Consider the following 72,089-nt stretch of genomic DNA (forward strand, 5'->3'; position numbering starts at 1 on the left):
ACAACTTGTCCACCACAATGTAGCCTTTACAATTATTATCTATTTTAATAAAAAAAGTTTATTTGTGGTTTTGTTATTGAGTGTTCTACTCTTTTCTTCCGAAATTTCAATTTATCAGATATTGGGGGTCTCCCCCTAAGATCCAGATCAGTGAAGCATTAGATATTTGACGAATATCATTTTTATCCCCGCGGAGTGTCATATTGTATATGTAACTAATCTATATATTGGTTGCATTTTCTAATCTATATTAGTTTAACAAAATTATAACATATATTAGTTGTCCATTCACAACTATTTGTGATTATGATGACAATTTAAGTACATATGAGTGTAATGTCCATGATGGGATGTATGGATTTTCCTCCCCACATTGCACATCAATGATCATAACCTTGAATGGGCTAGAACTAGTCTATCATAACCCTATCAAAATGACCCTGTAGATGATAATTTACCATGTCTGTCATCATCGCTTCACACTGTCTCATAAATGACCTCGTTTACATATTATATGCATGAATTTCTAGCATACCATCCCCTCTACCTAGCTTATGATTGATTGTGAGAACAAATGAATAAAGGATAATCTATAAGTAGGGGATCTTGTCAACAAAGATCTGTAAATTTTCCTTTATTCACTTATCAAAATAATTCATAATATAGGTAGAGGGGATGGCCTTCCATAAATTCATGCATATAATCTGTAGACATGGTCATCTATGAGATAGTGTCAAGTGATGATTACAAAAATTGTTAATTTTCATCTGCTGAGTCATTTTGAGATGATGAGATATATCAATGCTAGCCCATTTAAGGTTATAATCATTGATGGGCAATGTGGGGAGGACAATTCATATGTCCCATCATGGACATTACACACACATATGTACTTAAATTGTCATCATAATCACAAATTGTTGTGATTAGGCATTGAAGCAGGAGTAGGGAGCTCCTAAATTAGGAGTGTGGTAGTGTATGTTGGTGGGATAGGGATACAAAGTAGTATATGGTTGACTTATCATGGGCACATATTGCGTAAAGGCTTATTTTAACACAAGAATCTGAAAAAAGGCTCTTGGTGTTCCTAACAAAGTTAATTGACTTATACCAAAAAATTATCAAATATATGGTATTCTACACCCTCCTTGTATTTGAGGTTAGTGAACATGGGTTATCAATTCTAGGTGGGATAGCACATCCTTGGTGTATAGACTAACCCTACATGTATCTCTATCTATATGGACCAAAGTGATGATCTACAGACCTATCTGTGCTAGCCAAGATGGATCAACCTATGAATTTGTGATGATTGTATTGTGCTATAAATCTATCAATGAACCATCACATTGATCTGTAACCAAAGCCACGGAAGGATATAAATCTCAAGAAAGTGTCAAAGATTAAAGAGAAATGAAGTTATTATCTAACCTAACTCTCTGCGCTAAATTTCTCAACATGGTAGCAGATCTAGGTTTTGAAGTGAGGGCAGAAAAGAAGATCAACTTGGCACCATCTCATCTCAAGAAGAGTGAATTCCCTAGTCTGAATTTGTGAAGGCAAGAAGAACATAAATATGGGCATAATTATTAGCCCTAATTGTAGAGATAAGGTCAATAGTATACACAGAAAGAAGCAAGGGGTTTTGGATGGATATAAGCACTTTTCTTGATGACCGAATAACTAGAAGACCTTCTCTCCCTGGAATGAACCTATCAAACAAGAAAGCGAAGTTCTGGGCTCATTCTACTAGCCCTCTTATCTATGACATAACCTCATACTTTCTCAAGAAGAGTGAGAGCTTAAGGACTTTGATCTTGATGGACCGAAAGGCTATTTGATGAGCTCAAAAAATTCCAAGCATCTTGACAAAGTAAGCTAGGGTATGATCTAATTTTACAAGATCTGAAGTCTTCAAAATTGCATGCTACTGTAGTAAATGCAAGATGTCATAATGTAGGATTAGTATGTATCATATTAGAAAGATGTTGAATATTCCTTAAAAGGTTTTGAGTATTATTAAAGTATTCTGAGCATAAACCTTTATTGTAAATTCTAGAAGAAAGTCATCCTTTCTAATTTCAGGAGGAACAAGATCCTCTCTCTATACCTGTGCATAGAAATACATGACCGAGTTTCATTCTAAGCATTATTATTGTTACAAGAGGATCGAGACATATACATTTCACCTGCATATTAAAGGATCCTAAATTCGTCTATTAAGCCTTTGTTTTGGACAAGTTTTGAGTGATCATAGTCTCAAGTTGAAAGGCATGTGCATGAGTCTCTTTTGGAATCCCTAAAAGGTTTTCCATTGTCACCTTTTCAAATGGAGTCGAAAGAACTATTGAAAGGATACACTTGTACATAGAATATATCCAATATCAATGGTGTTTTTGACCTGGTTCTGAGCTTAAGTCTTGTTTAAAGAATTCCGAAAAACATACTCTACACATGTGCATCAAGAAATCAAAATTCTGAGCACGTTGCTTGTTTAGATTGTCTTATTGGAAGTGCAGATCAATTCTCTCATTTGTTTCAAATCATATCCGAGATAATGGCCTAATTGGAAATATATAAGGAGTAATTTCAGTCTTATAAAGAAACACATCTAGATCTCCTCTTGTTATGGGTATAAACACACTTCAAAAGGACATAAATTCAAGCATCACTCATCTTCAAAAGGGATCCAAGCCCCCAATTCTAATTCTGAGCAAAAGAGATCTAGATCGAATCTCTTAAAGGCACATCCAACTTATCTTCAAAACTATAGTCACCATTGATCAAGATAGAATTTATGACCTGTGTAAGTGGCATAAGAAGACAAATCAATGAGACGATCTTCATTGAAAGGTACATCTATTTGAATTTATAATGGTCAAGGAAAATTCATTTTGGCATCTTCAAATCACACATATTTCTCTCTCCTATTTTGATTGGTTCAACCTCCAAGGGCATATATTATCTTCACACATGCGAGAGTTTGACTAGGCATTTTATCTCTGAGGATTTCCAGTTTCAGCTAGAATTGACCAACTTCGACCGAGGTTAATTTGACCTATTTTGATTGTGATTTTTGGAGGGTTGACTCTGTTTGACTAAGCCGCATTGAATGACAAAAAAATTGAGGAAATATGGGTAGGTTTGACCTGCTTTGACCTCATGCCCAAGGTGGTAGTTTGACAACTGGTTGACCTTCTGCTCGACCAAGTTTAACCACTCGAAAGTTGATTGTCTTGCTGTTGTTTGACTCTCAAGAGAGGACGAGTTCCTCTCTCTGACTGAGTTATTTTGGAAGCGTTTGACCAGCCTTTGGATTTATGGTTAGGGTAGAGTTTGACTTTTATTGATTGAGGGAAGAATTACAGACTTTGACTGGGCCATTTATAGAGAGATAGAGTTTGTCAATCAAGGCCTTGCTTATGTGACATTTGACAATGCTAGTTATGATGATGTCGATACTTAAGATGGCTTACCAATCCAACCCTTCTTATGATAAATTCTCAAAGTTGTACTATCCATGTACCTATTGTTGTCAATTATGAATACCACCCTAGTTAAGAGGGAGCGTTGAAAATGGTAACTGGCTTCGCTCTTCATAATTGTCTATATAGCATGACTTGATGTAATCAATGTACTTGTTTAAAGAAAACCTAATTCCATTTGCCCTAGTTTTTCTCAACATGGCATCAAAGCTAAGGTCAATTGTATAAGGGAAAGATTGAAGGTCACAAGAGGTCTCAAGGTTGAAAAATACGTACTTTCTCCTAGGCCAAGATTTTAGATAAGGTGAAATCCAAGTTTTGGGCATAAATTCAAGACCTTATCACTGTGATAAGAGAAAATTCCTATAAAAAAGTAAGCATAGGTGTTTTAAGCCTATTTTCAAGAGACCGAACAATCAAGAAAGCCATCTTCTCAAGATGAAACTCATTTCTAATTGGATCAAAATTATGGGCACTGTATGTAGCCCTATTCTCAAGTTTAGAACCGAAGACTTGCATTCAAAAATAATTTTAGTTTGGAGGAAAACAATACCACTATTTGTAAGGGTCTGAATAGCCTACTCTCAAGTCCTAAGAAGGTTGAAGCCTTTAGCAAGAGAAGCAAGGTTCTGGGCATCAATCAAAATATCCGTTCTATCCATTGCATGAAGATGAATTCTTTGAAGTATCCTCAAATCCGAGCCTCAAAAGTTCAGGGCATTTTTTTTGATAAGTGACATTTTTTATTAAAGATTGCATTAAGTCTCTCCATCAAGTAAAGAACTAGGTATAGTCACTTTGTAAAGGAACTGAGTGTCTTATAAAGGAGTGATAGAAGAAGCCTTGTAAGTCTTGATTCACAATCACGTGGCATTCATAGAAGAGTCCAAAAAATTATGGACTTACTACATGTATTACAAGACCAAAATCTTGAACATAATCACCTAGAATAAGACCGATATTCCTCTATGTCTCAGTATAGACCTAGATTAATTTTTGAAGGGCAGACATGATCTACAGTTAAGGTAGGTCTTGCGAACTTGCATAGTTTCCCTATACTCCTTACAAGTTTGATTTTGTGAAGTCGAGACACTGCGGCACAAGAGTGCAGTCACCAAACATAAATATACTTGTTCTCTAAAGCACGAATAATAAATCAAGAGAGCCGACCTTCAAGTGGTCTAGTAGAAGAATCAAATTTCTATGTATATAATAAGTAAGAAGTATATTCACTATGTGATTCATACCTATTCTCTAGTGTCTTGGTAAAGGTTGTTTTGACAAATTCCGAATATGTATTCGTCATCCTTATCACTTCAAGAGAGATTCAAAAGACAAGTTATGAGCATACTTGTATTTTAAAAGTCCTACTTGAAAGGGGAAGTTTGGAAGTAATAAAAAAATAATTGAGAAGAAATAATCTCCAACAGATATTGCCTTTGAATCTATAATAACCTTGGAGGAATCTCAAGAAGTGAATTTGGAATAATTTTTGGAACAACTCAAGGAAGGAAATTTGGCTCATCCTAGCCATTAGCCAAGTGTTGAAACTTTTGCATCTGAGATGTCTTCATTTTGCAAGGAAAGACACAAGCTCGAAGGTAATTCTAACTACCAAGGGTTGAGGAAGAGGATAGACCTCATCCTCATTGAGAATAATGCTATGGATTATGTTATAGGCAATCTTATAGAACCAGACGAGAAGGTTACATATGCATGGAATAAATATTTCAAAGTTAAGATTAGGGCTGAAAGGATATTGGTGGAATTAATTAAAGATACCATTATCCATTTTGTGGCAGAGTTAAATAAGGCAAAGGACATCTATGAGAGATTGAATAAGATGTATTCAGTGAGAATCTCAGGTCAAAATATTTCACTAAGGAGTAGGTTGTTCAAAGAAAGATTTCCTTTTGAATAAGACATTGCATCCCATCTTATGAAGATGTCTCAACTAAGAGGTCAGTTGCATGCTCTTGGTGAAACAATTATTGGTGCAGAAATGACAACCTATGTTCTCAATGCACTTCCTCTAGAATGAAACTCCTTTGTGACAAACATATTATCAATAAAGGAAACAACCAGTTTCAATGAACTTTGGTCCAGTGTGTAATGGAAGAATCCTGGATGAAGGAAAAAGAGGAAAATGATCCTCTTGGAAAGTCTCAAGCTTATGCAACAAGGAGTAAAACATTGGGCAAAGGAAAGTTTGAAATATTTCATCATCCAAGGAATAAGGTAGATGTCTCAAATGTAATATGATTCAAGTAAAATGAGTTGGGTCACCTTTGAAGGGAATGCCTAAAACTTGTGAAGGAATCCAATCAAAGGAAGGATGGAGCACATGTACCCAAAGAAGTCCATGAACCTGAGAATAAGATGGTAAAATAAGAAGATCCTAGGGATATCTCCTTCTAAAATGATTCCATCGTCATGGTTTTGTATAGATAGAGTAGGACATGCAGTTTCATTGGTAGAATGCACAACATCATGGTTTTCATATTGTATTTAAAGATTTTATGGTATATATGTTGTTCACATGTCACAACAATTATCTAAGCAAGAATAAAATTCATGTTGCAAATTGATTAAAGATGTAATAGGATCATTTAAGGATCCCTTATGTGATGACATGGAGTGATTTATTTTAGGAATAATGACCATGATGGTATCATCACTATTGTTTTTTTTCTAACTTGCAGCGAGCTTCTTGGAAGATTGATTGATTCAATTGCAACATGAAAGATCTCATCTGGGAGATGAGAAGAAGTTGGTAAAAGGCTAGATGACTGGCTGAGACATGGTGATGACATTCCGCTAAATAAGACTCTGATGATGAGTGGAGAAATACCATGATGATGATGACAAAGACATGATATGACCCTGCATACTGAAAGAAGACTTGTTTCAGGATGATGATGACTTGGATAAGTGATTTTGGCACTTAGTCCAAAGAAGTTGGCATAATACACAATGATAATAGGTTGAAGATGGTTAGATAATGATGTCTTGATAGATAACTTTCCTAATGTTCAAAAGGATCCATGTTCAAGCCCCATGACGATCTATTGTAGCTTATGTAGATTGATGATATGGAAAATGATGATAGATCCTATCCCAACAATAAAGCTATTGATGCAAAGAGCTCCTCAATGTTGGAAAATTGAAGTCCTCAAATATATTGATGATGAGCTATGATTAGCTACTGTAATTATCTTAGAGATATAATATCTATTGATGGATGCATATCTCAGTTGAGAGGGAGCTTTGGTTACATTCCATATGTGATGGGAATAGGTATATCCTCTTTGTTTGAGAGAGTGATGATGTTGGACACCCATCCTCGGTTAAGAGGGAGTGGAGGACATGGTTCTCTACTTCATGTGTCATGCACAAGACCAAGACTAACAACCGTAAGTCTTAGTGAAGGCCATGATAGGAGAATGACATCCAAAGTATTGGGTATGCATCTAAGATCGATACTCCTTGACAATTTAAAATCCAAGAGAGGTAGTAACCTCGAGATTGACACTCTTTGAGGATATGGCAGGGTATCCAAGATAAGAGTAGGTGAAGAGGAAAAATATTATTTGAGGATTGGGAATCCGAGATAAGAATAGTCCTAGAGGGACATACCTTATGAGCACCCAAGTGGGGTAGGTGACCCGAGAGGTAATGTGGCGTCCCACATAAATCCTCCTAGCATTATGCTCTGATCTATAGAGGGATAGAGCTTGTCAGTCAAGGCCTTGCATACGTGACATTTGAAAATTCTAGTTATGATTATGTTTATGATTAAGATGTCTTACCAATCCGACTCTTCTTATGAGAAATTCTCAAGGTTGTACTTTCCATGTACCCATTGTTGCCAATTATGAATACCTCCCTAGTTAGTTGAAAATGGTCACTAGCTTCTATCTTCATAATTGTTTATGTACCATGAATTGATGTAATCATTGTACTTATCAAAAGAAAAAGAAAATAAATGTGTTATTTTGCAAAAGAAATTTATTTATTCAAGAATGGGATTCTTTCCCATTGATTATTTTATCTTAAGTTTAGCGCCCATTGAGTGTTCTGGGGTTTTGACAATGTCAAAGTCAATCTCATGATGTAAAATCCCTTGGAGGGATATTTAATTAATGTAAAATAAATATTTTAAAGTGTAAAATGTAAAATGTAATATAGAAGCTACCAAGTGATGGGTTGGCTAGCCCATCAAGTCGACCCCACAAGAGGCACTTGAACCCCACCAAAAGACTATATTAAGGAGAGGTATTCGACCTCATATGAGTTACACAAGTAATTCACTCTCTTAAAGAAGTCTGAGGAAAATTCAAAGCGAGAAATAGGAGAGAGATTGTGAGGAAAGGAAGAAGGTATATTTGTTTGGATTGTGCATCAATTCTTTGTTTTGGAAGCTCACACGTATGGGAAGAAAGTTATCTCTGTTCAGATTTTGAGCTAGAGGAGAGTAGCAAATCAAGTTATAGATAGAAGCATTGTTATTTGGGTGGATGGCCTATGACTTGGTGAGTTGTCCTGATCAAAGGTCTTGGAAGTCTTCCTTGAATTTCTATAGGAAGATAAGTTTTTGGGTTTTTCCCCTATGGAGAGGTTTTGCCTAGGCGTGGAGCCTATTTCTGGTGTTCTTCTTTGCATTGTGATATTATTTATTGGAATTGTATTGATGATGAACAAAAAATAATAATGATGATGATGAACTAACATTATATTACAAGAATTGTCAATATAAGAAGAGAAAATGTTATAAAAGAAACCCTAATTCTATTTGTCCTAGTTTTTCTCAACATCTATGGCCTTGGAATATTTGCAATGTAGAAATAAAAAAAATATTGAAATCAAATGCAACGCAAAACTAAATCATGCACTTGGTAGCCAAGTGCTTGGTGGGATAAAGTTGAGGAGTACGTTGATGAGTTTTTTTCTTGTATATTACTCCAACCCTATTTAATCTTTCAAATCCATATATGTGAATGAAAGTACCTGTAAAACAAAGCAAGGAGGGGAAGTTGGATGAGATAAATAATTAATAAAATAGAAGAAAAATCATACCAGTGCCTTATGCCCAATTAATAGAGTAAGAATTCCTCCTACTGCCCTACATGAAAAATGACAATTTATGGTCTTTCACTCAATTACAAAAACAATGGTCAAAGAAAGACATACTAGATTTTATTTATTTATTTATTTATTATTATTATTATTATTATTATTAATTTATTATTTTTTTCCTCGAAAAGTTTCTTATAAAACTTTATGTAACTCCTACTCGGCCAAAAAGTACAAAATAAATATCAAACAAATTTTGTTGTCTCATCTAAACCCTTACCATTTTGAGTTTTTATTTTTGTTTATTTTTGTTTTTGTTTTTGTTTTTGTTTTTTGTTTTTTGTTTTTTGTTTTTTGTTTTGTTTTTTGTTTTTTGTTTTTTGTTTTTTGTTTTTTTTGTTTTTTGTTTTTGTTTTTGTTTTTCTGATAGTTGTTCCACTTCAACATTCAAATTGATATTAGTTGTCCTACACATATTCATAGGTAAACTTAGATTAAATTTGACAAAATATTAAATTTATTTGCTTGAATAAATAATAATTTAAAAGGACTTGAGTGCATGAATACCTGAATGAGCTCCTCTTGGTTTCGAGAATAAATTGTTGGAGTAGTTTAATCTTGGAGAAAACTTCCCTCCACTCGATGAAGCAACAATGAAGCAACCATTGAATTTTTTGTTTCTTTGTTGGATCGAGGGTGTTTTGCTGCAAAATTATCCAAATACTAATTTATATTCTATTTGACATGGCCAACCACGTGAAGGTGGGAGCTCTCATGGACCCTCCCCCGCTCACATCACTCTCAATTCCCCAGTACCCAATCTATTTGCTATATAGGAAATAGTTGAAAGCAAGACATAAAGATACATTAAAAAAAATAGAAAACATTCATTCATTCAAATAGAAAACAATAATTCATTCATTTGTAAATTCATATAAAGAAACATATAACAATTATTCATTAACATATAACATTCATTCATCATTAATCATAGACATAAAATACTTCATCTCAAATTAATTTTTTTTATCATCAAGGATAATTTGAAACAAAATCATTCTAATATTTTGCAAATGAAAAATCACAACTTTTTATTAAGATAGACGAAAGTTACATGTGCACATGCCATGAGGCATTCAATCTCTTAGTAAAAAATGCAGTACTAAAAAAAGCAGGCTCTAAATAAACAAGTGTAATCATTTTTTATTAGGTTTATTTCTCTTTTTTATTATGTAGTTAGCAAGGATGTGTTTATCTTGGCCCCCTTTAGTTGTTGTGGTCTCTAGCATAATATGTCTTGCTGCTGAACTAGTCCTATGACTATGCCGCTGCAAGTGGGACCGAGCATCACCTGCAATAAGAAAGAAATGTTAAATTCATATTTATAGTTATTATTATTACAAATGTTTTATTAATAAAAAGAGTAGTAGAGTGTCCTTTACCTACTTCGGTAGTGGAGGGAAGAAAAATACTTTCGGATGTGGCCATATGTTCCTCCATGCTCTGGTGTAGAAACAAGAAAGGTTATAATTGATACACCATTTGCATTTAAATATTTTTAATTGTATTCCATACTACAATTTTTTTTTATAACTTATGAAATTCATCCAGTACTAAGCTCATTAGTCTCAAGAGGCACTCCACCATTAGTAGGATCATGTGTTGTATCTAAATTGCTTGCCTGCTTCTTACAATTAAGCACATTACTTTATGTCCAAAAATAATAACCAATAGAATGTACAAGTAATCATTTATAAATGATATTCATTGCTTTTATTTTCTTGACTGTTAGTTTGGGTGGTGGAATACTGTGAAGATACCAAGCTTGTCCTACGTTCAACCACAACTTGATATCCATGCTTGAAAGAAAGCTTTAGGTCTTCCTCCATGGGAGCCTCTTTGAATTGTGACCCCTGCAATTTTGCATGAGAACATGAATTTTTCTTATTATGTGATAATAATTAAAATTGTTAAGAATTTATAATTTGGATGCAATTTTTTTTTATATACTTACAATTTTTTCAGCTAGTTTCGAGTAACCACTCGGGCCAAGATGATGCCGCCCATGTTTGGCTATTCTGGCCATCGTTTCTTTGGAAGTATCTGGGAGCCTATATTTAAAACATTGAAAAACTTAGTTAGATGTTGCAATGCTAATAAAACATCATAATTTAATTATTAAAACGGCCTCATACCTTCCTGGTTCGGGTGGTGTCTTCCCTTCTTTTCAGAGTGCATTCTCATTTGCATCTTCCATGAGTGCTCTCCACTCCATATTTGGAATCGATGGAGGGAGATCATGCGACCTGGCCCTTTCCAATTGAGACCTATACTGGTCCCACAAATATTTTAAATGTAGGCCTGCCTTTGAGGTAATTGCAGTTTTGTTGAAGGTACCGTCACCAAACAGGCAAACCATCCTAGTAATAAGTTCATCTTTTAACTTGGAACTTTGGGATTTCAAGTTTTTGCGATTTGTGGGCCCAAATATTTCCAAGGTCATGTCATACAAACGCCTATAGAATACGTCATTTCCTGCGAAACGATATTATCATTAGTTTAAAATAATCACAAACTATACGTTAATTTCATTTAGATTGTACTTAATATATAAAACAATTCTTAAATACCTGGAAGTTTCTCTATTTTCATGGGGAAATTATCATCATCTACCAAAAATGTAATTGGTAGTGTTCCTATGCTAGTAACATGGGAAGATCCATGAAAGCTCACTTCAAATTCTGTAATGATATCATGCTATGCATCCACAACATCATCTACAAACGTATGTTGTTTAGGAGGTGTAGATCCTACCATGTGTGGTTGAGAGGGTGTACCAGTCTTAATGATTGGTTCATCACTCATAGGTGGAGCATCGACACTACTACCAACACTGACTACCATAGTCAAAACATGAGGATCATACTCCGCCAAAAAATCCTGTAAAACAAAGTGTTTTTATTATTATAAAGGATGAGATAATTAAAATCACAAACAAATAAATGAGGCAATTAAATGAGTTTCTCACCCCATACTGACGAATTTCGTGCATCAAGGTTTTTGTTTTTCCTCTTATCTCTTTTGTCTGAGGCTCAATCATAATTAAAGAACTAAATTTCTTGTTTTCTTTCATTAAAAGTTTCTTTATTGTTTGGATTAGATCGATGGACATAAAAATTTGTTATTAAATAAGCTCTTCCTTAGGAGTATCTGTGGACTGCTCTAAGGCTGGTTCCTTCCCCTTATCACCCTGTTTATCAAATAAGTGTAATTTGCAATTCATCCACAATTAATCATCATTGTATTAATAAGAAAACCATTACTAACATATGTCTAAATTTATATAGAAACATCACATTATATGGTGTGAATTCCCCAGCTAACTAGCAATTCACCCTATTATAAGAATTAGGATTTCAGGCGCCAATAACATCTGGAAAATTCTGAAATTTTAACCATGGACTCCTCTCAAGAAACACAAAAAACCCACGAAGGAATTTCGTTGGTTTAGACTTCTGAAATTCGACCCCCTTAGAGCCTAGCTTCAGTAGCAACTGCAAAACTCGACCTGCTGGAATCTGCCTGTAAATCCTCTCGGAAATGGACCTGAAATGTTGGGCTAACCTTTGCTATGAATCCTTGGACTTCTCGGATGGGCTTCCGGCATATGGCACCTGCTCCTTAGCTCCACAAAATCGTTGGACTGACCCTCTGCGCTGCCCCCAAGCCCATTAATTTGAACTGCTGGGATACTGGCTCTGCTGGCTCCAAAACTCACAAGAAAGGTTGGCCCTTTGCTTCTCTCCCAATCCTCTAACTCTCCCAGAAAATGCTTGATCACTAATAGCTCCAAACTCCCCCTGCGTATTCTCCATCTAGCCAGAAATATGCACTCCCTGTTGTGGTTGAATGGTAGTGTTGTAACACACTCCCAGAACTCCTGAAATACTTATGGAACTGCCTCTCTAGGGCAGACACGAATGGTCCCCCAAAGTAGAGGTTGAATCTCCCACTTGAGAGATTCATGGCTAAACAGCTGGTTGACTATGCTAAACAACAGAGTGAACAGTCAAGTAATTTTGATTGCAAGGTGTAAGAATGAATCGAAATGAGAGCTCCCTCCTCCTTTTATCCTTGTGGGTCTTGCTTGCCTCATGTGGACCCCTCCATCCAGCACTTCGAATTCCCTCCAAGACATTTGAATGGCCTAGTTCGAATTCCCACGCGGTGACCCCCACCTTCCATTAGCAACCAAATTAAGTCGAATTTCCTCCTAAGTTCCTAAGTCAAAAATGCTGGGTTCTTTCCCTTAGCCAAAATTGTGCAAAAATGGGTGGAAACACCCTGTTACAAATTTGTTTAAGAAGGGACATGACAGTCCTCCCCTCCCAAATTTTGCTTACCCTCAAGCAACCTCAAAGCTGGGTGCTCCAAAATGTGCTCACCCTCCCAGGTGGCATCCTCATCCGGCAAGCTCCTCCAATACACCAAAGATCGCTTGACCTCAAGCAATGCCTGAGCAAGCATCATCTCTAACTATTGCTCCCCACTGTCACTGCAAAATGTGTAAGGGCCCCAGATGTGCCACTAGATCGTGCCTGACCTCTACACTGTCCTGATATGAAAGAATCCTTCAATACTAGGATCCCAGGCAATCCCGTCCAACATGAAGCTCCCCTCACTCCACTCACTATCCTGCGCAGTTAATGTACGATAAGTCCCCTGCTCCATCAGTGATTCACTAAAGCCCAATCGAAGATCTGTATGATCTCCCCCTGCAGTAGATGGTGCATCCCTAAAGGTTATTGAGCTATGAAGAGCTATGATGCCCCAGTTCCTTGCTAGTCCTAGAGTGGTGCCACCATGTTGATGCTGCGCTACTCTGACTATGTCATACTCCCCATCGTGCGCAGTCAGTATCCTCCTCTCCTGGAACTCGATGGTGGAATATTGAAAGAGGCGAGACACATCGTTCCTGGGCATCTCCATGGCAACAAGGCCTACCCATCCAAATCTAACTCTGAACCTGTGCAGCAACAAAGAATGTCTGCCTCCCCATATGATGAAATCCTCTGTGAACCCCCATGTGTCATCCCAAGAGTGAACTATATCACTATCTGCCACGACTCACTCATCATGAGTGATCTATCGATCAACTGAATCCCTGCATCCTATAGCCAGACCTCCTGCGGCATAGCCCTGTCAACTGATGGAATCCCTCTAGCCCTCGTCTCTAGTCCTTGCATGTGATCACTATATAGGCTCCATATATCGCATGCTAATATGATGCATGCTAATATGCCTTGTGCCTGCCACTGTGTAGTACCGATGATCGCTGGAAGCCACGTGTGCCAAAGAGCTACCCCCTGAATGCAACCAAAAGATGGGTATCCAATACTCGTAATCGACTCAGGGCATGTGGATCCCTCCTGTCCCTACCAACCATCTCCCCTGGGTCTGCCATCTGCCCTCTCGATAACGTGCCAATATAAGGTCTGGAGCTCGGACACATATTGGGAAACTACTTCAGTCGTAACCGCTATCCTCTGTTCATGCTCGGTCCCGACATTCCCTGAGAAAAGAGTGACACATGTCTCCCTCAGGACTAGCTCCCTAGACGTAGGCTCAGTGATGAATGATATGTCACCCCTGCAGATGATCACCTGATTCTCCAACCTGTGGCTATCAACCGACGCACCAATCCAATGCCACTGCTGAAAAGTCTACCCCCTAGTGCACTGAGTGTCACCCAAATAGCTCGAGTGAGCTCCTCGTCCCCCATTGCTCATGCCCAGAGTGCAAGAAGTCGACAACAAAATCAACTATGCCCGAGAGGGATGTAGAAGATGGTCAAGCATGCGAGTCCCTGCGGATACCATCAAGTATTGCTCGTTTGTGTCCTCGTCGATCTTAGGTGAACTATGCTCGAAGATATGCCCCATGTTTCCGTCCAAGGGTCTCCCTGGAGGCAACACTCTAAGGCCTCGTTGTGTAGTACTATACACCCCTACATACCACCGATCATCCCAGTACTCCTGTACATGCCACTGTACACCGTGGCCTACCCTTGTACACCACTGGATACCCTAGGCTACGACTATCCCATCCTGTATTGTCCTATGTCCTGCTTGTGTCACTGTACCTATCACTCCCCGCATGTACTCAATGCGATGTGAGGCACTCCCACTCCACAATGCAATCCAACATACTATGACACACCCCCATGTGTCTCCATTCCCATTTGTAGACCACTGCTCTACGCTAGATGCTCCTACCCATCCTTGAATGAGATGGCCTAAAGCTGTGTCCATATGCATCGACCTGCATCCAACTTGGACCATCACCTCCACTATCACATCACCATGCTCTTCAATGAGGGGACCTCCCCTCCAAGTCCTCCCTAAGGGATCCAAGAAGTGAACCTCCCTAGGAGTCAGCAACGATGCCACCACTGCTCTGCAACTCTGTGTCTCACACAAATGCCAAGAATCCCCAACTCCATACGAGGCACTATCTGGTGGCCTACCAATGCCACCTCCTCCAACAAACTCATGCCAAAGTATTTTGATCATATTGAGATGTCATGTGCAATTGTCATATCAAGGCAACCCAAGAAGTTTGTCCAAAAACTGGTTGGCCACTGGCGCTGACGGAAACTCTCCTAGCGAAAATGCACGCTCGATTGCTAGGTCAACTATACCCTCTAGGTCGTAGTTAATTGGTATAATTGGGAAATGATAGGTGGTCCCTCTTGGATCCCAATGCCAATCGGGGCTTCCAGCATCCCCAGTGCCTGGAAACTCCTGCTGAGCTCCACCTGGGTCCACTACCATCTACATAGTCCACTCCACTGGGTACCAACTCATAATCTCTCGCCACCCAACCCCAAGAGAGGGATCGAATGCACGAACTCCGACACCTAGTACAACCCTATCATGCCGATGCTGCACCCTGTGCAACTTGGGTTGTCTCATCTCCCTATCCTGGTCAATACATACAATCTGACTAGGTAGCTCTGTCTCCCTCTGCCCAATGGGCCAGGGTAACCTAACAGTGCTACCAACCCCGTCTATGTTTGCTCGAAGAGGGCTGCTCTCATGCTCCAATGTGCACTGTAGCTGCACCAGTAGGGAATCCAACTCCTCCCCAACATGAGTCAATTTTGCCATGGACTCGGCACAAACCGCTCTCATTCCCTCCAGCTCCTCGCTCTATTGTAGAAGAGCCTCACGCACTAATGTGACCTTCCTTTTTAATGCTAGAAGGTCGGCCTGAAACTAGTGACACTGTTGTGGGCATCTATCACCTGTAAACTCGGTCACAGCTCCAGATACCTCAACAACTATTGGCATCTCGTCCATGGGTGGCTCCTCCTCAACAGATGGCTCTATGTGTGTAGGCTCTATCTTCTCCACCAAGGTGTCAACTGGGGCTATCAAAGAGGTCTCTAATAAAAGTGACTCATGTGCCACATCAGGTATATCAATGTGCTCCTCACCATCCTGTGGGCTCTCAGCATCATGCTCAACCTCCTCCTCTAGCTCCTAATATATGAATCCAGGTCTCCACCAACAAAAGTGCCCCCTGGTCTCACCCTCTAATTGTCTCTGTCCTCCCTGCTCCCTTTTAGGAGATCTGGTACCTTGATCTCTTTCCCCACATGATGTAGATGGTTGCACCCCCACGGTCTACACACCCCTCACGTCTCTGCTGTAAGGGTGAGGATGGGTTTGGTCTGTCACCCTCCTCAATTGGGACAACCTCTCATCGTTCCAATGAATTCTACCCCATAATTTCTGCATACTGGGTTTCCATTGAGCCATGGGTTTGTCTCTAATTTCCCTCGCCACTGTGCACTCATACCCAAAGCTTCCATGATCTTCTGGCTAGTTTCTCACAGCTGGGCTAGGATCATGCTCTGATACCACTGTAATGTTCCAAACTTAAATAAACAGTGATATGCAAAGCAAAAACGATTTACAACACAAAATTTTAAACAATCAGCAAATGCTCATAAAAACTCCAGAAGTAAGAACTAGCTTTGCCATTTTATTAATCAATGGAGCAAGTACAATAGTATGGAGAAATGAACCTGGGCTTGCCTCAATGGAAAGTGTGACATAACCCAGGTGATAATACTGTTGAAAATAGCAACAAGAAATGATAAAAATAGAATCCATAATATTCCAATTTTAATTTGTCCTTGAATTATAATTGTGAATTAAATTCGAATTTAGTCTCACCAGCTGCTTGGAAATAATTAATTAATTGATTATGGATTAATTAGTTAGAGAAATTCAAGTTAGAAGTCTTTCTGCAGTCATGCAATAGTTAATCCTTAAATTAAGGAGATTATCCATTAATTAAGGAGATAAGATTGAGTTATATTTGAGTTGTAATTAGTTAGCTTAGTTTACTGAGTTAAGTCTAGTTAAATTAGTTCCAAATTGTTTGAGGAACTAATTGTGAGTTCAGTCAGTTAATGCATGTATGCATCCAACTAGTGTACTCCAGATAATTGAAGATTCTCTCATAAAAAACTCATGTATGTCTATTCAGAGAAGGACCCAGTTGAGCTAAATGTCAAGGACACGTTACTATCAGTTGCATGAGTTTTCCTGTAAAGGAAACTCATCCATGCAGAAGGAATAAGGTTCCTTGAGGATTGCGCAGTTTTACAAGGTGTGAGATCAGTGTGAGTGATCATGTTACACTTGGTAACAATAGGATCAACTAGGAGAAACAACGCAAGGAAATAGGAGGCTTGGAGGGTAGAGGAGAAAGTTTGTGAGAAGCCTTGTTTGCCTGTGAGCATCCATGAAGATTGTACTGAGAGCTGGCTAGCAGTGGGAGCTAAGGCTTTGTGTAATTCTGAGATATTTTCACCTTGTATGATAATACAAATAGTGGGGTTTTTAGCTGAGGCTTTCCCCCGAGTATTCTTATGTGTTTCATGTGCATTAATTCTTCTTCTGGTTATATGTGTTCTGCTTGATATTGGTCAAATCTATTAAGCTTCCGCATGTTTGATTGTAGAAGTAGATTAAAGTATTTTGCGTTAGTTATATTGCATTATTAGGTTAATCTAGAGTCAAAATTTCTACAAATACAATGATCTCAAATGTTGGAAACGACTGCTCCTCTAATTCTCTGCGCTACTAAGAAAACTACACTACTTGTTGGAAAGGAACTGTAAGAAACTCCACCTACAATGCTTAGAAAATGCTGCAAATTTAACCTCAAGCTCCTTGAAAAAAACCCACAAAAAGCAAAAAAGGGTTCGACCTATCTCCGAGCCAAAGTCAAACCCACAAAATGGTGTGAATTCCCAAGTTAACTAGTAATTCACCCTATTATAAGAATTAGGATGTCAGGCCCTAATAACATCTGGAAAATTATGAAATTTTAACCATGGACTCCTCTCAAGAAGCCCACAAAAACCCATGAAGGAATTTTGCTAGTTTAGACTTCTGAAATTCGACCCCCTTGGAGCCCAGCTTCAGCAGTAACTGCAAAACTCGGCCTGCTGGAATTTGCCTGTAAATCCTCCCGGAAATGGACCCAAAGTGCTGGACTAAGCTCTGTTATGAATCCTTTGACTTTCCGGATGGGTTTGCGGCCTATGGCATCTTCTCCTTAGATCCACGAAATCGCTGGACTGACCCTCTACGTTGTCCCCAAGCCCAGTAATTCAAATTGTTGGGATATTGGCTCTGCTGGCTCCAAAAATCATAAGAAAGGTTGGCCCTTTGCTTCTCTCCCAATTCTCTAACTCTCCCGGAAAATGCTTGATCACTGATAGCTCCAAACTCCCCCTGTGTATTCTCTAGCTAGCCAGAAATATGCACTCCCTGTTGTGGCTGAATGGTAGTGCTATAACACACTCTCGAACTCCTGAAATACTTATGGAACTGCCTCTCTAGGGGGGGCACGGATGGCCCCTCGAAGTAGAGGTTAAATCTCTTGCTTAAGAGATTCATGGCTAAACAGCCGGTTGACTCAACTAAATGGTAGGGCGAACAATCAAGTAATTTTGATTGCAAGGTGTAAGAATGAAACCAAATGAGAGCTCCCTCCTCCTTTTATCCTTGTGGGTCTTGCTTGTCTCATGTGGGCCCCTCCATCCAACACTTCGAATTCCCTCTAAGACATTTGAATGGCCTAGTTCGAATTCTCATGTGGGTGGCCCCCACCCGCCACTAGCAACCAAATTAAGTCAAATTTCCTCCTAAGTCCCTAAGTTGAAAATGTTGGGTTCTTTCCCTTAGCCAAAATTGTGCAAAAATGCGTGGAAACACCCTGTTACAAATTTGCTTGAGAAGGGACATGACAATTTTTATCATTAGAGTTCTCATTTTGACGTCATAATTTTAGTTAAGTCGATGACTAGGTTTTCACCTACCAACCAATAATAGAATAAATAAAACCTACTTTAAAAAGCAACATTTTAATACTAAATTTCTCAAACTATATCAATATAAGGTAATCTAAGGTATACAACTTTAAATGACACCCTATATATTAACTACTCAATCATTGAAAACAATCCCTATATATGTCCCATAAGAATATAATAATGTATCTTTCAAATGGGTTTAGGTGGTTTCAAGATGGTTGGAAGGTATGTTAATAATGTATCTTTCAAACAAACAATCCCTATATGTGTCCCATAAGAACATAATAATGTATCTTTCAAATGGGTTTAGGTGGTTTCAAGATGGTTGGAAGGTATGTTAATAATGTATCTTTCAAATGGGTTTAGATGGTTGTAAGGTATGCTTTTGCATTCTCCCTACCTAAGTTCAAATTCTCAATTAGACTGTAGTTCATTATGAAAATGCTATCGAAGTAGATGCCCCTTGTAAGTGAAACCTCCTATATGAATACATCTTTAAACATGTCAAACCTTGCTAGGTCATACATTTCTTGCTAAACACCTCACATCACTTCAGTGGGAAATATGATGGTGGAAAAGAACTGAATAAGCTTGGGAAGAACGCGTGTGTACATTTTGCACGTCTGGGGTAGTGGAATCAGAAAAACATTTCATTTTGAAATGTGATGCATTCAAAGACATCAGAGAAAGTTATGGGAATATGTTAACATTGGTTTATTGGCACTGTCTTTTCAATGATGGGACTGTTCGAAAGTTGAGCGAACTCATCATCAATTTGAATAAAAAAAATAGAATTACAAAAAACGAAAAACAAAATACTAATAGTCCCATAAATTATTTTTAGTCGATAAATATTAAAATATCATTTCATTTCCTTTCTCAAACCAAGTCATAATTTTCTTTCAAAATGGTGTCACTAAAATAAGTCTATAATTACCTTAGTATCTACCCATTATTGATTCCTCGATTTAAAAAGAATAAAAATGTTTCAAACAAATATACCGTTAAAGGGGCTTGAAGTGTTTGAGCATTTCCTCCCTACAACTGTATTAAATGTAATTGATATGCCCTAACGCATCCGGTACGAGGGTTTTAATCCGCTTCACCTATTTTATTTCGAGTAAAACGCCGTGGCGGGAGGTCGCGATCAGGGATGGAATTTGGATTCCTCTTTACCCGTCAAACAATGTTTTTTTGATGTTTTGTGTCTTTATGCTACCCATCAAGAAACATTATGTTTAAAATTTTTCCCTTTAAAAGTGAAGTCTTAATAATAAATTAACCCTTCACTAATTAAGATTCGATTAAAATATTACTCCTCAATATTACAATTATGTTAAAAATTTTCACATATTTATTATAAGCAAAGAAACAAAATGACCATAACATAGAAAAGATTTATTCAATCATGAATTTTAGTTTGAAATTTCATGAACAATAACAATAAAATCTCCATAGCTTGTTGTCCTTGACCCGGACATGCTAGAACATTCATATGTAACATGCACGTCAAGTCACATCAACAAATCAAAAGGGGCCTAAATAGATTTACGCGTGAAAAATTGAAAGCTTACAATACTTGTGGCACAAAATCAAATAGAGAAAGACTAAAAATGTGAAGCCTAGGAGTAAAAATACATTAAAAAAAAATTATCTACAAATTTATAGCTTCTATTTGTAATAATTGCCAAAGCATTAAAAGAGCCAAACAAAGCAATTTCTAGATGGTTTTGTCAAAAAAAAATCCCAAGCTAACATATCTACATTATTTTGTTTACAATTGATTTCTTCAACACCAAAGAGATAAACGTGACACAATAACAAGATGGCAATCAATGTTTCCAATATTAACAACTCTGTGGGGTTTGCTTGAGTTCACCATTTTTGTTTGGGTTCAACTCATAATATATTTACTAACAATAAATCTATTCACAATGTTTTCAAATTAAAAAAAAAAGATGGATGATGAGCCCTAAATTATTCACCAATTATGGTGATTAATTTTTTTTTACCGATATTGAATTATCAAAAATCAATATCTATCTCTATATATATAGAAGCATGGGTCTATGAATGTTTTAGCTTACCATAAATTGAGAAGTTAAACCAGGTTTACCAATGCAAAAGTGGCCTACCATAAATAGAAAATTGAAATAAGGTTCACTATTGCAAAAGTAAATGTGGAGAAGTATAACCAAAGACTTGCAAAATAGAATTTTTGAAACAAAGTTATCTTACAATTATTTATAAGAAAATTAGTATCCATGATTAAAGAGATAATTAAGAAACAAAGTCTGCAACAATTGTAGAGTGTTCCACTCTCCATTTACCAATAAAGTGCAAGTTAAAAAATCTGCGAGAATATGGTACAACAACTATAACTAATTAAAAATTTGATATATATCTATATACTTATAAACGAATGAGTACTTGAATATTGAGGCCATCAGAAATTGAGAACTCGAACAAGGTTCGTCCTTAGAAAAAGAAATGTGAAGGCATATATCCAAGCATTGCAAAGTAGAATTTCTACAACAAAGTTGTCCTGCAATTGTATTTAAAGCAATGGGTGTCCCATGATTAGTGAGGTGATCAAGCAATAGAGTCATCCTTGAAAAAATAAATGTGAAGGCATATATCCAAGCATTGCAAAGTAGAATTTCCACAACAGAGTTGTCCTGAAATTGTATTTAAAGCAATGGGTGTGCCATGATTAGTGAGGTGATCAAGCAATAGAGTCTACTATAGTTATAGAGGGCTTCACTGTTTCCCACAATGTGCAAAAACAAAAATTTGTTAAAAGATGATACAAATCATTGTGGATAGTTCCCTTCTTCTAAGCATTAAAAATATATGAATTAAATTTGTAGTAATTCAAATCTATGATCCAAACATTCCATAGATTAGATTTTTCGAAACCAATAATTAAGGGCAACAATGATAATGGATAGGTAAATTATAAGTAAATGCATGCATAACCAATGGAGTCAATAGAATATTAAAAAAAACCCAAGGAATTCATGGAACAAGAAATGCCAGCAATAATGACATTAATTTGGGTCGATTGTTTTACTTCTTGATACAAAGAACCCACCCCTGCACGCAGAATCTTCAGACTCATACAAAATGCCTCCACTGTATTAGCATTTGGTTTCAGGGCTATTCTTATAACAGACTTGGTTTCATGGAAAATTCGAAACCCAACTTGCATACAACCACCACTTCATTCTATTCTCTCGTGCGCCGGTGTTTTCCTTCAACAAGGTTGGAATTTGGCATTTTTCCCAATCATAGGCATTTTACCGGGCAAAATGTCCTTAAATTTTTAAAGAAAGTAGAATTTTTACCATATCTATGTCGTCGTTAGCATTGGAGAGATCTCCATCTTACTATTATCTTTGAGCGGATGCAGCTCTTTTAGCCAAAAATTTGCCAGATTTGAACGAGCTATCGTCTCTAGACTATAGTCTGATTTTGCCTCCATGCGATTCTTCAACAGATTTTGTGTTGCAAGATTTCTGCAAGGGACCAGGTACATTAGCTTCAGAGGCCAATGAGTTTGAAGAAGTTTTTTCTAATCAAACTATCATGCAGCGTGTCAACAGTTTTACAGTCTCCGATGATCAAAGAATTGAAGAATTCTACCATTACACACAACAACACTTATATTGATTCATGAACTCGATTGTACAAAGAAAACAAGCCCACATTCGTTGGGTTTGCTACTCTTGAAATCCGAAGATGAAAGAGGAAAGACAGGGAGACCATGCATAGATCCCGGAAATCGTCCAGGCAAAGATTCCAAATTAATGTTGGTTCGCTGACCAGACCATTCCGTATTTGATCAACATTACCATCCCGAAACTATAGTATATACTTTCCCAGAAAAAAATTCTTCGACTAATGGAACGGTGGGAGATAAGATATTAATAACGTTTTTCACAAAAATTAACCCGTCAAAAATACTTTAGTCACATTTCAAAACACTTCACCTTAAACGGTCATTTAAAAATTTAAAACGTATTTTACGGGTGAAATGCCTCATGACGGGCAAAATGCCCGTCAAATTCCAACCCTGGTCGCGATACAACTCAACTCGAAAGGAATTGGATTTAGGATTTGTTCACTCTGCGGAGAAACAGTGAAATTGCAAGGCAGGCTGGTATGGATGACAGAGGGAACGCCGCTCCAGCTGTGCAAGAACTCGGTTATAGGGTCATTGTGAGAAAAAGTGAAATTGCAAGGCAGGCTGGTATGGATGACAGAGGGAACGCCGCTCCAGCTGTGCAAGAATGTGATTTTAGGGTCATTATGAGAGACAATGAAATTATAATAGAGAGAGGGAACGCCGCTCCAGCTGTGCACATCAAGAATGAAGGCGGTATTACGGTCCTTTTGAGTGACAACGAAGCTATAATAGAGAGAGACAACGCCGCTTCAGCTGTGCTGCAAGAGGATCGGATCCGTTTGATGGTCAGAGACCAGGTATTTGAATTATAACCTTGATAAAAATAAAAAGAGGCCGACGATGCTTTTTTGGGCGAGGAAAGTTTTTTAATGGTATTCTCAGGGTTTTTTTTTGGGTCTAAGGTTCTGAGAAGCTTTTCATAGGTTGCCAAAGCTATAAATTTGTCTGCTAACCTTTTGCCCGTACAAATTTCTGTTTTAATATAGTATCTAAGTTCTGGTTATTAATTCTACCGGCTTAATATCTTAAAAAAAGGGTTTCTACCTTGCTTATATAACCATCATGAATGCTTCTGGTGATTTAGCTTTTCTGTTTTGCTCGCATAAATTCAAAGCTTGATCTCATATTTTGGTGACTTTCCCTTTTATTTTGGTATTCTTCGAGACTTGTGTTACATATTGTTTTTCTATTTGTTCAGGTTCCACCCAATTGTTAGCTTATTTTGATGCTTCCTATTATCACTCTGTCTCAAGCATGTCTTCCCTATTCTAGGAATACTAAAATGTAGTGTAGACTGCTTTCAACACTCGTGGAGAATCCCTTGGCTTAAGAAGCTGCGGATGGTGGGTATTTATTCCGACAGTCATCAAAAACTCGCACCTGATCCCAACTGCTTGAAACGGAGCATTGAATGGTGAAATTGCCCACGAGGGTAAAACATGTCTCAGAGGGATTTGAACCTCCGTGGGTGTATGAAACACCCCTCTTTACGGGAACCAAGCTCCTATTGATTATTGTTAACTAATTGCTAAATTTTTGTCTAATTGTTGCTTTTTGTGGACTTCTGTCGAGTAATTTTACTATGATGAATCAACTAATATTACTTGCTGCATTTTATTTTGCTTTTGATCGATATTTGGATGCCATGGAATATCTTTTTTCTTTTTCATCTGCTAACAGTTATGTGGTTAACACAATAATTTTATTTATCAGTAATCATCTGGAGATCCAGTTCCTCAGTTTTTCTTTTCTTTGTTTCTTATTGGACCTAGATCTTGCCCTTCTAGGAGATATTTCTATAGAAGGCCAAGCAAATAATTTTAGATAAGATAATTGATATATATGGGATATGAAGGGCATGCTGCTACACTCTTGAGCCTGGCAACGAGCTTTTTTAAATTTAAGGAAATAATTTGGATTTTCATGAATTTTAAGTGGGATAGATGTTAAATGGAAACTTTGTTCTCTTTTTTTGTATTAAATGCTTGCTTCTAAGTTGCATAAATGTGTAAACATCTGAAAGTTTCTGAAACGCCTGAAAATGTGACCCCTTCAAAATGGAAATGTGGGGGAAACCCCATATTTATAACTTTTCTACATATGTTTTTTTTAAACTAGAACGAGAACATTTGTATCAATGAAAATCTGCTTTGTGAATGCAACAGTTACATCAAAGGAGGAACTATTTCCATTTGTTAATTCACAATCCTATCCATCTTTGGAATGCCCACTATGTCAAAATTTTTGAGTTCCTTTATGTCAAAACTATTATTCCTATATGTATATAGTTATACTATATAGGCACCAAAAGGACATACAAAATTTGAAAGCATTTACAGACCAACATGCTAATTCTCGGGAGGAGGGGTGACATCACCGGGTCCAAATCCCCTCTTCTAAGGGGACACTGTTACATTTAGATCAGCAGAATCTTGAGCTACATTGCTAATGACATTGCTTGAGAAAGTGGATTTGGAGGTCTGCTTGTCGAGTGGAGTTTGTAGGCCTTCAATTTGTTGACGAAGACTAGAGAGTTCATCCTCAATTCTGTGCATCAAAGTTCGATGTTCAACCAACAACTCCATAGCAGTGGCCATACTAGATGAGGCACAAGGCAAAGAAAGTATTCTTGGGTTAAGGGTTTCTAGATAGTGGATAGCTAGAGGAGGCAAGTCACGTATGTGCATTTCAATATCCAAATTTTGTTTGATTGAACAACTACATAGGTTTATGGTAAGCCATTTGCGGCCATAAACCAAATTATTCCTCTTGAATGTTTTGGCCTTGGTACAATTCCAACCCTTCCACAAGGTGACAGTGGATTGCAGACCTGACTTGATAAGGAGGGATTAAGGATGAGTTTATTATGATTGGTAAGCCTGAGCCAAAATTATTATAACTAAAATTGAAATTGTGACTAGATCAAAATCAGTAAAAAAAATAATAATGAAGAACTATTCAATCTGTCATGGGACTGTGCAGGTGGGTTTAGGTTCATCGAACATTGGTCTGGATTGGACTCAGTTGAAAAGGTGTTGAACTACTCGGTTGTGAATTGATTTAGGACCCTTCACTTGATAATTGCTTCAAATTGGTTGAACTGGATCCAATCTAAGTGGTTTTGATAACCTTGGTTTGAACTTTGAATGACTCTTTTTAGCACAAGGCAAGTGACCTAGTCTTCAATTGGTGAGTAAAAATGCTTTTGTTTGTGTTAATGCCTCTTGAAAAATTGAAATATGTTTATTCTTAGCTTTTCTAGTTCAAGAATAGCTTGATAGCCTTCTAGGCTCTTCACATGCTTTGATATGGATAGGGATCAAAGGCCCTTTGATAGGGATAATGATAGGTTTTGCCTTTGAGCAAAAGGATAGGGATCGCTATAAGGAGTATTCATCGAAAGACAAACCAAAATTGAACCTTTGGCCTCTCTATTTCAAGAATGGCTTGATAGTCTTCTAGGCCCTTCATATGCTTTGAGTGACAAAGGCCTTTTTTATGTTAACCATGGTTGAGATGATAACATGAGTTTGTAGTTTTAAGTCATACCATGAATTCATGCCCATAGGACAATTTTACACAAGAACCTTCGAGGCCTCATTTCTCTAAGCCACTAATAATTCAATTTTTGCACAAGGCCTAAGCTTGGGTATGCGTTTTGATAATCCCCATGGTCCCTAATCATTGGAATGCAATAAAGTTCTGATTTTTCTGTAAAAGCTCTTACTACCCTCCATTTTTACTCGTAGCCACAAATTGTTTTCTCCACTGATTGAGCGGAATTGGCAAGAGGAAGAATATATATGAATTGTAGTAAGGATTTTAGTAGAGATTTGGGATTTGGTAGCTAGGGCTAATGGCTTGGTGAATCATTTTCAATTTTCTTTTGAACTCTTTGGATGACCATCTTGTATAATTATTTGAGGGACCTTTGAAAGTTGATTAGGATGCCCAGAAACTTAAATATTTGACTTGAATGTATTTGAATCCCTTACTGATCTGTCATTCAAATAGAAATGTTGGCTTTGTCTAAAACATTTGGTTTTGGTCCACTAAATTATAGTTCTAGAGGCTAAGCCAAATATTTGAAGACAATTTATCATGTAGGTTATTGATTTCTATTCCCCTACAAGATCTTGAGAAAAAAATCATCAACAAAGTCCCCATTGACTGGTTGCCCAATTCACTATTCAGGAGACCGATACCTTTAGTTAATCCTTGGCCCTTGTGAGAGATGAAATAACACAAGGCCCCAACTTCCATCTCACTTAGACTATAGGAGCTGATGAGTATCCTTGTTGGAAAAATTGAAAGAGTGCAACTTGTTCAAATTTACTACTGTTCATTGAGAGACATTCTTTCCTTTCAGAAAATAGTTTCCATGACACTAGGGAAGTTGGGGCCAACATTGAGATCCTCGCGCATAGCCAGGATGAAATGCCCCTCAACCCTGTTATATGCTTTTTGAAAGCTAATTTTGATGAATAAAGTGTTGAGGCTTGAGAATCTGAATCACTTGAATCTTTCCCATATGGCTATAATATTGCCCAGAATAAATCATTCCCCAATGAAGGCTATTTGTTCTAGATGTATGAGCTTAGTAAAATGTGCTTGACATGCATGGCTAGGCCTTGGCTAGAATCTTGTAAGAGACATTGAGGTGGGTGATCAATCTCCAACTTGTGATAATGTCCCTAGACTTGGGGATGAACCAAATGACACCTTTGTTTACATTGTTCCCTTAATGATTGTTATATAGGCGTTTTTCTACACTTGAAGCAAGTTTGGCATGATAATGTCCTAGGATGCCTTATAAAATTCACACAAAATTATCCAATCTAGATGTGTGTGACTGCTAAAAATGTTGCAAGTGAGCAGTTTTTAGGTGATAATAGATGATTTATCCTCTGCCATATTTGGCAAGGTAGTTTTCAAAAAATTTCAGATCAATGACTACTCAAACATCCTTTTTTGGTTTCAGGAACCCTGTGAGCTATATCCATACAAAGTCTACATGACTACCTTTGTTCCTCAATAAGTCCTAGAGATTGAAATTCCATGTTGTAGTAAGAGACAAATTGTTGTTGATATCCTCCTATTTGTTGGGCCTTCCATTTGGAATACTGATTGTAGATATCTTCTTTGTAATCAATTTTGATGTTGAACACTTTCAAAACTGAATAAAGAGATGAGAATTGTAGTTGAGGAGGAAGAAGACAGGAAAATACAAGAGGTATAAGTCTTTTAAGATAGCAGAGATTGAATAATATTATTAGTAAAGAAGTAGCTAAGAAATCAGGTCAAAGGAAACACAATATAATACTCAACGATAGGAAGAAAAAGGTAAAAGAGAGTATTATTAAACATACGAAAAATAATCATAAAGACAAGAAGATTAAAAAGTTTTAACTAAAATAAAATTAAAATTGAATTGATGTTGAAGGTGAGAACGAGTAAACAAGAAAATGTAACTAAAAATAATATTCTAATTAACAAAGTTTGACATTGATAATGAATGAAAACGTGAATGGAATAAATAAACCAAAAGCGTTAATCAACAAGTAAATGAGAAACACGTGGGAAAGTACAAGGGTAATAAAACATTAACTTGAAAAAATATATAATGAAAATAATTAGGAAGGAGTCAAATAATAAGAAGATAGGTAAATACTGAAAAGAGGGAGAAAGGATAGAATTGTAAAGAAAAGGGAAATAGATTAAACAAAAGATAGGAGAAGACAGAATGGTTATGGAGAAATAAGAATGAGGAAAAGAATGAAGCAAAGAGATTGAAAAAATAATAAATCTATTGAAGGGATAAGGAAAGTGGGAGAGGGAGGAGTGAGGAACAAAGGCAAGGGATCAAAGTATGTGAGATCTTTATGGGCAGAAATGTGATAGATGGTGGGCTGCTAAGGTTGAATGAGCTTGAAGCCATCTTTGCGATTCAGGTTATTGGGATTCAGGTTATTGGGATTTCTTTTGTTCTTATAGTTTGTTAGTGTGATGGTTAATTTTGGCTAAATGTGTTGGTTAAGCCTAGTTTTATTTGCATTACCAGTATGGTAATGTCTTTTAGACCATGGTAAACAAATTGTTCACTCACTATAATTGTAAAAGTCCTAAGTAACTTCAACACCAAATGGCAAAACCTTATCAAAACACCAATCTTTGAATCCTACAATCTACAAACGTATACTGCAGAAAAATAAAAACAGTGAGTACATATCTCAACTCTCAATCACATCTATCTTCTATGGAATATGGAAAGAAGAAAATACATCATAACAACTGAAAACCAAAAAATTGCTAACCAACACAGTGGCGTGCTGTGTGTTTTCTTTATAGAATAGGAAGGCAAAGGAAGATACAATATATCTGGTCACATGCATGAAGTGCTCAAGGTAACTCAAACAAACCCTAACCCCCATCCAATCACCTAGTGTGCCCAGCTGCATGGATCCATGTGACAGTTAAGTATACCTCAACTGGATGATGAACTGGAACATGCAAGCGTGGATCCATGTGACAGTTAAGTATACCTCAGTTGGATGATGAACTGGAACATGCAAGCATGGATCCCTTTCCTTATGAACTGCACCCTTGCTCAACGTAATTCAAACAAACCCTAACCCTCATCCAATCACCTAGTGTGCCCAGCTGCATGGATCTGTGACAGTTAAGTATACCTCAACTGGATGATGAACTGGAACATGCAAGCATGAATCCCTTTCCTTATGAACTGCACCCTTGCTCAAGGTAACTGAAACAAACCGTAACCCTCATCCAATCACCTAGTGTGCCCAGCTGCATGGATCTGTGTGACAGTTAAGTATACCTCAACTGGATGATGAACTGGAACATGCAAGCATGGATCCCTTTCCTTACGAACTGCACCCTCTACCCAAACTGGAGTTTTACCCATGCAGGTATTTGTGCCCTACCTAAGAATAGACATCTGAAAATTCATTAACAGTGAACAATGCACAAGAATAGGAGAAAAATTGTAGACCAAGTACTCAAGATTTTTCATTAATATCAGACTGTTTGGTAATTACAGTCAAACCTGAGATTCAATCTCAGGGGCTCCAACCACGTTTCACTGAAGTTTTTACACTATTGAATTCTGCCTCCTTGAAAAATGCTCCCTAGGCCTGAGCATGCATGTGCATGCTGTCCACAATAGGATAGAAATGAGGTGTAACTCCTTTAATATGCCCCACGCTGTCCACAATAGGATAGAAATGAGGTGTAACTCTTTCAATGTGCCCCGCATCAGAAAATGCATATTATCCATAATCGAAGGTGTCACCATTACCATGGCTGCTTGCCGTCATCATTATCTTATAATAACCTCTGCAAGTTGTTGTTTTCCATTGAATGAGTTAAGAATACACACTCTTTCAAATGCATGTGTCTCTTCCACCAGATTGCCCTGAGATTCACTGTTCACTCGCTGCTTGAGGAATCTGATCTGAGGTGTCATCATTACCATGGTTGCTTGCCCACATCAATCTCCCATAATAACCTCTACAAGTTGTTGTTTTCCATTGAATGAATTAAGTATGTGCGCTCTTTCAAAAGCATGGGTCTCTTCCATCAGATTGCCCTGAGATTCCCTGTTCACTCACTGCATGTGGGATCTGATCCTGCATTGGTGTACACTTCCACATTCCTAGCTCTTGAAAATTTGCAAAAGGAGGTTTGAAAGAAGTGTTTATACTCTTGACCAAAATAGCAGACTCTCCGATCCCTAGCTGATGCAAACTTTAGCTGAATTGAGATCCCCTGCAATTCATGCAAAATATAGTTTCCTAGTTTCCTTGCAAGCTTTGTTTAAGGAATGAAAAACTGATTTAGAAGAAGAAATCATCTGTGCATGTGTATGCTAAATTTTAATATATTTTTCTGCTATTTACTGTTTTACAGCTAGTGTGTAATGGTAGCTGTGTTCAGAATTTATATTTCTCTGTTAATTAAATTCTGCAATTGATTTATTTGATTGAAGAACACAAGGACAGCGTCACTGAGGGGAGGAAAATTTATAATAACTTGTGATTATTAGGCATGGTGCATTGTTGTCATGGCTTGGGAGGTTTGCATCTGTCAAACAACTCTCAATTCAAATAGCCCTTGCAACCATGGCAACAAAGAGTCATTAGAATCAGTTTTGCAACCATGGTACTTTAAGATAGATTAACTGGATTTTTTGAAGCACCTACCACTTGAAGGGATGTGAGGAGGCATCTGGTGGACTTAGAGGGGTCCTAAAAGAATCCTTTGGTATGCAGGAGAAGTAACCCATACCTCGTTCAGATTTTACATTTTAGGTTTATTTTGCTTGAGCAATTTCTTTTTGTTAGCTCCACTGGTGGAGCCTTAATAATAAATATTAAGGATGGGGGTCCAAAGTTTGAACTGTAGTCACTGCTGTGATGATTCTGGTTCTGTTTCTTGGAGAATTAATGCTATTCTCAACCAAAAATAATAATGGTCACTATTACTGAGTTTGGTGACTTTTTCTCTTCTTGGACATTCTGAAAATTTTGACAGTTTTTGCTTTCCTTCTGTCTTTATGTGACTATCATATTTTTTGAATGGTCTGATATTAAATTAGCTAATATTATGTGTTATTTTAAATTTTTAAGGATAGTTCAGTGGAAAACACTCCAATTTCGATCTTTTTGAAGTTTTGGAATTGTAATTTACTAATTTTGGTTATATTATTTTGTTGATCTCATTTTAATTGAGTTTCGTATTGCATCACCTATCAACTATACCTTTACGAGAAACAACCTTTGGTTTTGCTTTGAAGTGTAGGGTGATTTTTTTTGGGTTATTTTTTTCCTGGGTTGTGAAGTTGATCTGGATAGGTACTTATATTCCCTACATTCAGGTATGTTATGCTGTCAATGCCTGCGTAATGGTGGTGTGTTCAAAGTTCAAACATTCTGACTTGATGGGAAATAACTTGAAATTACTGGTTTACAAAGACCATTCAGAGCTCTCAAGTCCCAACCAGACACAGTTAATGGTTCACAAAGACTATTCAGAGCTCTCAAGTCCTAAGTCCTAACCATAGAGAAGGCTGGGTTCTCAATTGCTTTGCACATCTAAGTATTGCATGAAACTGCTGCATTGTTAGATATGAGTGGAATAGGGTTTTCCATCAACTAATAGGGTTCATCGTTTCTCATGTTTGGAATCTGTGTTGGTAAACAAGGCAGGTGGCATGGATGGGGGCATAAAAATTCACTGTTCCGGAAAATACGGTGCCATTACTGTGCTTCAAATGTGGGCCTGCAAAAGTGGTAGAGCAAAAGCTTGCATCAGGGAGCAGAGAGTTTGACTATTGAGTAAATAGTGTTGCTCAATTTTGAATTCTTGCATGTATATGGTGTAGATGTAGCTATATTTTGACTTATCTTGTATTATTTTGTTTCCATCACAATTGATGCATTAAGCAAGATATGTATTTGTATTTAAGGTTTGTCAAATGGTTGGGGAGGTCACCTGACATTTTGCTGAGTTTTGGTCGGTCTTATGTTCTCGCTGTTGATGTTTGTTGGAGGTACATGTTAGTTTTAATCAGTATACTATCTTTTATTGTGTGTCATATCAATATCCATATTTCTCTTGTTTTGTTTGAGAATAACTACTTTCACAGATCTGTCATTCACCTTAACCCCGGTCTATTAAGCAAGGTTTAAATCTCATACTAGTTTGTTTTTAATTTTGACATCATGGTAATTAATGATTGGCATTCAAGTGTTTTTTTTTTCTTATGTTCTTTTTTACATTAGGCGTCAAGTCCCGTCTTTTCATTTAGTTTATTAGTGTTACCTACAGAGATGACACATCTCTTCCATTCGGGGCATGGAGTGCAATACGAATAAGTATTTATTAAGCTTAACTTTCTTTTTATTGTGAAGTATGAATAAAAAGTAGGATGAACAGAAAGTTTAGAACACAACCATATTATGTTATATGTGAAACTGCATAGTAAATTGTAGAAAAAATGTGGTTGTTGTGGTGTTGATGTGAATGGGCATCATAACTGAGAGTAAATGGAAAGCTACATTTTATGTTATTCAAAAGGTTTCTATTATGATAAAATTGTTCCCTGTAAACGTTGTTATTTTACTTATTTTGTTTCGTCTCTCTTCTGTCTCTTTTCCTAAGATCTTCAGTGTGAAATGTTTGGAGTATACCAGGTAACTGTTGTAGCAACGTGCAATATTTTTCAATCCCATTACCCTACTAAAAAAGTGACCATGTTTTGAGTGGATATTTAAACGGGTTTAGTGAAATTTGAATACTTGATACATATATCTTTCAATATTGGAGATTAGTTGTAAAATTCTCACGGTGAGACCTAAGTGGAGGGTACTGTATGTCGTTACTCTTTCTTTATATTTGTTGCCCGAGCTGGCTTCATTTTTTTAATTCATTTCTATACCTTGCAGGATAGTGTACTCAGTGGTTGCTTTTTGTATCCTTGTTATGGTTCTCCAAGCCTTTTTTCATTTGCTTTCTTGTGCTTTTGCAAAATCTGGACCCTTTTATCCTTTTTCTCAACGCTCATCTTTAGATTCCATTTTATTTTTATTTTTTTACCCTTTCCATGAAAAATACTTTTCATCATGTATATATAAGGTTGTTCGAAATTACATATATTTTGGATTATATGGAAATCCTTCCTACCTTTGACATTGGCTGGCATCTGCAGGATGGGAATGAAGTATTTTATCTAATTAGGCGGAGCACTCAATTGCGTAGTCTTATGGATGCCTACTGTGACAGGCAAGCCATTGATTTCAACGCAATAGCATTTCTGTTCAATGGACTCCACCTGAGAGGCGAGCAAACTCCTGATACGGTATGTTTCTTTGCTTTATACAGTTATTTTCCTTCTCGATATAATATTGGTGGTGTAAAAAATTCGTTCTTCGTACATTGTGTTAGCAAGCTTATTTTTTGGTGCATGTTATTGATGGCAATAGCTTGAGATGGAGTTTTTACAGTTATTTGCTTTCTCAATATAATTTGTGGGGTGAAAAAATTGGTTCTTCATACATATGTAAAAGCTTATTTTTTGATGCATGTCACTGATGGCAACAGCTTGAGATGGAGGATGAGGATGGAATTCATGCCATGTTTCGCTAGATTGCTGGGACATTTTGAATGAATCTTTGACAAGGGTCAATAATTGAACCAAGCAATGGTCATTTACGAGTTTCAGTATATTTATATTTTCATTTATGTTTGGCCATAACGATCATGTTTTTCAACTACGCAAAAGGTTAATTAGCAGCTCTAGGCAATGATGATGAAATATGCTTTACCAGACTGTGGGATGCTTTGATATGGTATTGGCAAAGTTAAATCTAGGTTATAACTAGTTATACTTGAAAATATGACTGACATTCTGATGTTTATGAATTTTAGTAAACTTTTATTTTTCTCTATATTTTTATTTGTACAGATAGTTTCATTTCTATGACATATTGTTATAAATTTCTATGCAAAGCTTTACATGAAGGTTTCCAGATTTTTGTTACAGACAAATGTGCATGTGATATAGGTGAAGGTCTTTAAATAGTTGGTCTCTTGAAATGGGCATTTTCTGATCCAAGGTTGACATTTTTTAAGTTGCCCATTAGCTGTAATCTTGCAAATACAGAATAGAAATACTACACTGGTTTAGTTTCGGAGTATATTTTTTCTGTGAATTTAACGGATATTCTGCAACCTAAGTTGGTAACACCTGCAATTATGTGATTCTTCAAGAATGTCGGCATGCATATTTGTTTTATGAAAAGGACTTTTGGCACAATATTTTACAATTTTCCTTTTTTAAATACGCTTAATATTATTTTGATAATACGCTTGTTATTATCTCTCTGCAGCACGCGTACCCTTCTCCAATATATGGAAATAATACACTGCAATATAGCTGGCTACAATACTTTAGAATGACCCCTTTAACTTCTCTGATATTTGGAAATAAATAGAGCTGGCTACAATACTTTAGAATGACCCCTTTAACTTTTCCGATATATGGAAATAAATAGAGCTGGCTACAATACTTTAGAACAATGTTGATAATATCGCTGAAATATCGGTGATATTTGTAAATATCGCGATATTTTCGGCGAGCCGAAATATCACCAATAAAATATCGCGATATTTTCTGCTCCCGAAAATATCACAATATTTCCGAAATATCGCTGATATTTTGGCAAAATATCGTGCGACGATCCAAAATATTGCCCAGCGATAGTAAAAAATTTCCCTTCGAGTTATAAAAGTCCAATTTTGGTTTTTTTCAATCATTTTCATTTTTGATTGCTAGAGAAGGAAGGGGAGAGCTATGTGCTCGCTCCCAAGGAGGGTTTGAGTGTTCCATAGCTATTATTGCCATCAACAACGAAGATTTCATTGATCTAAGCTTCAAGAACAGTGAGACAATTTCATTTCTTCCATCAACAGGGATGTTCAAATAAATGCCTATTTTGATGAATTTTTTGTTAGTTTTAGGATTGTTCTTGCTTGCCTATTTGCCTACAATAATTTTGCTTGATTTTTTTTTCCATTTGAAAAGATTTTCATGCCCATGAGCAAATGCAAGGGTTTTAAGTTTTTAAGTTTTCTCCATATTTGGAGAGCAAACTCCATTTTTTTTGAGTTCATAGCTGCAGAGGCTATTTATTAATTTTATTATATATTAGGGGTTCATCTCTATAAAATTTCTTCACCTTAGAAATTAGTTTCTTATTGTGTAATGTGAAGTTGTGAACAGTGAGTTAGGTTTACTGTTTGCCTATTTCTAAAAGTAAATTCTATGTATGAATTTATGAAATTTCAAATGAATTTATGAATTTTCAGTTTTCAATTCATATTGCAAAATTACAAATTTGCAAATAATGTAGCAAAAACACTGTTTTGTAAAATGATGTGGTTATTAGTATTACTTATTCCAATATTTTTTTGGTGCCCTAGGTTTGAGTTAGCCCACTACAAAATACAAATATGCCAAAAGCCTTGGACCCATTTTGGGAGTATGGGAACCCTGATGGTGGGACAAATCGTGCATATCTTACATGCAAATTGTGTGGGACCAGGATGACAGGTGGGGTTACACGACTGAAATAACATCTTGCTAGACTCAGTGGACATGATGTTGGGGTTTGAACAATTTCTAGTCTGGAGCTTATACAAAAATTTCTCGAGGCAATTGATGAAAATGACAGAAAGAAGGAAGAGGCAGAAAGAAACAAAGCTGAACGTGCAGGTAGATCTTTCGGGATATCTTATCCTGATTTTGATGTTGAAGGTAGTGGCCCTAGTGGGAGGGGCTTCACAGCGGGCACACCATCACCTATTATTGCTAGTGCCACTGCGAGGTCATCATTTTTTGTTCCACGAACAGGACCTAGAGCACAACCTGGCATAAAATTGCTTGTTAAAAAGGAGAAGCAAGAAGCATATAGAGTCATGGGGAGGTGTATTTTTTGGAGCGACTTACCTCTCAGCATCACCAAAACCAATACATTTTGGCAACGAATGTGTGATGCTATTGCTGTTGTGGGCCCAGGGTACAAAAGTGCCACATATGAGGAGTTACGGGGGCTAATTCTTCAAGCAGAAAAGCAGGACATCAACTCTAGATTGGCAGAGTTGAAAAAGACATGGGAAGTTATTGGATGCACAGTGATGTCTGATGGTTGGACATATTGGAAGGGTAGGACCCTTCTAAATTTCTTGATACATTGTCCTAAAGGTACCATGTTTATTAAATCGTTGGATGCATCAGAACATATCAAAGACGCAACAACGATATGTGAGTTGTTAGATGGGTTTATTCGGGAGACTGGTGTGCAAAATGTGGTGCAAGTCATAACAGACAATGCAACTAATTATGTGTCTGCTGGCAAAATGCTTATGGAGAGGCATCCCACATTGTTCTGGACTCCGTGTGCTGCACATTGTCTCGATTTGTTGCTTGAGGATATGGGGAAATTCTCCTTCATCAAGGAGGCGGTTGATATGGCTAGGAGCATACCCAAGGTTATTTATAACCATGCTTTTGTTTTTAGCCTCATGAGGAGGTTCACTAGAAACAAGGAGTTCCGACGTTCTGCCATCACACATTTTGCCACAAACTTTATTACTCTTCAGTGTTTGCTTCAATGTCAGTTCGAGTTGAAGCAAATGTTTGTGTCTGATGATTGGCGTAATTGTAGATACAACATGAGACATGACGGGAAAGTTATTGCAAAAATGGTGTACTCTGAGACATTTTGGCATGGAGTAGAAGAAGCATGTGCATAGTAAAGGTTTTTAGATTGGTGGATGGGGGAGAAGCCTGCAATGGCTTATTTGTATGAGGGCATGGATAGGGCCAAGGAGGCCATTCGTTCCTATTATGCAGACAAGGGTTTTGTTGGCCTTGATAGGCAGATGATGTTATGGGATGTGATTGATAGTCGGTGGACAGGGATGCTTCATCGACCCATTCATGCAGCGACACTCTTTCTCAACCTCGCATTTTCATATAAATGCAACTTTGATTTTGATGGCGAGGTGATGGAAGGGCTCCATTCCTGTATTCCGAGGATGGTACCTGATCCTGAGCTTCATAGCAAAATCAATCGCGAGATACAGTGTTATCGGGATTGTGTTGGCCTATTTGGCTTTGATGATGCTATTAGGGAAGAGACCCTTTTCATGCCACGTAAGTGACAAGTCATCACTCATTAGAAATTAGAATTTTCAATTTAGAATTTCTTTACTTATAATTCTATTTTTTTTTTAAATTCAATTATGTAATTTTTATTTGAAAGTTTAATTATGTTTTAAGTTTTTGAATTTTTTATTTCATTATTTTATTGTAGATATTTGGTGGCGAAGCTATGGTGCAAGTGCACCAAATTTGCAGAAATTGGCCATATGAATCTTGAGTCGAACATGTAGCTCTTCAGGGTGTGAGCGTAATTGGAGTGTATTTGAGAAAATACACTCCAAAAAGCGCAACAAGTATAACTTTGAGCTCAAGCCTTCTGTTGAGCAATTACACTTATTGTAATTTTTAATTTTTAATTTATGACCTTCAAGTGTCAAGAGTCAAAACTCATTACTTTTTTTGACACTCTTACAGGTTGGAGTTCGCACGCCTCAACGATTTGCTGTATGTGCATTACAACATCCGACTTCGAGTGAGGCAAATAGAATCACCAATAGATCTAGATGCCATTTCCTTAGACAATATTGATGTATTGTCTATGTGGAGGGTGGAGTTTGAGGAGCCCATCTTGGAGGAGTCACCTTCATGGTTAGAGCCAGTGGCAGATGATCCATTAGAACAGGGGCAGCAAGAGGACTCAGAGTCGGAGGAGCAGCAGCACTCAGAGGAGTAGGAGGAGGAGGAGGACACTGCGGGAGCATTAGCATCAACACCATCTGCTATAGATATAGGAGAGCATAGCCCCATACCTAGCACTCATTATTTGACATTAGGTGCAGAGGCAGGGTCAGGGCCTTCTACTACTAGGGGCAGGCCTCGCAAGCAGCCCATCATGTTTTCCCGCAAAAGGGTGAGAGAGTAGTGATTTCAGATAGATAGCTGCTAGTTTTGTTTGTTATGCTACATATAACTCATGATGATGAGATCCTTTTATATATGTGATGTTATTTTGTATTGGTTCTCCACATTTGAGTCTTTGAATGGACAATTATCAATGATCAGCAGGAATTGGTATCGCCTTTGATGTATCATTTCTATTTGACATCATATATATCAATGTTTTCTTCATATTTATGTGCCAATGTGTTTACTTCATGTTGTGATTGATTTATATGTTTAAAAATCTGAAAAAAACATGAATATATTATGCATTTTTTATGCTTGCCGATATTTGTTGTTATTTTGCTGATATTTTTGCCTATATTGCCGATAAGATATTTTCTGGACCCTCGCTGATATTTTCCCGATACCGATATTATCAACACTGCTTTAGAATGATCCCTTTAACTTCTCTGATATATGGAAATAAATAGCGCTGGATACAATACTTTAGAATGACCCTTTTAATTAATTATAGTAGTTGTCGTTGGCTATAATACTTTAGAATGACCCTTTTAATTAAGTATAGTAGTTGTCGCTGGCTATAATACTTTAGAATGACCCCTTTAATTAAGTATAGTAGTTGTCGCTGGTTATAATACTTTAGAATGACCCCTTTAACTTCTCTGATACATGGAAATAATACACTGCAATAGAGCTGGCTACAATACTTTAGAATGACCCCTTTAATTAAGTATAGTAGTTGTAGCCGAGAGTTATTTATTTTGTCAAAGTTGCTTGTGAATTGCACGTAACTTTTAATTAAGCAAAGCTCCCATTGACTAGGTTTTTATAATGTAAAAGAGCAGAGTACGTGGTGCTTAGGTGGGAAAGTTTGGTCTCACAGGTGATGTGGTACAATCCTGGGCAGATTAATGTATGCTAACTGAAAGTTTTAGTAGGAGACTTGGATTTTATAATATATACTATAGTTAGCGTGTACTCCATATATATATATATATATATATATATATGCAATCTTGAATTTTATATATATATATATTTGCAATCTTGAATCTTATATATATATATATATGAATTTGCAATTTTGAATGTTTAATGTTAAAATGGATTTAGCTTCCGAGATATATACACTTATTGCAGTCTAACTTTGCATAACAATTGATATCTGCCATTCCATCCATTGATTGTTTTTTTGATGAATTTTAAACGAAAAATGATGATTTCTCTTCTTAAAAATGTCAAATTTATATATTGTTTATATTATGACAATTGAAAGTGGTGTGTAAAAGATTATAAAAATATTTAAAAATTATGAACACATTTTATTTTCTAATTATCTTTGAGTTTTTGATGCCCTAAACTAATTTTGACTCATGCCCCCTCACTGCGAATAGAGTATCGTTAAAGATAATATGCCCCTTATAGAGTATGCCATAAACAGAATATGCCCCTTATAGAGTATGCCATAAACAACTGTAGTTAGTAATGTCAAAATAATGTACAGTGAACTAATAAAGTAAGAGGGTATCCTTAAATATAATATGCCATAAACAACTATAGTTAGTAATGTAAGAGAACTAATAAAGTTAGATAAACTAATAGATGAATATGATTTTTTTGGTGCATAATGGGTGAATGTCATTGGACAAATGGTTGGAGTAAGACATTTTCATTAACTTGTATGTTAGAATTTGGTTGGTAATTTTATGGAGGGCTTTTGCCTTGGGGTGGTTGTGGGAGGATGATGGAGTGCATTTCACGGATAAAGGTAAAGGTTTCTCTAGTATTAGATTTAGTGAACAAGGATTTATTAATGTGTGGGCTTTTGTTTTTTTAAGAAGAGTTAGTTTTCTATTTTCTTTTAATGAATTAGATATGAGATATGATAAAGGTGCATGTTTGGGCTAGATTTCTTTTAGTCGTTCGAATTTGAGGTGGTAATTTTATGGAGACTTTTTGCCTTGGGGTGATTGTGGGAGTAGCATGGAGTGCATTTCAAGCGTAAAGGTAAGGAAACCGCGAACAAGGATTTATTAATATGTTGACTTTTGTTTTTTTAAGAAGAGTGGTATCATGTAGTGTTAGTTTTCTATTTTTTTTGAATGAATTAGGTATGAGGTATGATAAAGGTGCATGTTTGGGCTAGATTTCTTTAGTCGTTGGAATTTGAGGCGGTAATTTTATGGAGACTTTTTGCCTTGGGGTGATTGTGGGAGTAGCATGGAGTGCATTCCAAGCATAAAGGTAAAGGTTTCCTTAGTATTAGATTTAGTGAACGAGGATTTATTAATATGCGGGCTTTGGATTTTTTAAAGAAGAGTGGTCTCATGTAGTCTTAGTTTTCTATTTTCTCTTAATGACCTAGGTATGAGGTATGATAAAGGTGCATGTTTGGGCTAGATTTCTTTAGTAGTTAGAATTTGAGGCGGTAATTTTATGGAGAGCTTTTGCCTTGGGGTGATTGTGAGAGTAGCATGGAGTGCATTTCAAGAATAAAGGTAAAGGTTTCCTTAGTGTTAGATTTAATGAACAAGGATTTATTAATATGTGGGCTTTGGTTTTTTTAAGAAGAGTGGTCACATGTAGTATTAGTATTCTATTTTCTCTTAATGACTGAGCTATGAGGTATGATAAAGGTGCATGTTTGGGCTAGATTTCTTTAGTTAAAATTTGAGGCGGTAATTTATGGAGACCTTTTGCCTTGCGGTGATTGTGGGAGTAGCATGAAGTGCATTTCGAGCATAAAGGTAAAGGTTTCCTTAGTATTAGATTTGGTGAATGAGGATATATTAATATGTGGGATTTGGTTTTTTTTTAAGAAGAGTGGTCTCATGTAGTGTTAGTTTTCTATTTTTTCTAAATGACTTAGGTATGAGGTATGACAAAGGTGCATGTTTGGGCTAGATTTCTTTAGTTGTTAGATGAATTTGTGTATAAGACTTAGGTATGATAAATGTGCATGTTTGGGCTATGTTTCCTTGGTTGAGTATAATATTAACATGCCAAGATGGACACTGCAATTAAATTAAAGGGTTTTTAATTATAAAATGTGCATGTTGGTGGCACCCCACCTTATTAATATAGTTTTGTGTGCTTGTGTTTTATAATGCAAAGCTTTTTGGTTTGGAATATTGGAGACGTTTCTTTTTGAATAAGAAAAAAAGGAAATCAATATAATAATTGAGATTCAAAATATGCATTTTGTAGTCTTGACACTCTTCATGGGGGATAGTGGAATTGAAAGATTAGATAGAAAGAATCTTAGATGACGTTATCCTCACCAAAACTTTTAAAGAGGCATCAATAAAGAGAAGATTCTAAAAATTTGCCTCACGGGAAAGTGGACTTTTAGAGTCATTGCGTTAATGAATTCATGGATGATGGTTGTTGCTCCTATTGTTAAGGATTGGTAGGTTTTCTAGGAAAATTTAGAGAATGCTGATTCTAGAAATGTGCCTCATGGGAAACTTTAGTGGACTTTTAGAGTCATTGTGTTGTTAATGAATTCATGGGTGATGGTTGTTGCTCCTATGATCAAGGATGGGTAGGCTTTCTAGGGAAATTTAGAGAATGCCATTTGCAAGAATAAATAATGTGAGTTAAATGATTTTGTCTAAATGGAAAAGGAAAATTTACTTTTAAAGAGAATGGTTTATAATATTCTATATATAGATTTTTCGTTCAATAGAACTTCACTCATGAGGAATTAGGATTTTTATTTTGTCCAATCACAAGTAGGTTTAGATCTTAGAATAGCTAGACTTGTGTTTCCTATCTGGTCATTTTCAAGAAAATTAAAAGACTAATCCTAGCTGTTAGGATTTCAAATTGCTATCTTCTTTTGATTTTATATGAGCCAAATGGATTTGGATGGCTCATGTAGTGCCATGATGACAAGTAGTTCACATTTATAAGGTTGATGGAAAGCTATTCAAATAAAGGTTAGCAATGATAGGTCTATAGAGAAACAAAGAATAAAATTCATAAGGTCAAATTAAAAGGAAATTCAACAAAATGGGTTGTAAGTATTAGGAATGGTGATTGAATTTGATTAGTTATATGCTCTATAGGAGACATTTCATTGAGTTAAGAGGCAAACATTCAACCATGAAAATAAGAACAAACTTTATGAACGGGCTGATGTAAAATGGGACAAGGTGGTAAAATACATAATGAATCTAGTGTTATGCAAGATAAAATTTTAGGGCTTTTATGTCTTGCATTCTTAGTTAATCTAATGAGCAAATTTTGTCTAATTATATTTTGTTCGAGTCAAAATCTGATTACGTATAAAATAAAAATATCTTATAATCATCCTTGGAGAAGTGAGGTATATGACTTAAAAGTAAAGTTCACAAAACATATTATAATTTTTGTTGTCCAATGCATCCCTCCCTTCCGATGACTTCTATTAGGAATTAAACAAGATGTTGGAATACGCGTCTTAGTAGGAAATTGTTGCATTAAGTCCCTTAATAAGAGGAAATAAAAAAGTTGGAAAGGAGTTTCATCAAGATATTTGAGGGTTGGAGAATGCCCATTCGTAGGAATTTGTTAGAATAAGTCTTTTGTTACGAGTAAGTAAGAAACTTGGAAAGGACTTCTATGCATATCCTAGGGCTAGAAATACGTCCATGTGATTTTTTGTTCCAAATCAATACTCTGAGATTGCTTTGACTTTGCCACTGCCTGATTGTACTTTTGACTCTTTGTTGACATGGAAATCGCTAGGTTAAGTTTCACGGGTTTGTGGAGCTTGGCATCACCGTTTTCCTTGTCCTCCAACTTATGCTTTCATTGTATCATATTTGTAACTATGTAAACTTGTGACGCAGTTACATAATTAGGGACTAGCTACAGAATGGTTATGTCTCTGTAGTTGAAACATTTAAACCAATTTTTCAAAAGAATATGTGAAACTATAGAAAAATGGACTCTCTTGCCTTGAATTTCTGTAATTTATAACCCTTTGTAGCTCAAGGCATGATTTTATACCAAAATGATAACGCCAGAGCGTGAGACGATGAATACGGTAGGCTTCTAGACATATGATGGGCAAAATAAGTTGTGAAAAGATGACAAAAAGAGTTCATTCTTGGGACCCAACATCCCCCCACGCCAAGGATTTTGCATGCCTTATGTAGAAGCAAAATTGCAAAATTTGGAAGTTTTTTCCTGCTATACCATGGTCTTTGTAGCTTAGATTAGAATGTCCAAGTCATTGCTTGAGACTCTCTACTCTTTCATTGCAATGGACCATCTTGGCTTAGTAGGATTGTGGAAGTTAAATTTTTAAGTTTTGCATGAAGTCTTTTATTGACTTTCTTGAGCTTTCACTTTTTCCTATACCAATATTGCATCTTCTTCAACATATTTGGTTGTGTGTTTTCAAGGCTTGATTTTCTTTCTTGATATGTCATTCCAGAACTTCTAATTCCCTAATTTATTTTTTTTTCATTATCTTTTTCTCTTAAAAAAAACAAGGGGATGGATTGTAAGTAGGAGATGATAATGGACTATAGATAGGAGATGGCACCTAATTATACTTTGAATTCTGTGAATACTGTATGTCTTTTTCAAGAGATTCAAGATATTCATAAACCTTTTGCTATGCTGTATCAATATTTGGACTAGTAACTGTTGGAAAATGCAGTATGACAACTATTAATTCCGATTTTCCTTAACCTCAAAAATTGCTTGTGAACTTTATTTATCTTCTTGTGTTTTCTTTATTATTTCTTCTTCATCAAACAATTATTTAAAACAAAATAGTAAAGACAGTGGACACAAAAATTAGGCTCAAAGCTAGGGAAAAACCCACCCCCAAGGGGAAAACCCAAAAATCTTTTCTTATAGAATATGCTTCAAATGGGACAATCAAGACCCAAACACTAGACCAAGTCCTCCTCCAAGTACCAAGTCAACCTTTCAAGAAGTCCTAGATAGATTAGATCAACACGACTCAACCTTGCTTCAACTAGCTTCCACCTTCAACTTCGTCCCCAACTTTGACCGTGCAACTTTGACCTGCAATTTTGGCCTTGTAGTTGCTGTAGAAACCCTAATTTTTGCACAAGACACTTCTTCAAGGGATCCTTCTTTGAGCAAAACAGATCTTCCCAAAGTTAATGAGCTCAAAACAAAGTATTTTCTCTTCCAACAACTTGATACTGCAACTTGGTCTTCTGTAATTCAGACCTACAATTTTGGCGTTCTTGGAAGCTACAAAAGCCCTAGATTTTGCACATGTGAGAGAGATAGAGCACAAAAACATACTTTCTTCCTTCTACTTGGATTCTCTTTGCCTTCTAGACCTTCACTCTTCCTTTCTTGCCTCTTCTAGCTTTAAATCAAACTTCTTGAAAGATTGAACTCATGTGTAAGTGAGTGCCAAAAGGAGGTTGAAACTGCTTCTATTTATAGCCTTTCCAAGGGGTCGAATTCCCTTCTTTAGGCCGACTTGTAGCTGCTAGGGCCGGCTTGTACTTTGGAGGTTTCCAGGACTTTCTAGACTCAAAATAAATTTTTTTACAAGGCACATCTTGCCTGGAAGGGTCTTCATGAAAATATATGCTATGACCTAACAAACCCTAGAAGCATGAAAAACATGCATTTACCTAGAAGACCATTAATAAACAACATGAAACCCATGCTTTAAAATAATATTTTTTTTCTTCTTATGTCTGTTACATAAGATGCATATTGAAATGAGTACGATAACAATTATGAACACTGAAACTAGTTACATTTCTACCAATAACTTTTGGTTATGTGACTAAAGGTGACAATAAATCGGAGACTTGGTCTCTTTCTATTGACTTTTGAAGAGATGTCTTTCCTTGGTGGGTAGTTGTTTTTTTCTCTATCAGACTTGCTAACTTCAATTATCGGTTGTTTTGGAATCTCAACATTATCTTGCTTCCTCAATTCCCTAGTCATATTGCAGATAGTTCTTTAAAGCTCATGTATGAACTATGTGGTCTTCTTTTCTGTAGCGTCACTGTGCATGGGCTTCTATACAAGAGATATTTTTTTCTTTGCCTCTTTTATAATTTCCCCTCCATTTTACCTATTTCCTTCTTATTTGATTCTCTTTTTCTGTGTTTGTGATTGTGCCTTAGCTTTTGTGGTTTCAAGTTAACTCTACCGGTCCTTATTTCTTCCTTGTTAGAAACCATAAGCTTAGGGTTTGAAATTTCAGTTTTGGAAACCCTAGCCTTTGGGAAGTTTTAGGTGCTTTGAAGTAATTTCTTACGAGGGGTGGCTCCCAATTATCACCATGTTGATTTAATTCAACCTCAACCAAAATGTTAACCAGCCTGAAATGATATAGGCTTCTATCTATATTCCTCGAGTTCCATTGAATATTAGAAGCCATTTTCTTGAGACTATTAAATAGATAATATGGAAAATTTATCTCATAACCTTTCTCAAAATGCACGAGTAGACGAAGATGATGATAGAGTACTAATCCATACTTTCCCTCATAGGTCATGACGATTTCAAGGTTTATGAGGAATTTCTTCCATTCATCTCCTTTGATTTTCTGGTTCTTAAACCAATTTTTACTAGTTCTAGGTTGTTGATTTTGGGTAGCATCGGATGTGCTCTAGCTATGAAATTTTGTGGAGGGCCTAGAATACATGATCTCTAGAACCCAGAAATCGTTTGGAGAAATTCCACCTGGATGAGGACTTATTAAAATAATTAATATCTTTAATGGGTTCGTAAGTCTAAACTTAGGAAAATAAAAATATTAATGGGTATTAATAAGAATATGGGTGAGAAACTTCCAAGTGACGAGGATAAAGTCTGTTTTAATCTTATTCGTTGATTAGGGACTTAATCTTGGCCGTTGATTCGTCAACAAGTAAAGTATAAGAGGAGGCTTGAGGGTCAGTTAGAGATACACTTGAGAGATTGAAGAGTTTCATTTTTTTGGGGCGAGGTTTGCTGAGAAAATCGAACAAGTGATTGGTTGCAGCAGAGGGTTAGGGGTAGCTGAGGTCAGAGGATCTGCTCTGGGACCTCGAATACATAACAGAGAGAGGCAAAGAGATGCCAGAGGAGGCATCATAGACCCTATGAGGCTAACGCTGGGCCAAGAAGGGCCCACACATTTCCAACGAAAGGGAAGAGCCACCCTCTAGCAGAAATTCGAATTCAGCTTGGGGAGCAACAAAATCAGTCGAAAAATTTGACATCAAAGCTTCAGGAGGCAAAGGAGGCAGCGCAGTGCTGACACAGTGTCCCAGTGTGCTCCACGCAGGCACACACAGCTACTACGTAGGGGCAGCGCAGTTGTAGCCAGGGACGATTAGTCCAGTCGCTGGATCAAAGAGATTTTTGCCAGGTGAAGTGATGTTATCTCACTTAGGTTTCTACCAGTATATTTTAATGTCTGTAACTAGATAGCCGAGAGGGCATCCAGAGTGTGTTCAGAACTACTGCTTAATAATAAAACCCTCAGAGCTGCTGCATCGGTTTTCTCGCATTGAGTTTTTCTGGGGACATTTGTCCAAAAATAACGATGTCCCTTGTGTATTTGTCTCATTTTATTTCAGTTCATGATCTGTATGTATGTGTAGTCTGCAATAGTGTTTTCATCGTTGTTTAAATAATTAAATAACTTATTGAATGTAAAGAACAAGTAGGAGATGATAAACCAGTGATTGTAGTAGGATTTATGATGTGTAGATTCATAAATTTTCATATGGTATCAGAGCGTTGCAGATCATAGGAGACTGAAGACACCAGCTGGGAGATCTAGAGAATTTTTTGTAGAGAAGCAGCTGTCCTGAGTGACAACACCATTTCAGAGGCATAGGAGCAGCTAAAGGTGTGATGTGGAGCCAAAAAAGTGACGTAGATGCTCACGAAATGCCTGCGTCAACATTTCGAGCTTGTAGAGGTTGACACATAAACCAAGAGGAGCTCACGCAGTGACTGCGTCAGCTCTCTGGGCCAACACAGAGCCTGAAAGGTTCGAATCAGCCAGTTGTCGGGGCTGGAGGAGCAGAGCAGATTCGATTTGAGTAGTTGGTGGGACGCTGTTTCTGTTGGTGCAGAACAATGTCTTTGGAGACAGAGCCTAGGTTGAGGGAGTCACTGCCTTGACAAATTTTTGGCCAAAGAAATCTAGATCCGGGTTGTAGTAGAAAAGGATGATTGGAAAGGAGTGATTCGACATTTCGTCGGAGGATTTCCGTGAAGGAAATCAAGACTCAGAGGGAGTCTAGAGGAGCTTGTTCCTTAAAGGGTTTCTTGCGCCAAAGAAATCCAGATTTGGATCTTGTTAAATTGACAGCAGGAGAGGGAGAAGAGAACTAGTCCTATTTTGGATCAGAGGTGGCAATGAATGGGTTGAGGGACCTGGACAGATTGGATGGAGCATCCAATTTTTTCATCTGGAAGGCTAGGATACTGGCAATCCTAGACAAACATCGCATCAAGGACTATGCCTTGAAGGTAGTTGCTATGCCAGTCGATGCTGATCCGATGAAGAAGTACGAGGAGGCCTAGGCTAAAGCCAAGTGCATGATCCTAGACGGGGTCAAAGATCATGTATCACCACACGTTGTTAAGAAGGACACAACAAGGGATATGTGGGAGGCACTGACCACTTTGTATTAGGGCTCTTCCGTCCAACGGAAGATGCTATTAGAAAATCAGTTGAGACAATACTAGATGTAGAAGGGAGAAGAGATCGATCCCTTCCTTCTCAGGTTGCAAGGGATTCACGACCAGTTGACTTCCACGAGGTCTACACCAGATCCTGAGTTCATGGTCAGGATTCCTCTGAATGCAGTCACCGAGGACTGGGAGAATTTTGTCCAAAGTATCTTGGGTAGAGCGACTCTCCCTAGTTGGGAGGAGATGTGGTCAGCTCTTCAACAAGAAGAGCTCAGGAGGTTGACAAAGATAGGGAGTAGCGACAAAGGAGCCCCGATCAAGGAGGAGGAGGAGGATGCAACTCTTGCATCATTGGGATAGCTAAGGGAAATATAAGTGAAAGAAGAAATACATAACTAAGGTCAGATGCTTCAATTGTGGGGCACTGGGACATTATGCCACTTAGTGCCCCAGAAAGAAGGGTAAGGAGGAGGCTTTTGACTCAAAGGCTACTCCAACGAACGCTGACAAGGAAGGCGAGGATGATGATTGTGCCATGAGTGCTCATGCATCTCTGGAGAAGAAGTGCGGCAACATGGAGTTGTAGTCGAGAGGACTACATGATGGGCATGATCCTTGAGGTGCCCAAACTCTTGGATCACATACGGCTACAGGAGCCCTTAACGACAATAGAAAAATGACAGGTGTTGGTTGGAGCAATGTGTGATGGAGCTACAGTGGCAGAGCTAGAGTGCTAAAGTCCGAGGCAACGCAATGGATGTTGTAGCAGCGCGAGAGGCACAAAGTAGTTTCCAGTAGCGCAGTGGCAGTAGGGGGTCAACACAAATTAGCAGTAGAGGTAGCTTTAGCATCACGAGGCATCCATACTGACCAACATGTCAGTTTTTGGGTGAAGTTTCAGTTACTTACTTCTCAGTAATTGAGTTGCAATGTAGCAGTTAGCAGTGGTAGTGTTATGGGAAGCATGATGCAACATGTTGAGAGGGAACTGCAGTACAATTGTAGCAGTGCCAGTGGTAGAGTCATGGGCAGTGGTACAAGAAGCAACAATGCAGTGGATGAAGGGCAACAGGCCAAGCATCAACAACACAGAGGACCGATGCAGTGGATTAGTGTAGTATTTCTGTTGAGAAGTGTTACTAGAGCACATTTCTCGCTATGAGGGAGTGTTGATTTTGGGTAGCATCAGATGTGTTCTAGCTCCGAAATTTTGTGGAAGGCCTAGAATACATGAGATCTCTAGAACCTAGAATCGTTTGGAGAAATTCCACCCGAATGAGGAGTTATTAAAATAATAATTATTTTTAATGGGTTCCTAAGTTTAAACTTAGGAAAATATAAATATTAATGGGTATTAATAAGAATATGGGTGAGAAACTTCCAAGTGACGAGGATCAAGTCTGTTTTAATCTTAGTCGTCGATTAGGGACTTAATCTCGACCGTTGATTCATCAACAGGGAAAATATAAGAGGAGGCTTGAGGGTTAGTTGGAGATACACTTGAGAAATCAAAGAGTTCGATTTTTTCTGGGCGAGGTTTGCTAAGAAAATCGAACAAGTGATCTGTTGCAGTAGAGGGGCATGGATAGTTGAGGTCGGAGGATCTTCTCCATGACCTATAATACACAATAGAGAGAGGCAGAGAGACGCCAGAGGAGGCAGCGCAGACCCTATGAGGTTGATGCTGGGCCAAGAAGGGCCCACTCATTTCAAGCAAAAGGGAAGAGCCACCCTCCTCCAGAAATTTGAATTCAGCATGGGCAAAAACAAAATTAGCGAGAAAGGCTGATGTCAGAGCTTTAGGAGGCAGGGGAGGCAGCACAGTGATAACACAATGTCCCATTATGCTCCATGCAGCTACTGCGTAGGGGTAGTGCAGTGGTAGGCAGGGACGATTAGTCCAGTTGCCGGATCGAAGGGATTTTTGCCGGGTGAAGTGAGGTAATCTTACTTAGGTTTTTGTCAGTATATTTTTATCTCTGTAACTGGATAACCAAGAGGGAATCCAGAGTGTATTCAAAACTATTGCTTAATAATAAAACCCTTAGAGTTGCTGCACCAGTTTTCCCGCATTGGGTTTTCCTGGGGACATTTGTCCAAAAATAACAGTGCCCCTTGTGTATTTGTCTCATTTTATTTCAGTTCATGATCTATATGTATGTGTAGTCTGCAATAGTGTTTTCATCGTTGTTTAAATAATTAAATAACTTGTTGAATGTAAAGAACAAGTAGGAGATGATAAACGAGTGATTGGAGTAAGATTTCTGATGCGTAGATTCAGAAATTTTCACATAGGTAACTTCATAACCTCTGCTAACGAGAATTTTGTCACGTTGATGTTGGGTATATGACCAAAGTCCCTAGATGATTGATGATGCAAGTGTAGTTGATGGGATTTTGATGTTCTTGGATCCAGTTTGAAAATTGGATGAATCCTCGGAACGCCGAATGAAGGTGGTGGGCCCCGGCAATATCACGATGGGATCCGTGGATGAGCTCGGTTAGACAGGCGGTGTGCTCCGGATTCTTCATGGATGTGTCCTGGTCCCAACACGGTGAAGAGGAGTTGACCTGGGATAGACCAAGCTCTCGAGAGAGTGGACGGATGGATAATCGTCTGAGGGGAGGCTCGATGGTCCTTTGTTCGAGGGGAGGATTGTTGGGTATACGACCAAAGTCCCACATTGACTAGAAGTGGGGAGGATCATGGGTATATAAGGATGGACAAATATCTCCATTGGTATGAGGCCTTTTGGGGTAAAGCCCAAAAACAAATCCATGAGGGCTTAGGCCCAAAGTGGACAATATCATACCATTGTGGAGATATGTGGTGTCCAGAGTCCTAACAGTTGATCCATACATCTCCAATCTTTGCCTTGATCCCATAAAATTCTCTGGTGAATGCTCTGGGTTCCTTTGTATTATACCCTTGAAATTTCTCAAAGAATTTTATCCACCTTGCTTTTTCAAATCTTCTTTTGCATTTTGGATAGGTATCAAGAAACTCAATTCCAGTGGGCTCATACCTTACTACAAGTGCCATTGCTCACCTACAACATTAAGGAAGTATATTCCTTCAAATTCACTCTTTTGTCACATGGAGGAGTGATGGGAGAAAAATAAAAGAAGTGGATTGGAAGGATGAAAACACGTTTGGGACTCAATGTTTATGGTGGAAATAATGTTGTAAAATATGAACCATCCTAGATAATCATCAAATTTTGATGACTACTAATGAGATTGGTGACTTTGATTCTCTCTAATTCGTATTATAATGTCAAAATTGATCGGATCTTTGGAGATATTGATAATCCATGTTTACATGGGAAATCATGAATAACCATGCTATGATATTTATGAAGATATATTTTGGCTTTCAACTTTGGGTATATCAAATATTTTTTCCGTATCTCTATATTTCATAATTCCTTTAATTAAAACGATTTAAAGTTTTTACCTGTGTTACCTTTGGGTGATTTTTGATGATTTGTTGGTATTTGGAGCAAGACTGCTGAATGTTGATGAAGTGTAAAACATCGGTGTTGATTTCCTGTAACTTTGAGGCATATCTTTTGGAAAACATATTGAAGCTGACTAGATGGATTTTCTAATATAAAGGCAGTGAATCTTCATGCCAAAGTTCATGAAATCCATTTCCAAGCTGATTTGAAGATATATAACATGCTCAGGAACTTTCAGTAGCTATTGAAAATGTCCATAGTTACGAAAAGTCCGAGTCATTAAAAATTTCGCTTGTATCAAAATCCTTTAAAACTGATATGAAAGGGAGTTGAAATTATGACATTTTGATCCTTTGATACATTGAATACTGTTTGTTGTTGCAAATGTTACTGACTTCTAGATTTTTTGTTTTTTTTTTTTAATATATTGAATATGAACGCTTGAAAAACTGAATTAGAAAACTTTGGAATATGATCTAGAAGAAAAATAAAATTGTATTTGCCAAATAATTGTTTTCAAATAGAATTCTTCTATAGTTGTGCCAACATTTTTGTTTTCGCGCACACACACACACACACACACATATATACATATATATATATATATATATATATATATTAAACCAAGTTAGGATGAGGAAGAGGAGAATTTTCCTCATTCACGAACTCCATCTTGAGATGCTGAAGCAAAGTTTGAACTAATTCTTATCTTGTTAAAGGCTTTTGATATAATTTCAATCTATGCCTATTAACAAGAAAAGAAATACCTTCCTCATTAATGGTATTGACTTTTATTGATCCATTATCATGAACAGTTAGATTTCACATTGCACTAACTAGCGTGTTTAAAGTATATTTTTTTTAAATCTTTAAATCAAAAATTAATTAAAAGAGCCCAATCACCTAGTTTGAATTTCTTCAATTTGATGAATTTCTCATGCTATTTTCTCCTTTGTTACTAGATAATATTAGTCTTATGAATTGCATGTAGTTGATTAAGTTAAGCCAACTGTTTTTTTTGTGCCTCTGAAAGATTTAATCCCATTATTTTCGTTTTGAAGGTGTTGATTTGAAACTTAGTGGAAAAAAAAAACTTGCTTTCCATATACAATCTTATAAGAAGTATGTCCTATAGCATTCTTCCATGTTATCTGGTGTGCCCAAAGTAATTCTAGAAGCTTTTCCACCCAATCTTTGCAATGTAAATTTATTATCTTGGTCAGAATTGCTTCAAGAAATTTATTTGTTGATTCTACTTGTCCATTGGCTTGTAGATGATACAAAGAATATTTTTCGTGTTTGACCTTATATTGTTCCATAATTTTATGGACTAACTTGGATGTAAATTGAGCACCTTGATTTATAACAATTTCTCTTGGAGCACCAAAATGAGTAAATTTGTCCTCAAATAGAAAATTAACAACATTGTTTTCAGTGACATAAATTAAAGGTTTAGCTTCCATCCATTTTTCAACATAATCACTTCAAATAAGAATATATCTTTTTTGCTTAGAAATTGGAGCTATTGGTCCTACAAAATTTAGAACCCATTTTTCAAATAATTGTATGAGTACATGAGGTTGTAGAGGCATCTCATTTGTTTGAATTGGTCGATCCATTCTTTCATAGCTATCTAGCTATCAAAACTTATGACATATTCTTTGGCATCCTTAAAATGGGTAGTCCAATAATATCAAGAAAGGAATTTATATGCAATTATTTTATCAACAAAATGTCCTCCACATAGTTCATCATGACATGCTTTCAACATGTCCAATACCTCATCTTTATTTACAAATCTCCTATTCGAAAAGTTCTCCATCTATCCAAGAGTCCGGGGCACAAACACTGATAACCCTTTGTTTTTCTCTTGTTGACAATTGTTGAGGTTACTTTCCTATAGCTAAATAGTTAGCAATATATGCATACTCATGAGTTTTAGTATAAATTGCAAATAAATGTTCATAAAAGAAACTATCATCTATATGATGACTAATTTTCATTTAGATTCTATAAAGGAAATCAAGAATGATATTTTCTTTCCTAGGTTTATCCAATAAAATAATGTTAAATTCCTATAATAATAAGAGCCATATATTAATTCTACCATTGATTATTGGTTTATTCATTAGATATTGAATAACAAAATGATCAATATGAACAAATGTTTCATACATAGTAATATAATGTTTGAACTTGTTAATGACATGAACTATTGCAAGAAACTCTTTTTCTATTACAATATAATTTAAATATGAAAGAGTTAAATTTCTACTTATGCAATAAATAATATAAGGAGTTTGATACTCTTTCTATCCTAAGACAATTTCTAAAAAAATATCTAAAGCATAAGTAGAAATATGAAATGGAAAAGCCCAATTTGGTCCCCTTAAAATAGGTGCTTCAAAAAGCTTTTGTTTCAAAGTGTCAAAAGCAAGTTGACAAGAAGAATTCCAACAAAACTCACTATCTTTGACAAACAATTTAAAGAGTGGCAAGGATATTTTTGTAAAATTTTCTATAGCATGTCCAATAAAACTTCTTACAGTTTTTTGAGTTTTAGGTATTGAGAGATTAAAAATCACCTCAATCTTTGCTGAATCAACTTGAATTCCCGCACGTGAAATGTGTTGCCTTAAAACAATTCCTTCATTTAATAACATGTGAAATTTTTTATGACTCAAAGAAATATTAGTTTGTTAAAACCTACAAAGAACTTTTTCCAAATTTTCCGAGGTTTCTTCAAAAATATTACCATAGATTGTAAAATCATCCATGTACGCTTATACAATCATGGATTAGATCAAAGAAAATATCTATAACTGTTTGTTGAAAAGTGGCAGAAGCGTTACATAATCCAAAGAGTAATACTTTATAAGCATATGTTTCCCATGGACAAGTAAATGTCATCTTATCTTGATCTTTTAATGCAATCTATGTTTCGTTGTATAAACTAAAACCATCAAGAAAAGAGAAATATTTCTTTCCTACTAAGGTATCTAAAACTTGATCAAAAAAAGGTAGAGGGAAATGGTCTTTTAAAGTAGCTTTGTTCAATTCTCCATAGGCTATGTAGAGTCACCACTTATCATTATTTTTAGGCACAATTACCAATGGTGGCATCTAATGGCTATACAAAATTGGATATATGAAATTTACATTTAACAATTTTTGTAATTCCTCCTCTACAATTTCTCTCAAAATAGGATTCAAGCACCTTTGAGGTTTTTCTGGCAAAAGAATCATGGTACACAACATTCTGAAGATTTATATCTATTACTCTAAAGTTGCATAAGTTAATTGTCTTCCGCTATACTTAATTCTTCACGCTGTTATGGATTCTTTATTTGTATCTAGTTTTCGTCATGAATTTGGGGATAAATCCTTTGAAGAAATTCTAAAAGAACAAGAAGAAGCAAATATAGAGAAAAGAAACTCATCTGTTACAGAGTCTATAGTTCTTGATAAGTCTGTTAATCTATTTTCAGAACCTGTTGCATCTGATTTTTGGACTCTTCAAAAAATAGATCCGAAAAATGTTTACAAAAACTTAGGATTACTGGATTCCATCCAGTTCTGGAGATATAAGGTCAAAGAAAAAGTTTTGCAAACAACCTCAAATAACAATATCCTCCATTCTTTGAATATCATAAATCAATACGAGTTTGATGCTGCCAGAAAAGCAGGCTATAATTTTGCCCATTTTGGCCATGTCCAAATAGGTATCCAGCCTCTACACCGAAAAGGCCAGGATGTTGCCTTTTTCTCTTGTGTTTTTGATCGAAGATGGAGAACTTTTCCTAAAGCCCTTATTGGTGGATGCCAAGGGACCCTTGCCTATGGCCCAACCTCATGGTCATGCTTTCCTGATTTCTCCATAGCCTTAACAGATTCTAATGCTATAAATGATTTGATGTTAGGCTTACAAACACATGGTTATGATGATTTTGATGATGATAGTAAAAACATAGCCATATGGTGGTCCTCAGTAGTCAAATTCTATAAAAAGCCTGCTCCTTCTATGAATAAATCTGTCTCATCACAATCTGAATTCACCACTTTAATCACCCATGATTATGGCATGAATCCTATTGCACCCTAGATGATTCTCCGATCTGAATTGAAACCTCCTTCTGAATGGGTTACTAAATGGGAATCCATCAGAAAACCAACTCGACCTTCTCCTGTCAATTCCTCCACAATCTTTACCTCTAGAGATGGTAATGTCCATACTATCTTTCCAGAGTCACGAGTTGAGCATGGTGGACCTTCTGTAAATATTTCTACATCTGTAAATACTAGTCCCACATTTTCAGTTGATCCTATATTTCTCCATCCTGTAAAAAAATTAGTTCTGAGTGAAATTGGTTCCTCCAGTAACTCCCTAGCTGCTGTCTGTGACCATCCACACTGTTCTAAAACTTTCTGTCAATTTTCTTCACCTCCACCAAATCCACATGGCAATATTGAATATGACAAAAGGAGAATAAACATGATTACTTTTATACCAGATAAAAGTAAATCTGAAGAAGAATATACTAAGACAAATTTCTTAAACATTCATGAAGAAATAATTATTCAGTCAACACGGGTTTAGGTTTCACAGATGGATCAGAAATTCCATCATACAGAAAAAATCCCAAAAATAAAATTCCAAGGCATGTGGGAATTCCTTCAGATAATGAAATTTCTACCTTTTTGAAAATCTATAAAGGAATTAGTTCATATGATCCTGATAATCAATGGAAAAAGAAAATGTTTAATTGGGACATTTTCACACATAAATCTGAAAGCAGATATGTTGAAGAAGTCAGAACGCTGCCTAAAGAAGAAAGGAAAAATTTCAACATTCAGAAAAATGAGGAATGGAAAAAATGGATGAAACCCAACAATCAATGGATTTCCTTTTATGAGTGGTATTATCCTTCCTCTAATCAGATAGAGGAATCCTTGAGGAAAAGTTTCTTAAATCAGGCTAGGCAGAAGAAAATTCTAAATGTTGATAATTTTGTAGCAGAAAAGATGGAATCCAGTCTTGTTACTATTCCATCTCCCCTTGTGACTCCAGAATTTTCTCCAAAAATACAAAGCATGTTATCCAAACCCAACCTGCCCAGAGATTTGCAGGCCATAAGGGTGAAAGGAGAAAAATTGATAAAAGATATTTGCAGCTGCTTGCAGGTAAACATGATTAGATCTGGTTCCCCTGCAAAACATAAATGGGAACTTTTTGATGGACAGATCTATGAAACTGACAATGATTTTCCACCTTGGAAAAATTTAGTCATCAGAAAAAATGATGGGAAATTATTCAAACTTTTCCCAATCCAGACAGAGGACTCAGTGAAAGGCTCTGCCCTTCCCACAAACTGGACTAATCTTGCTCTTTCCAGTTTGGAAAAATATCTGAAAAACCGGCATAAATCCATAGAAGAAATGAATAACATTCTGAAAGACTTAATGAATAGAATGTTGCAAAAGCAAGATTATGCTTTGGTTTGTTTGAATGATAATGTCAAGACTTTAGCAGAAAATGATAAACATAGAGCTGAAAGTTTGGATAAACTCAGAATATCCATAGAAAAGTAGATAGTTGATGCAACTATAGTTCATGGGAAAGAAATTGTTAGAGTAAATTCCAGTCTTGATGTTATAAAGAAGCAAGTTTTGGATGTTTCCAATTCTGTTGAACTATTGAAGAAGAAGCCTTCATCAAACTCTTACAAATCCACTACTTTGTTCAGTGAACCTTCATCACAGATGCCCTACACTATCTTTGGTTCAATGTCAAGTCTTATAAAACAGACTGTAGAAATAGAGTTTCCCAAAGCAGGAACCTCTTATCCATACAGTGTTTTTGCTGCCCCAAGTTATTTTGAACATCTAAAATCAAATCCCATAACATCCTCACATTCTAGTACATCAACCAGTTCCTCTCTGACAAAATGGATCAAAATGAAGAAAGCAGAGGAGGAAAATGTAAAAGAAGAGAAACAGGAAGAAAATAGTGGTATGATGAGGAAGACAAAGAAGATACCGGGTTGCATAAGATAGAGGTAGATGATGAGGAACCTTCCCTAGAAAAACTTGAGGAGTATGTATAGAATTTTTCTCCTCGAGACAAAGCTCAGTTTAACATTCCTGAAGATCATATGGTCCATGCAACCACATCCAGATCTACCTGGAACTCTACCTGGAGCCCTGCCCCAGACAAAAGAGACTTGATGAAATCTGAATATCATAAATATTGGTCTGCATCTTCCACATATTCGTGGAATAAAGATAATTGCATTGAGGCAGAAGTTTTGTCAATTATGAATTCTATGCTTGTTTGTTATAGAACTTATTTCGCTGACGATATTGGACCCATTAATTCTACCAGAAGAATTATTGGTGGGTTTGAAGGATCTTTAAACTCATGGTTAAAAGCTGAAACATTGAAAGATCCCGCTTTGTTAACAACATGGGAGAATTCACAAGTTCTGAATGCAGATGGAAGTGTATACATGGACCTGACAACATCACTCCCTGTAAACAATATGATTGGTTGTTTACTTTATGGCATCACTGTAAATTTCATTGGGTTTCCACAGATTAACAATGATTTAACTTCTATTACTTTGGTTGCTATGAAACTCCATAATATGCAGCGTTTTGATGAATATTTTAATTTGTTCCTACACATGTTGCATACTTTATCTCCTGAACTCATTCTGAACCAAAATGGAAAGAAATATTCATCTCTTCTTTACCATTATGGGTTTCACAAGCCATAGTCACCAAATTACCTGGAAAGATTGGTGACCACAAATTTGGAGTTATTCGGCAAGCAATTAAAGTAGTAATTGTTGAACTCTGCTCACAAATGAAAATTGCTCGAGCAGCCACAAATCCAAGAAAGCCACATGGTTATCAACAACTATGCAAACAATGGCATCTTTCTGCCCCTAAAAATTCAGGGGGGAGAGAAAAAAGTGCTTACAAGAAAAAGAAGCACTCTAGAAGGAACGTTTTTGGCAAAAGAATCATCCATCAGAAAAAAACAAAGGTTTACAAAAGACACAACTATACTCTAGACAGAAGAAAGTCAAGTGTTACCATTGTAACTAGAAAGGACATATTTCCCCAAATTGTCCAGACTTACAAAAAGACAGAAAGAAAGATAAATCAGAGAAAGGTAAGAAGAAAATATTCTACAGAAATGAATCTGGAAAGATAAATTATTTGAATTTTCCTGAAAGTTGTGAAGAAATCACTAGTGAATAAGAATCAGATTATGTAAATAGATTTAATTTTGACTCTAACACTTCTGATACTGAGGATGAATATTGTAATGATCCCCATTGTGTAGAACGTTTAAAAGATAATTGTGATTGCAGTGATCCAGATGTCTGCCAGTGTCATTCTCTAAATATGATGAAACAGCCCAAGACAGAAGAACAAACAAGAAATTTGTTCGCACAAATGATGGTAGCCACAGATCCCCAATTGAAAGAAATGTATAAAGAATTGCTGGTAAATCAGTCAAGTTCAAAACTAGCAAAGCAGAATAATCCTAACAGAGGATATGTGCCACCAGCATCTCTTTTCTCAGTAGAAGCTTTGACAAGACAATTCAGGCAAGAAGATTTTGGTGAAGATCTACCACAAACCTTGCCTAGCATCCATAGAGCAATAAAGGAATTGAGAAAGACAGTGAAGGAGAATCGAAGGCTTTGTATTGAAAGTCATCAAGACTATCAACTCAGAAGAATGAAAGCCGAAAATGAACAAGGATCGAGTTCAAAACAACCTGTTCTCTCAACCCAAACACAGAATTATACTTATCATCAGAAACTGTTTAAAGGAGTAGAAATTCATGAGCATGATTCTGATGAAGAAACGGATCGAACTGGTCTAGGATGCAATCAAATTACTGGAGATGTGATGTATTGCATTAAGCTCAAAGTCAGAATTGGTACCAGATTTGAATACTAGAAAGTCCTCATGGATACTGGTTCCAGGCTTAATATTGTAAATAATTCAGTTGTAGAATCTCATCTCTTAAGACCTACAAGTTGTCCAAAAGTCACAACGGCTAGCGGAGATATTGAGACCACTTCAGAAGTTTCAGTGGATATCTTTCTTACAGAATCCATTGGAATCAAAGTTGTTTGTCCAATTGTCACAGGTATGGATTGTGCTATGTACTTGGGAACACCTTTCTTTCAAAATTTCCAGAAACATGGTGCAAAGTTTGACCAACAAACAAAGAGGTTCGACTATTTTCTGGAATTGGAAGGTAAGGAATTATTTTTCCCTTTCATAAATTCAAGCTCACCCAATAAAATAAAACGAATTGAAAGATTGGAGGATTTGTTGGCAAAGATGGAAAAGAAGAAAGAAATCCTAAGGATAGATGAAAATATGGAACAAGGAAAATTTGATAAAGAAATAATGGATCTCAGAAATAAGTTTCTCGAATGTTGTTCAGAGGATCCTAATGCTTTCTGGCATGTAAATAAGCATGAATTTGAGCTACCATTAAAAAGGATTTTAATGGAAAACTCAGAAGATCAAAGGCCATTCCAATGAATCAAGAGCAGTTAACCCTTTGCAAAAAAGAGATCAAAGAACTCTTACAGAAAGGTTTGATCAGGAAAAGTAAGAGTCCAATAGCTTGCTTTGCATTTTATGTTAACAAGCATGCTGAAGTAGCCAGAGGAAAGCCCAGACTAGTAGTAAATTATAAACCTCTGAATAATCTACTTGACTATGATGCCTATCCTCTTCCAAAACCATCTACCATCTTGGCACAAATCTCTAAGTCGAAGATTTTTTCTAAATTTCACTTAAAATCAGGATTTTGGCAGGTAGGGATAAAAGAATCAGACAAATGGAAGACTGATTTTTTAGTACCAGAAGGCCATTTTGAATGGAACATAATGCCTTTTGGATTGATAAATGCCCTTTCGGCCTTTCAGCGCATCATGGATAAAACCTTTGAAGGTATGGAAGATTTTCTTAAAAAGTATATTGATGATATTTTAATTCATTCAGAAGATATTCCTGCTCATATCAAGCATTTGAAGATGTTCCTCCAGAGAGTAAAAGAAAAAGGAATAGTTCTTTCTGAATCAAAGATGAAATTATTTAAGACAATGATAGAATTTCTGGGATACAATATACATTTTGGCTCCTACTAAGTAATCCAGAGGAGTTTGGATTTTATTGATAATTTTCCTGATGAAATTTTAGATAAAACACAGCTGCAGAGGTTTCTAGGAAGCCTTAATTATGTACCTAAATTTCTTCAGCATTGTGCCCAAGAAAGAAGACTTTTGAACCAGAGGTTACAAAAAGAACCGATCCCATGGAATGAAGAATGCACTAAAGCTGTCCGGAGAATCAAAGAAAGGATCCGCAGAATCCAGCCTTTAAGTCCAATACAAGAAAGCTGGAAAAAGGTAATCATGACAGATGCTAGTAATATTGGATGGGGAGCTGTTCTTTGCCAAGAAAATCCAGGGAAAAAGAAAGAACCTCTAGAAATCTGCCAATATGCCTATGGATTATGGTCTACAACTCAGACAAACTGGGCAAGCCTAAAGAAAGAACTCAGAGAAGTCTGTCTGGGAATTGAAAAATTCAAAGATTTTGTTATCTATACAAAGTTTTTAGTAAAAACTGATTTTTAGGCATTAAAATTCGCCATCCAAAAATGTGATTTTGAAGGTGCTGCAATGGTAAGATGGATGATGACACTCAGTCAATATAATTTTGAAATTGAATTCATTCTTGGCCATAAGAATTCTTTTGCTGATATGCTATCCAGGGAATTCTTAGAAAATAATTCTATTCATTCTTTAGCCTGCAATTTCATAAGAAGAGTCGAAGTTTGTGTTGAAATAGAAACCCCTTATGGATGGGTCAGGTATCCCAATATCAGTCGTACCATGCTATTTGATCATGATGATGAATGGTACCCAGTGAAAGAGATAAGGTGGAGAGAAGGTATTCCTAATCTCTGGACTTGGGATGATCAAGAAGTTGAAAATGATTTGGCCATTCAAGAACTTGATTATTTGGCTCATATTGGAAACATCGCTTATAAAATTTACTATGAAGATGATAACAGAATTGGAAATTGCAGAATCACAATTAAACAATTCAACAATCCTCTTAGAAGGACTGGCTTTGATCCAGAAAGACAAAAGTCTACTTTCTTCCAAATGATGAATTTAAAAAATATCTCATCCAATTTATTCTATCATCTCCAATTTGATTTCAGCGATGAAGACTGGCCAACAGAAAGAATGAAACGTGAAGATCCTCTCCAGATTGGTTTATAGATTGGTGGAAAATCTATGGTCTCAGTGCTATCCTCACCATGCCTTATCAGTTCACACGGTTGAAGATTGATGGTTTTTCTATACCTGGCTCACTCCATACTAGAGTTTTGTATAAAAGTCTTAAAGATGTCATGGAAATAGAAGATATCACTTTGCTAAATGCAATAAGGAGATGTGGTCATACTCATTGGTTCGTAAGCCAAAGGATTTGTGCGAGACAACTTGCCTCAAGCACTGATGGGACCAAAATGGAATACAATGAATTTCATCATCAATCAGATCTAGACGATAATCATTTTGAAGAAATTAATTTTCTTCAACCGCCAAAAAATCATGAAGATCAGATTTGGGAATCTGAAAAAGAAGTTACGGTCCAATTCTTTTCCACAAGTCTCATAGATCATTTCCGACATAGTTATTATACCCACCCACAAGTGTCATTTTTTGTACTGTAAAGTCTTTCTAACCGACGATGGTGTTAGATGTTTCTTTCATGGGTTATTCGTAAAAGAATCTCCATTTTGTACACACCAGCACATGTCTGAGAATCTCTGCACGGATGTCCTTCCAAGGTTACCTGAAAGCAATGATTCCTGACATTTTGCTTTCTTTATGTCACATAATAATTGTAAGGATTTTGATACCCTTGCACGGGACTATCAAATCCTTCTTTTTCGGACGATTTCCTTGCACGGATAATCGATATGAAGGAATCTTACTTTTGAAGTCATGGATTTCACGGGAAGGATTTTTCTCAAGGAATTGGCTATATAACGAAGAGGAATGCCCAGATGAAGGCATTCGGGTCAAGTCTAGAGTAAGGATCTGAGAAGCCTGCGTTTCTATGTGCGAGCATAGGGAAGAACCTAAAGTGGCCGGATCTTTTAGGATGAGTGTTTGTGTTTGTGATGATATTTAGACTGAGTCTGCTTTGTGTGCCAGGTAGCCTACAGATTTCTCTTGCTATGCAAGGATATTTATTTGTTAAATGCCACAACAGTCAATCTCAGTAAGGATCATGTTGTCATTCTAAATCTTGTAATTTCTCAGGAGAGAGATGACTCTTTGAGTGTTCTTGTAATTACCAGTTTTATATCAGTAATAAAATTTAGCATTCTCCTATATATAAATGTGATGCACACATGTATTAGGATTTATGCCTCGCATATTAGTATATTCCCATGCAAATGCAGTGGTATATTTTTGCAACATTTGCATTCACTGTAATTGTTGAGGCTTTTCTAGATTAAAATTATTATTTAAAGTTTTTTTTGGAGCAACCTCTGCACAAATACCTCCAGATTTTGTAATAGAATTAAGTAATAGCATGGAACCCCATAATAAAAGATTTTCCATAGTACATTTTTCCTGAATATTTTTTGTTGAAAATATAAGCATAACAAACCTGTCCCACAAGATCTTGACGAAAGTCATAATTATTAATGAAGTTTGTAATTTTACTTTTGTCAATATCTTGTTTGAAAGTCATGGCTTGTGATATTATTAATATAGGTTGAACTATTTCATCATCATTTGTAGCATCAATCCATTCAATATCTTTTAGTTTAATGATTTTTCTTGGAGGAGGATATAATGCAATTTTCTTTGTTGAATTCTCATTAGAAATAGTCATATCCCCATATCTACAACTAATAAATGCATTGGCCATGGTTAACCATGGATTTCCTAAAATTAATAGATGACCTCCCAAGTTGATTCTATGTGCTAAAATCATGAAACCAACTGGGTAATTCCATGAGTCTAATGAAACAAGAAAATATTGTAATATACCTTCTAGTTTAATAGTAGACCTGTTTGCCAATTGTAAGACAATTGGTGTATAACGGAGATTGTTCAATTGTAGTTCATCCATTATTCCTTTTTTCATTACATTTATTGTTGCTCCTAAATCTATGAGTGTGTTTGGAATTGTATTATTATTGATGTGAATTCCTACAATGGGACTTATTATATCAAGAGAATTTTTTATAGAAGTCTTTTCCATCATTATGCTTGCTAATCTACCAATAAGATACACTTTTTGTGGTTCTTTTCTCTTTCTTTCAGGTTTCTTTAGACACGTTTCCTTTACTTTTTTAGCATATATAGAAATACATTTGATTTCTTGAAGTAAATTTATACAAATGCAAACATTTATGAACTCATATTGCTTATCAAAATAAGATGGTATTAATTGTTGTTCTACATCTAATTGTTTCTCCACATGTAATATTTTTGGAAAAGGAGGATCTTTAGATGTAGAACATTGATTTACGAAAGGGATAAAAGAAGTTTGTTTTACTGATGCATCACCTATTATTGTATTGGCAATTTCTTCCTCATTTTTATCTTCAATGATAACACAAGATTCTTTATTAAGTACCCTTCTCGATGTAAAATGAATTTCATTTAGATCTACAGGGGTAATCATATAAGTAGTAAAATTTTGTAACTCAATGTTGTACATGTGCTGAGCTACTTTATTATTTGGATTTGGAATGGGTTATGTGGGTAGTTGGTTAGGTCTCGAAGGAGTTTGTGTGGAAGGAAACTGTAATTGTTGTGGTTGTGGATTTTGTGTTTCCAAAGGAGGTTGATGATAAGATTGTTGAGGTTGAGAAGGATATTGGAGATAATATGGTGCATATTGAGGTTTTTTGGGAATCATATTGATGTGGATATTGAGGAAAATTTGGCATTCCTCCATAATAATTCCCTCATCATCCTTGTTGCCAAGGTTGGTTTTGGTTTTGTGGTGGCCATGGTTTCTAGGCTAAAGGGTTATTCCAACTCTATTGTGGATATTGTTGTTATAGATTAATTTTTTGAGTAGGATCTTGAGTAATGTTTGGTTGTCACGATTGCTACGGTATTCTTTGTGTGACATAGAAAAACTGTAAGGATGATAAATCCTTTGTTGCATGGTTTTATGCACATATGAAATCGATTTTAATGTTATCTAAAGGACATTCATACAAATGATGTTTTTTTCTACATCTTGGACAAAATATTAATAAGGCCACTTTTATTGTTTTTTGCTTATTATGGGGTTTTAATGTATTTAATTGCACACTAAGACTGCAAAGAATATCTAAGTTAAAAATTTCAAGTGAGTTACCCAATTCAACTCTACATACTCCACCGATTGCTGATTTAGTTACCTTAGAGATGCTTAGATTCCTAGGTTCTTTACCATATTCAAATCTTCCTCTTGATATATGTTTGCATAATTCACAAATATATACAAAACCTAGTTGAGATATATCTCCTTTTCCCATTCAATTCAAAAGATCTATCCACTATTTTCTAATGCTTCTATGTAAAAGAATTTTTAAAGTATCAAGACTTAAACTATATTGTATCAAGACTTAAACTATGTTGTTTTTCTCTATTCATGTTATAAGCAAATCTTTCTACATAATCCTCAAGAGCTTCATATTATTTTTGACTCATTTAAAAAATTCTCTTTAAGATCATGATCTATGTAGTAGTCTTTATATTTTTTGAGAAAAGGTTAACACATTTCATCCTAAGTTCTAATAGAGTTTGTACCCAATCCCATGAACCATCATAAAACACCATCTTTAAGAGTAGCACAAAATAACTTTAATTTTTGAGTGTCTAATGAGTAATCATAGCTTCAACACAATACCTCAATTTCAAAGAGAAAAGTTTCAAGATCTTATGTTCTTAACCCATGGAAATCTGGTAGCACAAAGGGTGAAATATTTTTTGCATTCACATTAGCTATTCCAGTGCCATTTCTAGCTCCCGTTTCTCATGTCCCTTGTTCCCTATTGTCAGCCATTGATGATTATAATGTACGAGAATATGATGGTTCTTCAACTAGATTTTCTATAACTAGTTTCTCTTGGATTAGATACTGTTCCAATGAACTTTCCTCTATTATAGTTTCTTCAATTGGTATCTCCAACTGATGTCTATTGAGTACCTCTCCTATTGGATGTGAGTAGAAAATAAATGCTTTTGTTGAAGATTATTCTTGTACTTGAGGCCTTTCAGTTTTCTTTGGATACCTTCTTCCACTTGCAAATGTTAGGATGTGTGATGTGGATGATGGTGTGGCTCTTACTATACCTTGTGTTGAACTAGTTGGGGTGGTAGGTGGGCGAAATGTTAAAGTGATTCTACCTCTAACAAATATGCCTCTATAATCTCTTTCCCTATTCATGCATCCTACTTTTCTTTCTTTACTTATATAACTAATTGTATGCAATTAGAAACCAAATTCTATGTACACTTCCACGACAATGACACCAAAAAAGTTGGTCAAATTTTATTTCTTTGAGAATTCCATTACATTTAAATCATCAATTCGAGATAGTAAACTTGTGAAGTGTAATGCACAATACATGTAGAGTTAGGTTTATAAATTTATCTATTGAATTTCAACATGAAAGTCTTGTCTAAACTATGAAGAGAAATTTCAATTTAATTCATCACAATCATGGTTCTAAACATTTTTAAATTCTCACCATGAAAGGGTTTACCATGAGACAACCAAAAATTCAATTGATCATATAACTTATAGTTTGATTATGCAATTGAAGATGAACGAATATTTATTCAATTGGATGATTCATATGAGTATCCTACACTGCATTGAAACACCACATCAAACTGCGAGCAATGGAAATTAAACACTTAATTAAGTTGACTGCAATTAACAAGAACTAAAAATATTAACTAGGCAATGAAAATTAAACACTCATTGCACTTAACAAAAACTAGAAATATTAACTAAGCATACAAACTAACTGTATCTAAAACAAAACTGAAAATAAAAAGAGAAGGGCTTCCCTCACACAAGGGACCCTTCTTGGCTCAATTGTGCATTGCTAAGGAAGTCATATACACCTTGGAACTGCTACGACACTACATTTTAAGATCATTTATAAACCAATAGCAATGCTCACACAAGAAATAACTAATCCAACAACAAAGTTTGTATTACAAATATCAAAATGTTTCCCATAACAAGATTGTCTCCTACCATTCAAACAATGAACATTTATACAACTTGAAATAGAGATCAATGTTGAGATCTTTAACGTGAGCTTTTAGAAAAATTAACCATAATTCATATCTTGTGGGTCCATGAAATACAATTTTCAATCGTGTATGAGAAATTCATGGTTACACTCATGAATTTATCATACGAAATATTGATATATTTTAACTTGATTCTCGTGGATTTAATCCACATCTTGCACCGAGAACTTCACTCCAAATCGTGCGCTTTGCAATTGCTTTGACTTACTCTTCAACTGCTTGACTGTACCTTTGAATTCACTCGTTTGTTGATGTGGAAAATGCCAAGTTAAGTTTGATAGGTGGAGGAGCTCTACATAACCATTTTCCATGTCCTCCAACTTATGCTTTCATTGTATCATGCCTGCAACTATGTAAACCTGCGACTCAACTACAAAATCAAAAACTAGATACAAAATGGTTATGTTTTTGTAGCTAGAACAATTAAACCATTTTCTTAAAAGAATATACTAAACTAAAGAAAAATGGACACTTTTACCTTGAATTTCTTTCATTTGTAACCCTTTGTAGCTCAAGACATGATTTTATACCAAAATGATAACACTAGAGTGTGAGATGAAGAATATGACATGATTCTAGACATATGATAGGAAAAATAAATGGTGAAAAGATGATATAAATAGTTCATTTTTGTGACCCAACAAAAGTAATATAACCCATGGAAATTACAAACACAAATGATCCCAAATCATGAAAAAAAGCATCAACCATAGCTAAAATCACAGTTAAAAAAAAACTTCCACTAGTACAAATGGGGCCAAAACCTAATAGCCATTCGCCGAATATGCGACTTATTAGCATCGGTTATCTGACATATTGGACTTGAGCAACTCATCACTGGCATTGTGTCGAATAGTCGATGCTTTAGTAAACGTCGGATATTCAATGATACATATGTCAATTATTTGACACAAAAAATGGCCAAAATCATCATTGAAAATATTACGCTTTGAAGTCGGTTTTATGATGCTTGTTGCAAAATCTATAGGGAAATAGTTAGGATGATTTCTCTTTTCTTGATAATTGCTTGTGATGTATTTTTATTTTTTCTTACTTATTAGATTCTTTACTTATTATTATGTTTGTGTATCATCAAAAAATCACCAAAAAAAGAAGAAAAATAGTACACAAGAACACAAAATGTAGGCTGCAAGCCAGGGCATAAAACTCTCCACTTGAAAGGAAAACCTGCAAATCTCTTCTCTTCTTATAGATTATTCAATTGATTAATTCCAAGACCTCTAAACCAAAACAAATACGCTCCAAGACCAAGTCCAACCCTTCTGAATGATGTGCTCCCTTTGTCCAAGTCAAACCCACTTAAATCTCTTATAGTAACACAATTTCGACCCCCAACTTTATAATTTCAGCCTCTACTATAGCTCCGAAATTTTCGGGCCTCTTAGTAGCAACTATTGCCACACATGTGAGATTATTATAGCCTCCAAAGGCTTCTTCAAACCTTTTCTTGGATTTCTCCTTCTTCTGGTGCTTGAGGATGACCTTCACTGACCTTCTTTCTCTTCTTGCTTCAAGATCAAACCAACAACATAAAAACCCTAGTCTAGCAGCAAAAAACTTAGCCTTCCTTCGCACATGTGAGAGAGAAATAGCCCAGAAATAAGCCTTCTTCATCCTCTCCCTTCTTCACTGCCTTCTTTCTCTTCTTCTTCACTTGATGAGAGAGTGAATGAATCTCATCTAAGGAAGTCAAGTTCCCTCCTTTATATAGGCTTCTAAAGGTGGGTGCGGCTCCTCAAAATAGGCCGACTTCCCAGCTGCTAGGTCGAATTGGTCTTGAAGGGTATTTTGATATTTTTAATTAAAAAAATATTTTTCTTTACAAGTTACAATGTGCTTGATGGGGTCTTCAACTTATGACAATGACTCTTTTGACTTCTTGACCTCAAAAAAAACCTAGAAGCACTCAATGGGTGCTTGATATGTAAAATAAAATACCTTGAGCATGAAAATCATGCTCCAAAAATAATAATATAATTTTTCTTTCATTTTACAATATACAAGAATCAAAATTACTTTTCATATTTATGAAGACCGAACCTAGTTACATATTTTTCAACACTCCCTCTTAACTAGGGAGATATTCATAAATGGTACATGGACATTCTCAATCTGAAGAGATCTCATAAGAGGAGTCAGATTGGTAACCCATATGTTTAACATCATAACAACCAACATTGTCATATAGAAAGGCCTTGAATAAAAACTCTATCTCCCCATAGGATTAGAGCACAATGCTAATGAGACCAATGATTTGTATACACCATCATCATTGTCTCTCAAGGCACATACCCCACCCGAGCTTTCACAGTGTATGTTCTTCCTTGGACTATTCTTATCTTGGATAGTTAGTCCTCAAATAATATCGGTCCTCGACTACTCTTACTTTGGATGCCCTACCTCATCCTCAAAGAGTATTGGATTCCAAATGCCTACCCAATCCTCCATTTTTTCTTCACAAGTTAAGACAAGAATGATGTGCCTGCCTCTCCCTCTCAACCAGGGAGGATATATCAACCAAAACAAGATTTTTTCTCAAATACACAAGCTTCTTATTAGGAAGATATTTTGTCAATATGTCAGCTACTTGCTTATCGATGGATATATATTGTAGCTGCAACACACCATCTTGTACTAGCTTCCAAATGCAATGATACTTGTTATTTATATGCCTTGTCTTTCCATTAAATAATGGCTCTTTAGAAAATTTTATACAACTGGTATTATCACAATGTATCACTGTAGGGTCCATTGGTCCTTCGAATAAGTCGGACAACAACTTCCTCAACAAGAAAACTTCTTTGCTCACTTCACAGGCTGCAATATATTCAACTTCAACATTAATCAACACAACCATATCTTGATTTTCGCTCATCCATGATATCATGGAGGATCCCAAACTAAAACATCCTCCTGTAGTGCTCCTTCCATCCTGTTCACTTCCTCCCCAATCAGAATCTATATATCCAATCAAGTGGACACCATTCCTCCTATCATATTTCAGGCAGTAGTGGATTGTTCCTTGCAGATATTTCACTACAAAACATATGTCTAGTTGAGTATTCACCAAGTACATAAGTGAGCCAATCAATTGTCTATACCTGGTTGGATCCACTGGCTAGATTCATAACTCCTTAGTCTTCTCAAGTTTGTGATAATCAGGGTTGTCATTGGTTTGCAATCCATCATGTCAAACCTTTTCAACATATCGATCACATACTTCCCTTGACCGTCCCTGTCAGAATTCTAGTCCCAAATAATAGTGCATCAACCCAAGAACCTTCATATCGAATTCTGTTGCTAGCTATTTCTTGCATTGTTCAATTTAACCTTCCACACCTGTCAAGAGAAGATCATACACATATAGAAGAATGATTACAGGTTCACCCTTTACAAAACTGAAGTAAAGGTTCAAATCAATTTTTTTTATGAAGGCCAATCTTTGAAGGTATGCATCCATCCTTGCATACCATGCCATTGGTGCCTGCTTAAGGCCATATAATGCCTTTTTCAACCTACAAACATATGCCTCTCTGTCTTTGAATTCAAATCCCAAGGATATATCTGTAGATTTCCTCATCAATTATGCCATTCAGGAATGTAGCCTTAACATCCATTTGATGTATATTCCATCCCATCGATGCTGCCAAATAGACCAATGATCAAATAGTTATATACCTTGCTGTTGGAGCAAATGTATCTTCATAATCAATCCTTCTTGTTGAGAGAAGCCCTAGCCACAAATCTTGCCTTATACTTGTCAATACTTCGATCTTCTGCATGTTTAATCTTGCACAACCACTTGGAAGTTACCACAGACTTGCCTTCAGGCCTAGGTATGATCTCGCATACCCCATTCTTCATTATCGAATGTATTCTTCGTTCATAGCATCTTTCCATTATTATGATTGACAACTTCCTCAAAAGTGGATGGTTCCTCTTCTATTAACTTTTTCATATATGTTGCGTACCCTAAATATATTTTGGGATTCTTGCTTTCTCTAAATGTGCCTTTAGCTGCTCCATGAACATCTGCATCTAATAGGGTGGATTTCAACCAATTATGTCTCTCTCTAGTCTTGGGTATTAAGACAAGTTGTATAGGTTCACTGGGACCTTCATCTTCATGATTTGATTCTTCTTCCTCCCTAGCAACTTCCTCTTCAAATATAGGAAGTTCTTCATCATTAGAGTCCATAGGGAGATCTTTTGATTTATTAATGCAATACTTTCGTCAAATATCACATCTCGACTGACTTCTATTCAATGTCCCTCTTTTATGTAGATCCTATAGGCCTTTGAAGAATTACTGTAGCCAAAAAATGTTCCCTTCATGCCTTATGGATCCAACTTCTTTCTCTTGTCCTTCAGTATAATAATATAAACATGACAACCAAAAATTCAGAGATGATCTATGCTTGGTTTCTTTCCGGTGAATACTTCTTCATGAGTCAAGTTTTCTAGTGACCTGTGGGGACTTAAATTTTTTATGTACACATTTGTCTTTGTTGCTTCACCCCACAAGAATTTTGGAAAATCTTGATCATGTAGCATTGATTTCACACTTTATTCAATGGACTGATTCTTTCATACTGCAACTCCATTTTTCTCGAGATTATATGGGACTATCATCTCCCTCTTATTCCCAGACTCCTTATAGAAGGCTATAAGTTCTTTGGAAGTATATTCTCTCCCATTGTCTTGATTCTCCTTTCTATAAGGTTCTCTATTTCAACTTTTAATTCTTGAAATATGGTAAAGACTTCATCCTTGGACTTCATTAAGTAAACCAAAGTTTTCCTTTAATGGTCATCTATGAATGTCACATACTATAGAGGAACTCCAAGTGACTTTGGAGTCAAAGGACCACAAACATCAGAATGAATAAGATCCAATATTTCTTTTGACCTTGAAGCACTACTTCCAAATGGTCTCTTGGTGTTCTTGCCCAATGCACATCCCTTGCAAACTCCTTCATGATCCTATTTCAGTTCGGGGATGCCATTTACTATGGTATTTAGGGTTGGTAAGATTTTGTAGTGGAGATGACCAAACCTTCTATGCCAAAGTTCACATGGGCTAACTTCAATGTGAACCAAATCTTGAGCGAGGGGAGTTATCAATCTATAGTCTTCCTTCACAAATCCTAATCATTCTAGCATCTTCTATTCTTGAGTTTTTACCCCATACTACAAACTTTCCATCAGTGAATGAAACTTGATCACCCTTGTCTTCTAAGCATGAAATGGAAAGTAAATTCTTCTGGAAAAATGGAACAAATAAGATATTGTTGAGATGAATGTTTCCTCCATTTTCCACCACAATCGAAGTTGATCCAA

The 72,089-nt window shown here is 36.3% G+C and overlaps 2 protein-coding genes across 2 annotated transcripts; both read left to right on the forward strand.

The window, feature by feature from the left end:
• The first annotated feature begins 22,992 nt into the window (after positions 1-22,992).
• On the forward strand, positions 22,993-34,112 carry LOC149207844 (uncharacterized). Its single transcript, XM_089395865.1, has 3 exons — positions 22,993-23,439; positions 33,372-33,521; positions 33,764-34,112. The coding sequence occupies exons 1-3, from the start codon at positions 23,119-23,121 to the stop codon at positions 33,806-33,808; spliced, it is 516 nt and encodes a 171-aa protein (XP_089251991.1). The 5' UTR covers positions 22,993-23,118; the 3' UTR covers positions 33,809-34,112.
• Positions 34,113-35,442: 1,330 nt separating this feature from the next.
• LOC149207845 (uncharacterized) lies at positions 35,443-38,388 on the forward strand. Its single transcript, XM_089393956.1, has 3 exons — positions 35,443-37,379; positions 37,540-37,681; positions 37,803-38,388. The coding sequence occupies exons 1-2, from the start codon at positions 36,998-37,000 to the stop codon at positions 37,596-37,598; spliced, it is 441 nt and encodes a 146-aa protein (XP_089250082.1). The 5' UTR covers positions 35,443-36,997; the 3' UTR covers positions 37,599-37,681; positions 37,803-38,388.
• The last annotated feature ends 33,701 nt before the right edge of the window (positions 38,389-72,089 follow it).

This window comes from Pinus tabuliformis, chromosome 1_2 (assembly GCF_031772625.1).
Source record: "Pinus tabuliformis cultivar Carrire ecotype Pingquan chromosome 1_2, CPIR1, whole genome shotgun sequence".
NCBI classification, from domain to species: Eukaryota; Viridiplantae; Streptophyta; class Pinopsida; order Pinales; family Pinaceae; genus Pinus; species Pinus tabuliformis.

Coding starts and splice junctions, on each gene's coding strand:
- LOC149207845 (XM_089393956.1), top strand. CDS start 36,998: ATGGGGGAGAAGCCTGCAATGGCTTATTTGTATGAGGGCATGGATAGG. Junction 37,380..37,539: donor AGAGACCCTTTTCATGCCAC/GTAAGTGACAAG, acceptor ATTTTATTGTAG/ATATTTGGTGGCGAAGCTAT.
- LOC149207844 (XM_089395865.1), top strand. CDS start 23,119: ATGGATGACAGAGGGAACGCCGCTCCAGCTGTGCAAGAACTCGGTTAT. Junction 23,440..33,371: donor GTTTGATGGTCAGAGACCAG/GTATTTGAATTA, acceptor TGGCATCTGCAG/GATGGGAATGAAGTATTTTA. Junction 33,522..33,763: donor GCGAGCAAACTCCTGATACG/GTATGTTTCTTT, acceptor TGATGGCAACAG/CTTGAGATGGAGGATGAGGA.